This window comes from Diadema setosum, chromosome 1 (genome assembly GCF_964275005.1).
Source record: "Diadema setosum chromosome 1, eeDiaSeto1, whole genome shotgun sequence".
Taxonomy (NCBI): Eukaryota; Metazoa; Echinodermata; class Echinoidea; order Diadematoida; family Diadematidae; genus Diadema; species Diadema setosum.
The window spans coordinates 16,260,693-16,332,781 of record NC_092685.1 but is presented as its reverse complement, the minus strand read 5'-3'; the positions used below and the strand labels follow the sequence as shown (position 1 = coordinate 16,332,781).

The following is a 72,089-nucleotide window of genomic DNA, read 5'->3' as shown; positions in this document are numbered from 1 at the left end:
TGGACACAAGATGAATCATTGTTCTTGCGAACCGCCTTTAAATGAACAAAGCATGTGAATGTATTGTCATGTGTGATAGGCTAAAATACATAGACTCCTAGAGCCCAGCAAAAGTTTACAGGCAGTGGAGACTTGATCAAATTTATATGATTGCATTGTATAGGCCTATACCGCTCTACCAGTATCTCGATCAGCCATAAAACAAGGAGATTGATGACAGTGCAAGATGCGATGCGTTTTTATCACAGGCAGAGAAATGAAAGTGACGCACGTGGCCAACGCAGGCACAGATCTAGGCTGACATCGCGAGCAGGTTGCATGGCAATATATGGGGCTGTACTTTTAATAGGCTGGTGTCAGGAAGGGAGTGTGGAGAGGAAATAGACGGCAGTGTGTGACTTAATAAGGGTGTCCTTGACTGGATGGATCTTGCTGGGCACAAAAAAAAAAAAAAAAAAACTGGTTCAGTTCAGACCGACAGGCAGCAGCTGATTGAGATACCACGCTCCTCTCTAGCCATTCACCTCGCAACATGGGATATACATTGATCATCCTCCTCACCACTGTGAAATAGTGCTTATCTCAACCATTATATTGTGTCAGTGTCCGCCTAGACCGAGTTCGTGTATATCTAAATAGTGCTGAGCTGGAGGCTGAGTAGTGGATATAAGAGGACCATTTATATGAATCCTGATGTGTTCTTGTAGAGGACCTATTGAATTACCAATTACGCTTCTCAATATGTTGGGTGAGAAGATCTGTCTTTGTTTTACACATATTCATATCAAGGAAAATTTATATATCTATGAACGTCACACATTAATGAAGTGTGTTGTTTGTTGATGTGTATTGTCTATATTGGGGGAAATATGGTATGCATATGGGGGTAGGCTATAATTTTATTTACTTATTGACCATTCTCAAACTTGAATATTGATATTTGTTCCATGTCTTGTGACATTTCTGTATCTTGCTGCAAGGATGCATATATTATTTTCATAGGAAAGTAGACAATGATGTATGTATAATATTTTGCCCTTGTGTGTATGTACATGTATATACTTATCCATCTGCTATATATAAATATATATAATTTGTTCACATTACGATCAGACATTCTAATATCTAATTGCTGCACTGTTTGGTAGATTTGTACTTATTTGGAGATTGGAATGTTCTCGGGAAGTGCAGTAGTCACACAAAGGAATTAAATTCCAAATAAAATGAAAGAGGGAGTGTGAGAAAGAATGTGATTATTTTGCTAAATGTATCTTTATATTAGGATCAGACATTCTAATATCCAATTATTTCACCATTTGGTGAATTTGCACCTTTTTAAAGAATTGGACTGTTCTTGAAAAGTGCTGCAGTCACGCAAAGAATTAAATTCCAAATACAATGAAAGAGAGAGTGTGAGAAAGGAAGTGATTATTTTGCTAAATGTCAGTAATTTCTTCATTAAGGATCAGACATTCTGATATCCGATTGTTCCATCATTTGGTAAATTTGTACTTATTTGGAGATTTGGATTGTTCTTGGGAGGGGCAGCAATCACACAAAGGAATTCAATTCTAAATAGAATGGAAGAGGGAGAGTGAAAGAAACTGATCATTTTGCTAAATGCATTATATTCAATTTGTTTGTATTAGCGGACATTGTAATATCCAATTGTTGCACCATTTGGTAAATTTGCACCTTTTTAAAGATTTGGACTGTTCTTGCAAAGTGCTACAGTCACACAAAGAAACTTAATTCTAGATAAAATGAAAGTATTAATTGTTAATAAATAATTTTGTAACAGACGCAAACAGAAGGAAACTAACCAGAAATGAATGTAATTTATGAATTTTTCCACAAATAGTTTTAGTAAATCAATAAATTATTGATTTCACTCAGTATCATAATCAACTTGACCACCCCTCTCCTTCACAAGTCTTTGCTACTGTGGTACAGCAACTGTACAGCCGTGATTCAATAATTATAATCTATGTTGTATGTCTTTATAAGAAAAAAAAAAATGGGCAAGATTTGTGTGGACATATGACTTGGATTTTGAGAGCTGATGTCAACATCAACACATCTAGTCTGCGATTGTGACCAGAATCATTATTCTGTGAAAATGTAAACTCTGAAAGAGTACTGGTTGAGGTGAAGATTCAGGTTTATATGAAGGTTTATATTTTTTTGGTGAAATAATGAGAAACCTCTTATGAAATTATGAAAGAGCATGTAATTTCAAGAAGGATTTAATGGGTTTTTTTTTTTTTTTTTTAAATTGGCCTTGAAATGGCTGAGATATCCCAAAAAGTGATCCTTATGAAATTGACAGGCCACAACTTTATTAGGATCTCTTTGTTTTTCCTTGTTTTTAGATATCTCAGTCATTTCGAAACCGATTTTCATCAAATAAACTATTGATTCCCTTTAGAATTGTATCATATGCTCTTTAACATTTCATAGAGTGGTTTCTAAATATCTTGCAAAATGTTACAAGCTGAATCCTCACCTCAACCAGTACTGTACAGTCCCTATAAACTTTACCTTCCCTGTTTTATTATATTGAGCATAAGTCAACCTGAACATGTGACAGAACATCTCTTATTGAATTATGACTACACAGTGTTGAATTATAAATATCAAAATTCCCTGCCACATCATCACCACATCAGCAGCATACATGACTGCATTGTGTGACCCTCAGCTGAACTGCATTACCATCTGCAACTGCAAAAACCTGAAGAAATATGGTGTACAGGGAATGGAGGATGTATGATATTATTGTAATAATATATATACCACTCCCTTTTCAAGATATTCTGGGGTCACTCTCGTTACTTCACTGTTTGGGTTGTAGTACGAATTGCAGCAATTGGCATCTTGTTTCCCTTTGTGTCATATAACCCGTTGAGGACAGGCTGATTTTGCTACAACACGCATTTCCCATAGACACCTGTCCCGAGTATACTCCGGACTTGTCTTCCACAAGTTAAGTTTATCCATGAGAAAGCTATCCAGAATTTGGTCAGATGGTGCAATCAATGAAACATGATGTGTGAATGAAGCTGACCACTTCATCAAGGCACTACATACAAGGGAGTTTGCCATACCCTATACATGTATGTAACTCCTCCAGAAATCATTCTTAGCATTCACTACATATGATGTGGATAGCTAGCTTTCATTTTAAGTATGTACTCTCAGTTTATGCAGCAATAGAAAGAACCCCAATAATTCTCCTTGCACAATGCTCTCACATGATGTGTGTGTACATGGGGTTAATTTCAAGAGCTGAAGTTCATTTCCAGTTCAGTCACCTGTTGCTTTTTAGTTAGCAATAATTAGGCACCAAATTGTCCAACAGTCAATACCACACACATCAATTCATTAGATGAAAGACAATCAGTTTAGTATAACCATATCTACCTTAATTGCTCTTAACACTATAGTCCCTCAGCCTGTTCAGGAAATTTACATTGGTCCATTCTGTTTTTTGGCCATGAATGTTTAAACATAACTAAACAAATCAAAAGAAGAGCAACAGCGATCATTGATAATCTAACATCAAGGATGTTTAACCACAGAGGATATAGCAACACAGAGGATATAGCAAGAGAATTGCGCCTGTCACAGACTAGCTGTGGGAAACCAAAAGTGAAACTGAGAGGGGACAAGCTCCTACCAGCAACTTCAGGTTTGCTTTCATAGTAAATTGCCACGGCCTATGTGCAGCAATATCATCACTGTTCATTGTACAATACAACTATTGAAATGAAAGAGAAAATTAAATGGAGCAGTTGCCTCCATGTATAACCACTATATTGAATATATATGGTGTTGCTTCCATGAGCCCACTAAAGACAGCAAATCACTGTTAAGTCAACTTTTCTCTAAATAATACAAACCTGTCTCAACCATTCATGTGCGACGAGGAAAGTTAGTTGCCATACCAACAAGCCACGTTTCTCTTCTCCTATATGTCTCTGTACAAGTCAACAACAACGTGTTTTCATTCTGTGTGTGCAGATTAATAGCATACTGCCAGCAGTATCGAGAGTACGACTTGTTCATCTCGGCAGCAGAGTTGGGTCCCAACCCGTGGATATCGGACGACACGGCTCTCTGGGAAGCTGCATCCACCATGTGAGTATATCATAATATCTCAAGTTTCCCCTCAAGTTACAAGGGAGGGAGACTCTGTGTGTGTGTATGTGTGTGTGTGTGTGTGTGTGTGTGTGTAGGATTCAGAACTGGATACATTAAAGGACAAGTCCATCCTCATATACATAAGGATTGAGAGAATGCAGCAATATCAGTAGAACACATCAGTGAATGTTTGAGGAAAATTGGACAGTCTGTTCAAAGTTATGAATTTTTGAAGTTTTGATGCTGCCATTGCTGGATTAGAAGACTGCTAGAGCTTGTGAAGTCATGTGCATAGAACAATATTAGGAAAAGTACAATGAAAATTCAACACATTTTCACTTTTCTTGCATAATAATAGAGCACTTGACTTCCCTCTTTCAGAAGGCAGGGGGAATAATATTACCCTAGTAGCATATGTCAGGAGCGAACTTTCACTCATGTTTTCCACTGATATTGCTGCATTCTCTCAATCCTTATGTATATGAAGGTGGACTTGTCCTTTAAACTGAGGACTGGAAGATTGAGCTGCAAATCCCAAAACATGATTTTAAGGAGGTAGTATCAAGAAAGGATCATATTTTAATAAGGAAAAAAAAAAACATAACATGGCTGCACATGGATATATCACTTCCCAAATTTGATTCAATTGGGCAAAACTGAACCAACTATTGCATTGGATTGGATGTAGTGTGGCCCTGGAAATATTCATCAGACCTCTTGAAAGTTCAGGTTGACAGGTTAATTATGATTTCATACTGCTTCTACAGTCTGTTCCTGCTACAATGAAGTTCTCAAGACAGACTTTGTTTATTTCGTTATATTGAAATTTTATTAAAACTGAACAGTATAGTGTATAATGATGTATAGATTATAATTTTGAGACCTGAATGATCATGACCATGTGTGCTAAATTGCGTATAGTTAGTACTGCCGTAGAATAGTGTGACACGTACGTCAGCATTCATGCGAAGATGTATTCTGATGCTAGGTTGAGATTTTTTTTCTTTATTTTTCTTTGCAGTCTTCTTGTTGACATGCAGGGTTGCAAAAAAAAAAAAAAGAATCTGAAAATATAATTTTCATTCTGTTGATGAGTAAATATCTGTTTGATTTGTCATTTTCATCAATGTAGCTGACCTGGATTTGTATGCTGATGACAATTTTTGTTATGATTGAATTTTTTGCTTGTATTTGTATGTTTTATCTGAGGACTTTGATGAAAAAGCTCATGCCGATCAAGCCACCTTGAATAAATATGTTTTGATAAATAAATGAATAAATACATGAATAAATGTTGATTTCATTGTAATGAGAATTTCTTGATTACTGTGTTTGTTACAGTGGGAGTGTACTGTAGTAAGAATGCAAAATGAGTTAAAGGACAGGCTTGAATAATCTAGTGCACTGAACAGTCAAATTGATTAGCATCATGGGGCTTGACATAATCATCATCATCATTACAATCGGTAGTTTGATTTGTTACCAAATTAGCACAAGAATGCACGTCGGTGCTATTGTGTTTACCTCCCTCAACATCGAGGGAAAACTGCATTGTGATTTAATCAGCGTGCAACGTATGGCACAGACACAAGCAGTTTCCTGCCAAATTAGCTCTTTGATGGGGCTGCTAAATTGTAGAGATTGGACAAGTGCACGGCCGGAACAGCTGCACTGCTCCTGCCCATTGGTTGTTGTGGCTTGAGTATGTTCCAGACTTGTCGGGTTAGTAGGTGATGAGTAAAAGGGAAGTCAGGTGTTACCTAAAATTAGCAATGCTGATGGCATTTTACCACCTCACAACATCACACATTGTCAGCTGGGGAACAGTGGCAGTTTCATTTACAGCGTACTATTGTTATAACGAATACGTTTATGACAAAATTCTCATTAAAAATAGGTTGAAATTCAGGTCCCAAAATTATCATGTGTACATCTTTGTATACTTTACTTTTCTGCCATAGCAAAATGTTGATATAACAAAAGAAACTGCCAGTCCCAGGGACTTTGTTATAATGAGAGTCACCTGTACTCAGCCGTAAATTGTGGGTGCTTTTGTTTTTGTCATGCCTATGAGACAACAGGCGGCTGAGGTATGCTTTGCTAGCGGCCAGGGCTCCTTACGTGCATTTGATACCTTACAATGAAGGAAAACTAGACTAGCTGCCATTTTGGTCTCTGCTGCTTCTAAACTCTCTACAAAATGGAGAGGTTTGTTTGCAGGATTTTTTATGGCTGTCATCGGTGACAATAATTACCCTAATTGATTATGATCTTCTCATCCATTGGCCATAGACTGGTTCTTGTCTCCTGATTTATGACTGTTCGATTGCAGGTTAATGTAAATGTGCAGAGGTGAAGAGGCAGTTGATGTTGATTCTGCATGTAGAATCATGACGTTGCAGTTTCAGTAACCTGTAGTCGTTGGTTGAGAATGAGAAGGGCGTTAAATTGCCTCAAACACCATGGGTGTAGTGGCACCTTAAAGCCCTTCTCATTCTCACCTGACATAGTTATATTGGCAGGAATGCAAACGATTTCTGTAGTAGTACAGTCGGCTCCATATTGTATGCTGCAGTTGCGACAGAGGTCATTGAATGATATGCTATAGTATTAATGGAAACTTAAAATGAATCTGTGTGAAGCATTTCTTACTATCTCCATCATCATCTGTTTCAAAGCTTTAGTCACATTTTTTCATTTCATCAATATATGCTCCCTTCTTTCATGTGATGTCCATTGGTGAGCAGGAGTCTGAAGGATGTACCGGTGTACAGGGTCAAGAAATGGGGCTTCTCCTTTGATGACTTGCTCAAAGATCCCTTAGGAAGGGAGCAGCTCTCAAAATTCCTGGCCAAGGAATTCAGCGAAGAAAACCTCAGGTTTGTGAATCAGACATATAAAGAACAACAGTGTTAATGTTACGACTAACTACAGAAATTGAAAACACTAGGCACACTACCATAAATTGCAGTGATGTACTCCATATGTTACCTTTTGGAAAAAGTTGGGAATATATAGATATATATGTATACATATATATTCATTTATTATTATCATTTCAATTTTTTGTTTTCAGATGTGAATTGGCCAGATTCTAAAGCTTTAAATCAATATATTATTGGCATATTTTATTGCAAGGAATACATTAAAAATCAGAATTAAAAATCATAAAACTGTAAAGGTTCTATTGCCAAATTCAGCTTTATGAGCACTTTTCATCTTTTTGCAATCTCAAACTTTATTTATACTGGTAACATGATGACTCACCATATTTGTTCGATGTAGCAACCCAAGTTCTCTGTGAAGGACGGGGCTCTTACATTGCCTTTTATCATGCTGCTTTTGGAGTCTGTTGACTAACCTTGTTGTACTTCCTTGAATGATATTAGTATAATGTATTATGGCCACCTTGTAATATCATAGGGAATACTTAATTAGTATTATGTTGTTTCAAATCATTGTGTATGATAAATATTAAACCGACTCTTTGATACATGAAGTTATGTGTGACCTTTTTCATTTTTCTCTTCCATCTGCAGGTTTTGGATTGCTTGTCAAGACCTCAAAAAGATGGCATTCAGCCAAGTACCAGCAAAAGTGCAGCAAATATACAGGTATCAGGGTGTTAAGACCAGGGGGACATGGGGGAGCCACCATCAATACACTGTCTGGTGTAGTGCCTACACATGGATGCAGTGTGCATTACAATGAAACTTGGTCACACTTTTGAAGGCATCCCTTCACTTGTTGCTGAAAATTCTAATAATATAGTTTGAAGTTCAGAGTTTAAAATTAAAATATCATTGATTTATATTGAGCATTATAGATGTATATGATTTGAACACCCAGTTTCATGCACATAGAGTGCAAATGATTTTCAACAACAGCAGTTAGAAACTATGATCATTGCATGTAATCGAGTGTTGAAGTTATGATGCATTAGAATATCGGTCAAAGTATTTTCAATATAAATACTAAAAATACATCTTGCATTAAATGGCTATCTGAGGGTTAATATGAGTAATTGACTTTGCTCGGATGCTCGCATAGTATCCGGCAGCATTCTTCCCCTTCTTTAGCCACATGGAGGATATGCATTTCTTATCATGCTCTCTATTCTATCTGGTTGACAGTGAATTCCTGTCAGACAGCTCACACAGTCCCATCAACGTCGACTCCAAGATCCTGGATATCACACGCAAGAATATGAAGAACCCAAACCGGTACACCTTCGACGCCGCCCAGGATCATATATACACGCTAATGCGCAGCGATAGTTACCCCCGCTTTCTCAGGTCGGAACAGTACAAGGAGCTGCTAAACCCAAAGAAAAAGGTGAGAGTTCGTCCGAGCCCCAGAATGTGGCATAGAGTGCTTGGCCAACAAATTGCCGAGACGCATTTAAGGCAAGAAAGTATGCTTGAGACAGCTTCATAGCTCAAGACACAGCCAAGTATACCCAAGGTGTCAGTAATTTCAACAATGATTTACTTGTGAATCCTTGTTGATTTCCATTACTTCAAAGCACCCATATAGTGTTTGCATCTGACTATCAGTACTGGTAAAGACTGTGCTGAATGCATTCTTAAAGGCTATGCAGTAAATGTAAAGACTTTTGTATCATATGTTTTGGTACACAAATGAACAATTGGATTACACTACCTAAACACACTTTTGACTAAATGAAGTCTGAAAGTTGGTATCATAAAGTTTTTAGGTTTGCACTTCTGTGTGGGGTTTTCTGCGATTTGTTAGTGTTTTAATAAAGGAATGGGGTGACTAATTTGATTCTAAAATTGTGGGTTTTACATTGCTTTTATCTAAACAATGCCTTCATACAGTAAGTTTGTTATGTCTTTATAAAGACAATCATTATTTGATTAAAGACTTGGAAATATATATAGGGTCATATTGCCACAAAAGCTGTACTTGATAACTTAACCATTGTTTGTCATATATTCTATGGGTCACATGGCTTCTCTTCTTTCTGATGTGCAAAAAATGCATTGCTACAGAAGAATAATCTGTCCATAATTTGCATGAAGTTGCAGAAATTATTCTAAATCCATGTAAAGTTGGTCTGACTATAAGCATGCTCTTCAGGCGGTAAATATGTGTAGCTCTAAAATGTCTATAAATACCCACATGATTATCTGTGAAATGGGTAGGCACTGCATAAGGCCAGCAGCACTAAAAACAGAACAATAGGGCATGCAGAACCTGATACGTTTTGACAGAGCATTGTTGAGGAAGGGAAAAGGGAAATGTTATTCTGAGATACAGTATGTTAGCTTGCTCAGCAGGTGCTAGAGCTTAGGGATTAAGGGGATTTTTTACATTCCCAAAGTACTTGATATACTTTTTTTTTTAAATAAAAAGATGAAAAGAATGGCATTATCATGATCATAACCATGAAAATCATATACTCATGTGACGGTTACTTCTGTGTTTGATTACAAATGTTCAACAGTTATGAAGGTTTTTCTTACTGCATAAGCATAGAAAAAGAAGTGTCTTATTCTGTTGCATACACACTTGTACACAGAATAAAGTATATGGCATTAAGATAGGTATAAAAAAATATGTAGGAATTCTTTCAGATCTGTAAGAAGTTATTTCCTGTCACAGTCCATGTTTGTGTGGCCTTGCCCAGTTGTTTTATCTATACTAACATGCGTGTTTTGGTTGTTGATACTTCAATGTATGTTTGCACTGTTTGAGCTTCTGTCCATCTTATTCACTGTATTTGTGATCTGAAGTTGGAAAAAAAAAATACACATAACCGGTGTGCTGTGTTTCTTACTCTGCACTCAAAATCATTCACTAATTTCGGATGATGACAATTTTTCTCTCAGCCTTCGATAGGCATCTTTCTTTGCTCATGACTTTTGTATTTGTCATTTCATGGGCTGTCATTATATCTTTGCTGCATCTCAATAGCATCTTTCATAGATTTTTCTTTCCTGTTTACTGTTCACTATTGCCCGTAACATTTCAATTTCACTTTCTCTTTGTGAACTCTTACGTACTCCAAGTAATCTCTTGGTTATCTACTCTCATCTCCCTCTTCTGAGTTTCACATCCTTCAAACCTCATCTGCTTTTCTCCCCTCACACATCTTTCTCTCACAAATGTAACTTTGAAAAAAAGAAAAACACATTTATTTTTGATTACTTAAGAAGGCAACATCCAGCTAGATGATGTGGGCAGTGTTTAAAATATCTTATTCAATTTCAAATATATTTCTAGATATTTTGTTACAAACACTGTGCTTGGTAGGTTTCAAGGTTAGCAAAATGAATATATATGCAAACACTTGAAAACAATTAAACCTTTAATGCTGGGTATCTCCACTCCGTGTATGAAGTTAACTCTGAAAATCAGAGTAAAATCAAATGAGTTTTGATCTAATATTAGACAAACAATGAGAAAATTGTGGTGTTATAAAATTTCACATGTTACCATAAGACACTGATATTAGTCACAGTCACAAAACATGCAAAGTAAGATAAGGCCATGCTGTCATAACCCTTTTCGGTATCTTGTTGGTCTACATCCACATCTTCTCTTAATTCCCAGTTTCTTTAAATGAACTTGAGAAGATTTAGGAAAATCACATTCTTCAGATTAATTCAGTTGTAGTAATTGAGCAATTATGATTTTGTGGGTTTTTCTCAAAGGGAAGGAGTTGTAATTGCATAATTTGTGAAAGATTTTTTTTTTTTAATGATACATTATAATGTCCAAACTAGTGCAGGATGTTGTAAGCCACTGACAGTGCACTTCACCCGTTATGCCCTATACGACTGTGATTGATTTCTTTGTCTTGTGAAACTGAAATTTTGAATTTCCGCTACATTCTCAAGTTTGATTCGACTTTGTTGACACTTTCACAGTTTTGTTTTCTCTTACTTCACTCTTTGTGTTTACATTAAATTCAACATGATGTGGAATTTCCCTTTAAGAGCAATACAGTCCATACAAATGGTTCAATTCAGCAAGAATACTGCAAATTGCAGGAAATTGGATTATGCATGACATAGCTCCCGTTTCAGTCCTGTGATCATGGTAGAGCCATGCCTCTGATTCACGATGCTAACAGCTGTCTACAGCAAATCAAAATACATTGAGCCACCTCAGTTTTGCAGCAAATGTTCCTGCGTCATAATCATATTGTTTAATCACCTATCTTTTTGCACAGTCTTCTCCTTTGCATCATGGTCACATCTATAGAAGTCAATAATATTTACCAGCCATTTCTGAGCTGTTGGAAAGTAACACAATTAGATGTGGGTCCCAACATTTCTCATTTCCATGGGAATAATTTGGTTTAGAGAGCTAGCTTTGTGAAATAACTTGGGTTTTATTTGGTATGGAGCATGTAAAATGAATCAGAAATTTCTCTGATGAGGGTGTGGAGGGTTATTTATGATTTCTTCAGACGTTCACTGGCATTCGTTTGGTTTTGATAGAAGAGGTGAGCTTTCAGTTTGCGATTTTGTTGAGTGCGCATTGTGTTTTTCCATAGACACAGTAGATATAGCTTTCTGATTACTTCACGTCGTCCATGTCACTGTTGCTAAAGTGTGTAAGTAAGATGCTCCTTCTTAAAACTTTTAGGTTGAAAAAAAAAGAAAAAAAAAAAGAAATGCTGCAAATTCCTCCTTTGAGACAGAAAGAAAGAAAATTTTTTTTTTTTCAGTATCCAACTTCTGAATTCCACAGTGCACTATTATGCATGATGATGTACTCTACGAAATAACAGAAAAGTTACACTTTCCTTCTTTCTTCTGTTACATGTCTATATTTATTCCAACATTTCCAGGGATCGTCCAGTCAGGTATATTTTCTCCTTTTTGATCAGAAAACAATTGTAGATGAGTGAAAGAGAGTTTTCTCCAGTCTATTTTAAACACTGCCTTCCATGGTCTACTGCTGGTTAGATATGTGTATTTAATTAACAAAATATGAATAGAGCTCTTTCTATCTCTTGATGTGTTTTCACCTATGTCACTTTTTGCTTGTTCTCCTTACCTCTTTAATCGCCGCCATGACTTTCTCACCTATACCTTCCAATCTGCAAAACACACAAACACACACAACACAATTCCACACACATAATCATCGTAAAATGGCCATGACTGTACTGATCAATCCTTTTGTTGCTTAAGTTTTCAATTTTCTGAAAAACACCCATAACAATGATATACTGTATTCTGTGTCTATCATTTTTTTTTTACAAAAAACTATACATTTTTTTTTTCATTTTGTCATTTCTTTGATTGACATCTTTGTTTGATTTGCCATTAACCCATTACTTTCCTGTTCTGAAAATTTCTCTTATAATTTTATATTGTTTATGCATCAACATTGCATACAATCCATTCCAAAACCCTTTCCCTTCAACCTCCTTTTCTTTTCCATTCTGTTATTTTGCCCTCTGTTGCAAACATGAATAACACCTATTCATATTTTCTTTGCTTTCTGATCTGTCTTTGGTACCTCTCTAATACACTCTCCTAACTATTTCATCAGTTATTTTATCTCATTTCATTGCATTTTACTTAATATTTGCATTGATCTTGTCCTATGCTTCCCCATCCATAATTTTCCTTGTCTTGTTTTCAATCGGATGTCTCCTGACATATCTAACTTTTCTACACTGATGTTTTACCTTTTTTTTAAAACCACCCTTTTATTTCTCTGCTTTGTTCTTGGTCACCATGGTAAAATCATCACATTCTTGCTCTAATTCATCTATCCACCCATCCCCTATTCGATCTCCAATTTGTTGCTACCGTGTTATTGTTTTCTTTTGTTTTGAATACCCTCTAAATCCTGTCACTCGGCAATTTCTTTCACCTTGACAAGCATTCACGTTTTCTGCATGCACATCACATATTTTCCTGAAAACTGCAATCATGAAAAACATTCGCAACTGAATTTGGGATGCTCTGGTCTCATTGGGGATGGGCTAATCTCTGACAATAAATATGTATTTGTATTTTCCATCTTTATAATTTTATGAGATTTAAATGTCTTTCTAAAATTTAATTGATCGTTTCATATTATTGATATTTTAAAAATACCACCACAAAAACAAACTTGTGATATACAAACAAATTGTCTTGTTTTCTCACTCTGTGTCCAAAATATGCCTTGACCAACTGCTCCTGCATGGCTGTCCTGTTACATTGGGGAATTGCTCAACCCCTTCCCTTGTTGCTAATACATGTTTTTACAACACACCTCGATAATTTTCTCACAACTCCTCACTGCCAACAATCAACATTTCTTTCTCTGTCGAACATGTTCTCCCCACTCTGACCTCTGACCTCTCTTTGTAACACTTTATCTGCAACATATACCACTTCAACCATATACCTCTCACTACCGCCACCACCATCACCACCACCACTTGTCCCAACATTTCTTGCCGTCTTTGCCGTGTTGTTTCCGGCACAGTGCCTCAGCAACTGGGAGAAGGTAAATGAACTTTTTAGAGGAAGTCCCTTTTACAACACTTTAGCTTCACTTTATCTATCATATCTCCATTCTTGCCCAGCTGGTACACTCTTAACTCTTGTCATTTGTATCTCACTTTATAGTTCATTGTCTTCATCTCATGTCCACATTTCTTTGGCTTCTCATCTGTCTTCTTTTTTTTTTTGTGATTCATCTCACTCAAAGCAAATAATTTCATAAGACCATTCCCACCCATATTTCTTCATCTCCCAGTAGGTAAGAAATGCCATGCACTTCTGTAATTCACTCATCTGTGTTTTTTTTTCTTTCATTTTTTGCATCCTTTATAATTCCTGTTATAGTTTTGATAGCATTCCATCCAGAAAGATCCAATTGTTGGCTAAATGTGGAACAGAGCTGACAACTCCTCCCATAATAATGCAATTCAACTGAACTATAACTCTTAGTCTATGTTCCACACCTCATAATACCCCATGCACCACAGCAGGGAACAAAAAATGTTCAATGTCATTGATGCAGTACTGAAAACCAATACTACACGTTGCAGCAGAATGGGATGGTCCCATTCTAACACTCTATCAATAGAAATTGTTCAAAATTTTACAGGATTCACTGATGTAGTGGTAATAGGTCTGTATGTAGCATTTTGTGTGTCATACCCTTGTGGAGCAAAGTAACATGAGGCATTCTATGATGTATGTTTTGAGATCTCTCTCTGGGGAGAAACATTACCAAGAAGAGCCACAGAAGTGATAAAAGCTTTTGTGAAAATGTGACCCAAAATACTACAATGTTTAACAATGTCTAGCACATAATTGATCTTCATTCTAGCAAATGACTCTGAAAATTAGAGCAATTGTATCTTCTCGACAGTGGCACTACTTTGTTGCCTGTTTAATTGTAAATTACACTGCAAATGGAGCATCATCCCCTGAGTATTTTCACCTTTTTTTTTCTTTAGATATCTATTCAGGTCTTCTTCGCAGTTAAAATCATGCCCAGTTCCAGTGCCTTGGCAAAAGGGGGGGGGGGGGGAGCAAAATAGAAGGAAACAAATCTGGCTTCCTTGAGCAATATCAGTATGAAGGGTATAAAGAACAACTCTATAACTGCCAAGAACTGCATGCTGAAAAAAGTTGGCACCGTCTCTTTACAAGTGTCATACCTCTTCATCTCCATGAAACCCTATCATCATCAGCCTTATATGCACCTGTTGATTCCTTTGTGTTGTCCTGTCTTTAACCCTCCACAATCCTTCGTCAATCCCCCTCCCCCCAACACACACACGCCCATCTGTCGAGAACATCATCACATTGCTTCCACCAGCAACATGGCTGTAGTACTCTTATGTGTCATCATCTCTAAAATAATTATGCTCTCCTTCTGCATATAGCAATTCTGAGATGCCACACATATAAAGGCTTTCCAAATTCCTTGTGGCAGTCTGACCAAGTGTCGAACTTTTCCACAGTTTATCTGTCAGGATTGCAAACGTTCAACTGAAATATCATTTTTCTGCACTTACTCCCATTTTCCAAAATAAAAACGAATTTGAATGAAATGTGTCTTCAGACTTGATGAGAAACCAGATACTCCCGTCTTATAGATCAGCATTATTTTCAAAGATGATGAATATATCAATATCATTACTTGAATCCTTTCGGGTTTCTAAGCGCAATCTCATGATAAGCCGATAAGCCATAATCATGGGCACAGTTTTTGTTCTTTTTTTTTTTCCTGAAAGGTATGCAGTGTGGATAAAGATTGCAACCTATCCATAGTTTATTGTTTGGAGAAAAACTTTGCTTGGAGTAGCTCAGAATTGCTATGACAGTGCAGCATTATGTCCCACTATCATTTGTGTCTCTCTTTTCTTTTGACGTATAAATGCATATGATATTTATGCTCTAGCTTGTTCACCTGTTGCGCCTAAATATTGTATTGTCTTGCAGAAAATACCTACTTTACGCAAAGCAAATATAATGTAGAACAACCCAGTTATGTAGTAAGTGATATGTGATGAGAGATGGGGTTTGACTCAAATGAGGCTTTGGTTGACAGAATTTAACTTGCCAAGTTTGAGTCTATTTCTATAATGCAAGTGTGTGTGTGTGAGTATGAATGTGTATATGGAGAGGTTGTGTGTGAAGACATGAAAATATGCATTGGGTAATAGAAATTGCATGTGAAATGTAGTATATCATGGAAATGCCATTAATACCACAATATCATGCTCATATTTCATTTCCTTTCTTATCCATTTTTTTTTTGTTTATTATTTTTCGTCATTTACATGTGATCATATCCTGAGTTTTGTTATGCATAATGAATCTCATCACACAATATAGTAGCCCACCAAATTCTTGTCAGTAAGAATTGATAGAGGGTCGCAGACACACCTCATTGATCACTGGACATAGAATAACATGTATGTAATTTATGTGAGAATCAACTTTTTTTGAGGTAGTAACTCAAAATCACATACAAAATGTAGAGAGATAAAAATGCCTCTGTCGAAACTACTTTGTTTAATTAGAAAATTTGCATGCTTTGTAGTGTTTGCAGTAGTAATTGTTTGATGCCCGAGGTCTCATTAAAGCACAACAGAAGGCAGACAGAAAACTTTAACAATGCTACCGGACACTTTCAATGACGGTGCTCTAGCATGTCAACCCTGGATAGTTAGCATTTCATTTCTGTGACATTTTTCCCCCTTAATTCAATGAAAGCATTTGTATTGTTTGAGTCACTTTCTTTGCTGTAGAACTGGTTCCAAGATCTGTCATTTCTCACAGATTTAGAAAGAGATAATCATGTTAGAAGTATCTTCTTTTGATGTAACCTTACTCATAGCATCATCACTTGGATTGGCTCAAATTTTTGTCATATTTTTACTTCCTGTTTATGTACATTTCATCTGGAGAAAGATATGTTTGGGGAAATCTGCAATGCCTATATATCTCATCTGCATGCATTTAAGGGAATAGGTAGCAATAATAAGTTTGATATTAAGTTGTACATATGTATGAATAACAAGTGTATAAATATTTTTCATAATTCTTATTTAGAGCTTAGAGACTCACTGCAAAAACCTTTGCAAATGTTAATGCACAGATTCAAAAGTGAATACTTTGCCATTTTAACAGCATATCCTACTAACCAAGTTTGGAATGATCAACGATTACAATATTGCAGCTCTAGTGAAATTTTCTTTGTTGTGTAAGTGTAGGCTTTGTACACCTTAGCAGAACAGCTACCACAAAAGTTGCCTCTTTACACTCATTTTTCCAAATTCTGTCTCAAAGCCATTTGAAAATATGTCTTTTCATTCTCTAATTAGCATAATTGTATTGATATGCTGAGTACTAGTCAAGTATGATGCACATTCTTTCTTTGTGAAAGCTTTCTATAATAGTTACAAAAATATGCACAGTAATGATATAAGTAAGCACAGTTGTATTCACTTACATGTAGTTCTTCTTTCTCTAAAGGGAGAAATCGTATGACTAATGAATTCAAATCGTCCTATAACGATTCATTCTGAATTGACATTGACAAGCTTGAAGTAAATTTGTTCATTTTTTCTAAAAAAGCATTTTACTATCATTCTCATTCATCCTTCACAATATCCCCTTTTCCATTTCAAGCTTTCACTTACATGTGTGTATTCTTTCATATTTTTTTTTTCTTTGTGATTTTTTTATTTATTCACTTCAGACGAAGTCACTGATCCCAAAATTGCCCAGCCTGGCCACCAAGGCCGAGGTGTTGGACAAATGATGCCGATCGCTGACGCTTCTCACCAGCCGACACTAATCATGGTACTAAACTCCTACCAAACACCAAAACTAAATAAAAACCAAACAAACATACCATCAAGTACTGCATATGTCTTGATAGAATGTGTGTTATTCACAGGCAGCCAGCTGTATTTTGTGCTTGCTAGTTTAACTTTGGCAGAAATGTGGAGCATGTTTTAGCACCTTCACAATTTTAGTATAATAAGTTATGTCACTGATCACTGAATCGTTAACCTGCACCATAGAAGTACATATTGTAAATGTGGAATGATTAGCTGTGTGGACATTTTGGCAAAGTTTTCCGAAAGCAACAATAGGGAAGTATACTTTGTAGAAATCAGAACAAGCACAGTAATTCTCTCATCTGTGATTTCATAAACAAATAAAGTTCTCTTATAGTGGTCCAACACAAAAAGTAGTTGTGTGAAAGTTTCCATTTTTACGGTAGTTTTTACCCAAGCATAGTGCTGTACTAATATTTTGTAACCAATGCAAACAAATGAACGGATGACATTTCTGTCTTAGAAAGAAGCCATAAACTTAAAAGAATAATAATTAACATAATTATTATAACATATTTGTACCTTTCTCATGTAAAGGGGCTCTTCTACATCCAATATTACACATTCTCTATGAAGTGTAAGGTTTCCTTGGGCAACAAATACTGGTGATTATAATGAACCGAAAAAAACCCCCACAATGAATACCTATGTGTGGTTTACCTTCGTTCTTTTGGAATTTTATTGTCAAACTGAAATCTATTTATTTCAATAAATCCCACTTTGTTATCTTTTAAGTTTTCATAATGTATGACAAATATGTACATATTTCTTCATCAGCCACATGATATTAAAGCTAATGTATTGTTAGATTAAAATATGAAATAATGCTCATCATTCTGACATAGGTAAATGATTTGGTTAATTGAAATGTCTTGAACTGTGAAAAGCAGCATCAATTCTAAATGAATACTTGATACACTAAAATTACAGAGTTAAATGCTCTAAAATTTCACTTGCAGATATCTTAAACTGTTTGTATATCAAACAAAAATTCTACGATGGCCAGTATTTAGTATCAATAAAATAAGCATCGAGGGAATGTAAGAGTGGCCACAATTCAAATTTTGTTTCATTATTATGCTCCATGCTTCTGTCCAAATGTCATTATTTTTCAATATTTCCTTCTTAATGTGAAAAAGAAGTCTTGTTGTTAGGGGCAATGTCCATTGTAGCAGTGATCTTTGTTGTTACATGTTAATCATTCCGTGTAGAAAGTGTGGGTCTCTTGCAGCCAAATGATTTTGTTCTATTGGCATAGGTTGCAAGATGAAAACACCAGTATGCACCAAAATTAAATGTGTCATACAAAAGTGTTTATGAATAAAAGTGTGCAAACTGATGCTGTTTAGAAAAATAGCCAGTATATCTCACCAAATTTTCTGTATTTAAATAGGATGCCATGTCAATTTGCTAGTTGTTGTTGGGTTTTTTTTTCAGGTACGTTTTGATCGCATACTTTTGTTTCTTTCCCTTGTCACTCAGAAGTAGATGTATGGTAAAAGTGTGAGCTGTTACAATAATATCCACATGAAAGGAGCTAAATTTTCTGTTCGATATTCGTGGGAAAGTGATTGACTGATAATCTACAAGAGGCCCACAGCTTTCTAATGTGTACATATGGTATATCCATTTTTGTTTGACAGTGTGTGATATATGACTGTAATGTGACTTTGTTCAAGTTGGTGGATATGTCTTGTAATTGTTAAACCCTGTCATGTCAAGCAGCTCTGTAACCTTAGTTCAATCCTACAACCACTCCCCCCCCCCCCCAAACCTTTACCATGCCAACTGGTGCTGCAGCCACTAACTGTACATTGTGCCATTGTTGATCATCATAAACCATTAACAATTAGAAAATGTCACATATAGTATGCTCTTGAACCATGCTGTATCACACATGATCTCTCACACCCATTTTAAAGTGACCTGCCATTATTCCATACACTCCTGCATCAGAGGTGGTTATAGAAATGCATTTTGACAATAAGCAGTCTTGCAGCATGTGAAAGGACCTTTTTTTTTTTTTTTTTTTTTTTTGTCGTACCTGATGTGATTTACATTGTTAGTCACAATTAGATGAGTGATGGTGATCAACTTTCCAAATCTCAAATATTTCCACTCAAACTGTTAGGGTTTAGTAACGTACATGGGTGAGTTGTGCATTAAATGAATGAGATTTGATTATTCTTCTTGCAACAGAACAACATCCAAAGGATTTTTTTTTTCTGTAAATATCATAGTTAAATCTGGTTTCATGCTATCAGCGGCCCCTAGAGAACCTCTCTCTATGCAGATATGCTGCGAATCAGCCCCTTTAATCAATGTCCTGCTTGGCTTAGTAGGTGGCAACACATTTAATTTCCTGTGAAATGATTTAAATTCCATATTGTTATATTCCATCATAATGTAGAACAATTGTTGCCTGACTGTTTATAGTTTTCAAAAAGTTAATGCTTGTGTTGTTTGCATTGCTCAAATATATTCTCCCTGAATGTAAATTCCATATATGAAGTTTTTTTTTTTTTTTTTAAAGATTAATTTACCAAGACTTCAGGTTTTTACACACTTTAAAGGAATGGAACAGTTCAATGCTGCAGAAAATTCAATGGCAGGACAAGTTATGAAATCACAAGCTTGATAATGTATAGTATTTACTTTGTCATAGAATGTAGAACTCTTCTTTTATTTTAATAAGACTATGAACTGCTTGCCATCCTTGTATTGGTATCATGTGTGGCAGTAGCACTTTTTGTTTTGTTTTGTTACAGTGTATGAACTCGGCAACATGTTTAAGGTGGCATGTTGCAGTTTAACTTTTGTATCTCGTTAATAGAGTTCCTCATACTGCACAACAGTTATGGATAGGATTTACTGGATTTAGAAATGCACATTGTGTGTGTGTGTATTTGTGCATGTTTTGTTGTTTTTATCAGAGCATGTAGTAGAGGTGTGATGTAAAAATGTCTGCATGAGGGAATATTGATTAATTTGCTTGTTTATCTCTTGCTAAAAATGAATTCTTTTAGACCTTACTGTGCTTTTTTAATGTAAAGATGCAACTTCATCATATCCCTTTATCACTTGTGATGCTCAGTACTTAACAAAACCTAAAGTGCAAGAATAAAGAAATTATGTCAACCCCCTCCCCCAAGTAATGATACCATTCTTTTTCCCACAACTCTAACTTCAAGTCAATTACTTGATTTCCTCTACATTTGTTACATTTGATTATTAAAAAAAAAAAAAACTTCAGATGTGAGAAAAAATGTTTTGACATACAAAATATTAGTTTGCCCACATCATCTTAGCAGAAAACCCAAGCATAACTAATTGTAACATACATGAGTTTAGAAAGTAAAACAAAAACACAAAAGTACCTTTGCCCATTAGGTATCACCTGCACAGGCTAAATCAAATTTTGTATCTAAATTGATATGTCTACATTCTTCCACTCTTTCCTTTTTCTCATATATTCAGAAATATGACCAATTATCTGTTTACAATCTCTCATGAGCTCTGTAAAAATTTGCCATCTTTGTCATTACAACCATAAAACACTTATCACTCACAGAGAGCTTTGACAAAATTTTGTTCATAATCTAAGTTTGCATCGAGTCTTATGTATTGCAAATATATCGTGGCCTACTCACATAATCAAATTCCTCACAATGTCACTGTGCAAGTTTTGTTCACAAGAAATACAATTAAAAAAAAAATGATTAGATCAGTTGGGTTCAAGTGATGCATCAAAACTTAACAATGAAGGGTTATATTAAGCATGTTTGGAATGAAATGTCACTTATTTTGAGGGCAAGTCAGTCCAGCTGGATTCATATCTCAAGAGATAATCTTTAAAAACAATTCTTTTTCTTTCCTTTTTAAATATGGTATGAGATAATTCCAATCTCATAGCTACTACCACAGATTGTTATCTTCACTGATATAATTTTCTATAAAAGTACTACCAGTTATAATTTTCATTCAGAACACAACAGTTTCTTAGTTCTCAAATGTCTAAAACTTCATTTATCATATATTTGTCACAATGGCTCCTCAAACTACTAATCCTGAGATTTCTATTGCAGTTTTCTGACAAAGCACACTTACATCAGCTTTGCTTTCACTTCCTAATCAAAATGAAAGTAATGTCAGTAACTAAGATTAACTCTTGCATATGCACAAATAAGCATACATGTACACAAAGTCACCCTAAATATCTAACAAGTTTCATGCAGAGGCAGCTGCACACCTCCCTGCCTGTAGAAAGATAAAGCGAGAGTGAATGCTGTTTTTTCATATCATCCAATCTGTTGCTGGTAGGTTTGTCTATGTGTACAACAACTACTACACTAAAGGCATTCAGTGTTATATATCCACAATACAGCATCTACATAGCAAGTGTGCTTGCATATGCGAGTCCCTATTTCCCTGTGAATGTCGCCTCTTCAATTGCAGAAAATAATATTAGTGCTCAGACGGAAACTTCTCTTCACATTCAAGTTGACTTGAATGAAAAGACCACAATCAAAGAAATAGTCCACTCAAAATGTCATTAAATTGGGGGGGGGGGGAAGATATGACATAGAATTTTTTTGGCAAGTAGTTCATGCAAGTTAGTCAAAGTGATGATATGTCATTGTCTTTTGGTTTTGCATGGAAACTAGAAATTATCCTTTTTCATCAATAATTTAGCAAATATAAGACCCCTCCCAGTTATGACATCCAATAATCTTCTTTGCATATGTGACTTATTTATATCAGTGTTTTGTAAAACATTAAAACATTTACAACTTTTATTCCTCTTATATATAGCACAACAGCAATGTCAGGGTGTACAAGTTGACTTGTGTCACTTGCAAGCAAATAATGCCACTACCTTGAGCACCAAGGGAGCTCTTCAGTATTTGTTTCACTATTCGTAAATGGTTCTTGCACTGCCATTAGAATGTGTCATCTTTCATGCGTTTAATTGACTGGATTATAATGCCGAATGCTAAAGAAATAAAAATGCTCAGGTACATAATGTATAAGTAGTATTATCAAGGGGGGAATTCCTCCTCATAGTGATTTACAGTAATCAACAACAACAAACATGTTCGAATTTCTCTGCATGAAGGTCTGACGTCCACACAAGTGTCGCACTGAACATAATTAGTACGGCCTATCATTCAAATGCCAGATAAAAATGAGATTCCCTCATTAACATTTGTCAGACCAGGATGTCCTTTCTGGATTTCTGGTAAAGCAACGAGTGCACTTTATCGTAAAGGTCAACATCCTGTTTTCATTAATGTCAGCTCTCTTTAATCTTCAGGTTCTCTGAACTTTGATGAAGTATATACTATTCCTCTTGACAAAAAGGGTGCTTAGCAGTGTGCTTGTTTTGTTCATTTTATGCAACCTGGTAAATCTCTACATTTTAAAGCTTCATTAGTATGGTAAACACTCGTGTGCGAACTAAATTTCCTGGGAAAATCAAATTTTTATAGTAGTTAAATCAAACTTTGAATTGATTACTCTTAGCCTAGGTTTGACCATAAGGTACATATCATCTTCATTTTTTGTTACAGTATGTGAAAAAAAAAAGATTCCTAATTAGGCACAAAAGGTAAGTAAAATAATGTACCCATTCATCATTTCAAAAACTAGTAAGTCCCTGTGTTTTACTACCTTCATACGCAGCAAAGTTTCAATTTTTAATGTGTGGACAATTTCCAAACTAGGATGACAAAAGTACATTTTACTGCAATTGTTTGACCTTTTGAAGGCATAATCAATATCAGTACATGGTACAAGGTATTACATGTGTCTGAAGTTTTCTGACTTTTACTATATGATGAACATCTATGAAACATATTCCATCTGTGTGAAAAAATAGTTTCACTGCTTTCACAGTCCATAAAACAGATGGTCATTTTCAGTTGTGTTTACATATATTCTCTGCTGGAAAATTCCTTGGTATTCCCAACAAATAATGGTAAACAAAAAATCTTGAGTTTAACATCTTCGTTTTCAATTTAGCTTGATAGTGATACATTGAGAAACTGCAGGTGCTGAATATTTGGAGGGGTTTTGGTTTGCTGAATTTAAGAATGGGAATTTAATAGAAAGCCAAAATACTGCACTCCAATTACACGAGTACCTCATGTGAGAGTGATACATGTACATGCAAGACGGGCAGGCAACAGCTGCAATATTTTGTGAGTTATAAGCATATACCAGATTTTTTATTTATTTATTTATTTATTTATTTATTTATTTTATTTTTTTTTTTAATTTTTTTTTTTTTTTTTTGGGGGGGGAGAATTTATTACTTGCCCAAATTACCTTGTTTTAACTTCCATAGTTTATACCACAAACAGTAGGCCCTATACTGGCTGGTATACGTGTAATATGTGAAATGAGCCAACTTATATCTATAAATACTTCCGCACTGTAGGAACATTACATGAATATTCACACCTGTTGAAAATATCAACAGTTGACTCATCACTGTGGATTTGCCAAGTGTGTTGGGTCTCCCTTCCAATGCAATGCCCAACCATGTTACAGTTGGAGTTAGAAAATTTAAAATAAACAAACAAAAAGGTAGATGTATTAGCAAAGTTGGACATTAAATAAATAAAAGGAAGATACGAAATTTATCAAGCTTTCATGAAACCACTACATTGTAGCAAGTGCACATCCAGACAAAATGAGGTGATCATGTCCTGTCCTGAAAAGGCTACCATTGCAATTGTTACAATTGTGGTTGCTACATAATTTCATTATCTATTATCAATATCGACAAATTAGGTCACAGCAGCATCCAACGATCTTCCGCACTAGAGTGAATCGCTTGCACATTGTTGGAAAATCATGATCGCTAGGACATGATCGATCATCAAGTAACGTTCTACCTACATACTACCAGATGGAAAGGGTGCTTCCAGAATAAAAGCTGTATGCATTCAGTCAAAATTATTTTATACCTTTGATCTCAAAATACTCAAAAGTCACTCGATATCCTGGCATATTGCTGCTGCCAAACAAGTCTTTTGGTAAACCCTTTTGATGTATTGGCATCAAATTCTGAATGGTGGAAGATGAATTTTGTGCCCTTTTTGAGAACTATGTTTTGGCTTTAATGTCCGATCGCGTGAAAATCCCACCAACCTGATTGTCTGGTAAAGAGAAAGTTTGATCATTGGCAGTATCGGCTGCGCTTTTACACTGAATACTGTAAAAGTGGATATTTTCGGCAAGAATTTTTTGCGCTCAGCTGGTTAAAACAAGTTTCGCATGTTTTTAATTCAACAGAATCAAGACATCCACTACTAAAACATATTATGGCAAGCAAAAATATTTGCATGCTTTTATTTTCGCGCTAGTTTCTGGTTACACGAAATGTGTGAAATTTTCAACACTGCAAAAATTTCCACTTTTACAGTAGATGACACCAGAGCAAAATGGCCTCTAATCATATTCCCTTTTTGGTGCCTATATTCTCAACTATAGAACAGGTGTGCACAGACATTATCATTAGAGGGGAAATATAAATTTGCATACCCTGTGGAAATCCTCTTAATCTAAAACATCCTAGGGACTGATATTGACATCACCTTTGGTGTGAATGAACAATGAATTCACATTATCATGAGTTAATTAAAAAAAAAACACCACTGGGAGCCATTCAAGAACTCATATCTGCAACACAGTTACCTCCATTTATAGCATTGTGCTATTTGGGCACAGGGTGCCAACAAACCACCTTTTCGATTATAAGATCCATGTCTTGCATTGTATGTATGGGGGTAAGTATATATAGAGATATATATGAGCAACTGATCCTTGTTCATTTCTGCATGTGCACAGATATTAGTCTTGTGTATGAACTTGTCTGAAAATGTGTACCAGTATGTAGCCATTTTACATCTTTGTATGCTTCATTCAACAACAAAAAAATATATATACATATATATATATATGTTATTTGTTATGTGTTATTATATATCATGCTGTTTCCAATGACTTGTTAATTGTCCTGCATCCTCAACCCCACCAATGTGCACTTTTATTTCAGCAATGTAAAAATTTGTTGTATTTCTTCATTGTAGATAGAGATATTATGATGCTAATATCCTGCTTTACACATACTTTTTGCAACAAAATGGAATTGAATGAATCCAAAACACATTGCAGCTTTGCCTGACTTTGAGGTTTTGTCATGCAATATATTCATACTGTTAATCAGTGAACAATGGCAAATTGGTGCAGAACCAGTTTTCAAATAGGGTGCTACATAATGCCACAGAGAAAATGAAACTATTTATAATTTTCCAGCAGATATTACATGCCGTAACTAGTGCATTAAAAGAAAAAAAAAAAATATATATATATATATATATATATATATATATATGTTATTTGTTGCATGTGTACGAATTACTTCTAGATACAAGTTTAATGTCTGGATTCATATTTCTGAAAAAAAAAATGACAGTATAGTCTGTTTTAACAACAGAAGTTTGTGTAGCACCCTACTTCAAAGTCATTTGCAACTTACATTTGTGTTGTGTTCAACAAACATTGATGTGAAATGATACCTTTTTATTTTTTCTTTTCATGTACATGTACTTTGAATTGAGTCATTTGTTGTACATTTCATGACTAAATACCTGCACTTTGAGCTATCTAGGTTACAAATATTTACAAACTGATTTACCGCAGAAAAATGCTTAACTTGAAAAGCACTTGATGTAGTTTAGATTTCAGTAGTAGATTCTCATGCACACACATGAATTTCAGTAAAAAGTGATTACATTCCTGTTAAAATTTGCAATATTCAATTACCATATGCTTTCAACACTGATTCTTGAATATGTGCACTGCTGTTCAACATCCAGTCCCTCCCCTCCCCCTTAAAAAACAAAAATAATACAAAACTGATCATTTTAGAGTTTCACGCAAATCCACTTGAATTTCAATTCAGCTTCAAGCTTTGATTGTAGGAGTACTACCATAGCTTCAAAGAACCACGCTATTAATCTTTTTTTAATTGTCTCTCACTTGCTCCTCTACAACTGCCTTCCCCCCCCCCACTCCCCACATGTCATTCTCTGTTTTTATCTGCTTGTGTGTGTTGTTTTATTACTCTTTTTTTATACAGCACCCTAACAAGCTCATGCAGCATCTTACCAACCTTCACATTGTTTAATTACCAAGTCTGTCTGTGCCGGATCCACTCATGGGCCCCCCTTCTTCACTCATGCTCCTCTTACTTTGCCTCTCTGGAAGCTTGTCTCTCATCACCAGCATTATGAGTGCATGAGCATTGTGGATTTACATGAATTCAACTAATGAGACAGGAAATATCAGTCATCCTGGCGAGAAAACTACCGACAAACAATCACTTATTTTCAACACGAGAGAAAAAAAAAGTATCTGTTTCAGTAGCTGTTGCTGATGATCGCCACGGTGACGGCCAGCCATTCACCACCTTGCAAGCTTGGATTAGTGTTGACCTGTAGCCAACTACCACACTGCTGTGAATAGTGGATTGAAAGGCATGCACAGGCATGCACCATGCACTAATGACAAAATAAGGAAAAAACAAAAAACAACTAAAAAGCCCAAAACAGCTACAGCTTTTATCTCACAAGACTTCAGAGGAATATGGGAGAATGATGGATTCAATGTTTCTCTGATTCATGAATGTGTGTGTGCTTCATCAGAAATGGACCATTTGACCATCTTCTCGCTACGAGAAATGTTAAAAAAAGGTACTCTTGCACGATTTTTGCATTTTTGGTCCTTCTGTTTGTTTTTTTAAAACTTTTATATCAACTTGATGTAAAATGTGGGGTGCGTGTCCCATCCCATGACTGTGAACTAAACTCATCTCACCATCACACTTCGCTCTCATCTACTTTTTTGTTTCCTTCTCTTTCTGATGTTGTTGGGATATCAGGCAGCCATTCATTCGCGTTGGCAGAGGGCGGCATTGCTAGTGCGGTCACACCTTCACACGAGGGTACCATTAATGGAGAATACTGATACCACAAGTACTATGCACAAAGGTCATACCTTGTGAGAAGAGCAGGGATGGGTGAAAAACACTTGCCTCCCAAACGTCGTGGAAAAAAACAACAACAAAATAAACATATGAAGCTTACTGTTTTCCAATGGATCCTTACCACATGAATGACATGTTTGTGACAGGCGTGTCTTTGGTCAGCGATGAGAGCAATAGTTTGGGTGATTGTACAATTCAGGAAATGGAGTTGTGTGTGTTACGGAATTGAGCAATGGGATATATCATTCTTCATGGAAACGTGCAGACAGGACCGTTACCTTCTGATTTCACTTGACCCCTTTCGCAGAAATGGTACATGGAGCATCATCAGTTAATGGGTGTGGCCGCCATCGGATGTTTATGGACCTCATCTCTTGGAGGGGAGAGTGTTGGTTGTGTCATCAACTGTCATTACCTCTGTTCTTTAGTTTGTTTGGTTTTATAATGCCAATTCATCACCTCTGATAATTCAGTGACTTAGGAAAACAACAAGCAAATGTTACTTCTTGGAAGCACTTGCATTAAATGTGACTTATGGGAATTAACACATTGAAATCACAAATACTGGTGTGGCTGACTTTATCAGACATATATTCATGTTGTGATTGGTGAGATTCTTTGATCTTATTTTAGTGACTTGAGACAGGAATTTATTTGCTGTTCATTTAGACAATAAGAGCTTGATACCACTATTCCTTAGCTATTGCCATAACATATACTCTCTAAATGTTTCAGTTTTGAATGTTGATGCCTTGAATTTACAGAAGTTGTTACTTCATGCAAGAGAAGTGCATAGTGAAATAGTTACTTCTCTGTTTTTCGGTTGATTTGCTTTGTACTAATCATGCACAAAATCACTTTGCTGTATTACTATTTTGAGCAGGTTCCTTTAGTTACCACTGGTAAAATGATGGCATATGGCAAGGTGAATGTCTGACTTTAAATGTGATTTCACTGCAAAATGACAACTTGTAGACATGCTTGCAAATATAGCTGTGACAAGAAAGTAGAAAAAAAATGGATCTGTGGACTTTCATTTGTGCTGCTTGTAACTTGAAGAAATTTACACTTTCCACAGTTGGAAATAGAAGCAAAGTTGGGTGTGCGATTTTAGAATATAAACACTGCATCATTAGAAAAATCATGCTAATTTTATCAAGATGAAACTGAAACAGGAAGTTGCATATTTAGATTTGGAGAGATATCTCTGCAGTAAAAAGGCCAATATGGAAACAGAGGGGGAAAAAAAAAGAAATTGAGTGCAATAATTGCAATGAGCACAAATCATAAGAGATGGGAATTCTGTAGGTGTTAAAACTTACTGATTGACAGTAAAGCATTGGCAACATCAAAACCTGATCAAATAACTAAATGAAAAGACAATCGGTTTTCCCTGGTATCCATTACAAGTAACATGACATGATATGAGCATAACAACACATGAAAAGCTTTTCAAGTAATTGATGAAGTCTACAGGTCCGCCTCATGTCAAAAGAGATGTCTATATGCTGTCAATGGGCAATTGAATAAGTCCTCATGTATGACTTTTCCTCAAAATCAACTTTTTGGTAATCGTACATGGCACTATTTCAGCAGCAAATTTCTCTGCTTAAGCAGACATGAATGTAACATTCCTTATTCTCTCTGTTTCCTCCTCAAATTTCCAGTTATTTTATAGTTTATTTATTGGTCACTAACATGATGCTAAGGATCATCTTCAATAAGCCAAGCATGACAACTGTAACAGATTACTATTGTGTATGTTTGTCCACAAAAGATAATCCTTTTACTTCACTTTACAAATCATAAACCATTTTACCCCATATATGTATTTGCTACATTACATAATGGCCATGACAAGGAGTTTGATGTTCTTTGTCACATGGGTTGTTATTTAAAGTATTAAAGTGCAAATTGGCTCTTGAGATGCATATATAGAGGCTCTTTTCGTAAAAACCCACAGTAATATTCTGGTAACTATGATTTCTGTAGAAATTATTGATATGTTACTCTAAGTATCTCCTTTGTTTTAAGAACTAGTTGTATCGAAACAAAATAATTCAAGCTTGATGGAGAGACTACACTATAAACAGTACCAACAAGAATACAGATGTGGAGGACTGATTACTTTTGTTTGCATGGTCTTCAGATGGCTTTCTGGTTTGTTTCTTGTTATATTTTCTTCCATATTATCATGAGTAAAACACAGAGGTTTGATTATTTATATTTTCCTCTTTTTTTTGGGGGGGGGGTGGTTGATGATGGGTGGTTTCTCACAACTAAAATCCTATTATGATAAGGTGTGACTTTAGATAGAACATTCCAACATTTCCGATATTCTAAATGTGATTATATTCATTTCATCACTCTTTTCCTTTATTAAGCACACCCATATCCTCCATTGACTTTTCTGTTAACCTATGTAGTTCACATGTGTTTAATCTAGAAAACTACTTGCATGGATAGAAAGTCTCTGATATCTACTAAATTGTAATACTGATGTCAGAATCTAAGGGATTACACCCACCCACACACACACACACACAAGTGACAAAGTTTAACCTAAACAAAAAGAGCAGGGTTTAGTTTTGCAATGTATGCATATACAATGATGTATGCATACAATTATGAATATCCCTTCATCTGTGAGGTGTTGGTCATTCATGTGTGGAGAATACAGGCATATAGGACCACCAAAGGAGACTAAGGAAATACAGTATCAGAACATGTCTTTACTCCCTTTACTCTTTTTCATCAAAGGACAACAGGATTCATGCTAAAAAAAAATCTGTATTTATTGTCTTGTTACTTATCTGTTCTTTTCACTGTAATATCATGACCAGCAACATGTTCTCAAAAGCCGGTTTTCTGAGAAAAAAAAAAAGGTCAAGTAGGCAGAGTCTGAACTTTATTGCAAAGGTTTCATGGGATAAAATTATGTCATTTTGTAGTGTAAAGACATCTTTTCCATTTCCAACTTGTCTGCTGAATGTTTGTAATGCAAGTAATTTTGTATATCTAGTGTGGCTTATCATTTTCCCTTCATGTGGAATGTGTGAATAAAGAAACATGCCATTGTAATGTCTACTGCCTAAGAAATTTGGTTGAAGGCTTGTTTGTGAGAAAAATATTATCGATAGTCAGATGTTGATTTTTTTAATGTGTATGAAAAGTTACAAATGCAATGTTACGCTAACCAAAGCAATGGATTTTTGAGGAGGAAAAAATTGTTTATCATTTACAGAAATATTATAGTTATACATATACATTACATGCATACAAAATCTTATGTGATTTATATTGCTATGGAATATCAATTATTGTGAATGATGGGAAACTTGTTTTGTTGGGACCAGGTAGTGTGGCTAGACATTGTTTATATATCCTCCTTCACTTTGAGGATTTAAGACAAAATATTAAATGGTTTGTATGAAATAACTATTAAAAGGCATAATTGTTATTTACACTGTATATATTAAGTTATGTGTTCCAATCAAACTTTGCACACACACACTATGAAGCTTTTTAGTATATTGAAAAAAAAAATGCTGTGCATTGATGGAAATATATGTAATCGTACATTTAGGTTGTTTTTAAGAAAGAAGTAGAAGACTGTTAATGCTCTGATTTTCAAAAAAATCAGGTCATTTTCCTTTTTTGTAGACATGCAAAAGGATGAATTGTACATCTGTGCGTGTCATTTTGTAGATTTACAGGAAAATAAATTGTTCGGACTACAAGAATACATGTGATGCACATATACAATTATGGTATCAGCACATTGACAGGTCTATCGACATAATGTACATACCAACTCAGACTAATTTTCTATTATCTGCCCTAGGAGATTTAGTTTGCACTTGTGCAATAAAACGGCTTTATTTCCTACCTCTCGAACATCTGCAATGCCCATTATTGGACTATATAAGACTTTCTACCATACCTGAAAGTTTGGGTGCTCATTATGCTGTATGTGTGTGTGTGTGTGGGTGTGTCAGTAGTGATAGAGTGCTATATTTTCCAGTGTATTAATGGTGCATATTCAAGAATGGGAAGACCCTCAAACTTGGGAATGTAGTTAATACATGGTCATAGGCAAGTTTGTCCACTGAAAAAGAGTCTACATTTTCTTGGCAGCAAAAATGAAAGTTCACATTACCAGTAATGAAGGGCAATTTGCCAATCTGTTGCAGAAATGAGGCTGTGGTTGGAACATATCAAGTGGGTATATCAAATAACATTTCTAAACTTTAGAGGCTCAGAATGGCAATTCACTGTTTAGTTGCTGCTAAGCTTTATAAAGCACCGTGAGGTGCCCATTCTTACAGCCATAATAACAAGCACAGAACTACATAAAAAACCTTCACTGTGACTGTGAGGACAGCAGAAACCTAGCAGTACTTTAGTACTTGTACCCTTTAGCCAGTCTGGACAAACATCCAGGATATTTGACGAGGGCTTTTGCCTTGTGTTTGTGTTGCAAATGGAAACCCAAAGTCGTAGTATTGAAAATATTAGCATTGAAAATATGATTTTCAGCCATTTCCTTCCGCATGTATGTTTTTATGAATTTCCAAATACATTTTTACCCTCCTGGTCCTAATGGAGATATAGTTAATACACTAGCAAATATGGCACTTCATCAAGTGTAGCATACTCTTCTTATTCAAATTAATTCAATCATTAATTCCTAATGCTTTGTTTAAATATTGCTGCTATCTTAATTATAAAAGGGTACATATTTCTCCTCTTCGAACCATCTTATTCTTCTATTATGGTTATCAGTGCACCGATTTGGATTAAGAGGCTTTCCAAATGTGGCATTCATACAGAATCTTGCAGCCTTAAAATGAAACAATGACCAAGGTATTTAGCACCATATGAATTCCTCCATCGTCTGCCAGTTGTATGTTACACAGTCACTGTTTACACAGCTATATAAATGACTCAAGCGATAAATTTTGCACATTTCACTTCTTCAGTGAACAAAATGGTAATTGATAAAAGAGAGCAAAATCAGAGGACTGACAACCTCGTCGTCTTCATCTGTGTTCATCTTAGATGAGTCATATCCCACATCACAAAATGCTCTGGTATATTTCTTCATTTAAATCATGCAAGAGTCTATATTAAAGGACAAGTCCACCTTCATATACATATGGATTGAGTGAGTGCAAAAATATTAGTAGAACACATCAGTGAAAGTTTGGGGAAAATCTGACAATCCGTTCAGAAGTTATGAATTTTTAAAGCATCTGCGCAATCACTGCTGAATGAGGAGACTACTACAGTGTACGATGTCACATGCGTACAACGGTATAAGGAAAATAAAAAGAGAATTTCACAAAACTTTGTTTTTTGAATAAAGTGCACATTTCTTCGACTCGTTACTGATGTATGTTATAAAGGGAAATATCATTCCCCTTGCCCTCTGAAAGAGAGAAGTCGAGTGTTCTTTCGTTATGCGAGAAAAGTGAAAATATGTTGAATTTTCTTTATACAGTCAAACCTGCCTTAGTGGCCACCTGTCTATAGCGGCCACCTGTCTATAGCGGCCACTGCAAAATCCCCCCGAGAGAAAAGCCCTGTTAAAGACCCTGTGTATAGCGGCCACCTCTCTAACGCGGCCAGCGGCCACAAATTTTGTTTCCCGCGGGAGATATTAACCTGTCTATAGCGGCCAAAAACCCAATGGAGCCGTAGCCAAGTCGATAATTCAGCGTATTTTTCTGTTTGGTAGCCGTGCGAGCAACGTTCAGTGATCGCCACCGCTGCATTCATCCCTCATTCAGTCATAATAATGCACGATTCTTCACGACAATAAACATGCTACTGTGCAACAATATCATATACACCGGCATGGTTAAATGCATGAAACACGGTGTATGCATACGTACACAAATACACTGTACATGTACATGCAAGGATACAACGATGATACATGTACATGTAAGCAATGCACACAAAGTTGGATTACCTGTCTATAGCGGCCACCTGTCTATAACGGCCACTTTTTCCGTCTCCCTTGGGTGGCCGCTATAGACAGGTTTGACTGTACTTTCTTTATATCGTACTCATGTGACATCACAAGCTATAGTAGTCTTCTCATCCAGCCATGACTGAGCAGAAACTTCAAAAATTCATAACTTTTGAACGAATTGTCCGATTTTTATCAAATTCTCAGTGATGTGCTCTACTAATATTGCTGCATTCACGCAACCCACATGTCTATGAAGGTGAACTTGTCCTATAAATCTAAGGGCCACTCCCCACAGAGATTGCACTACTTTACTATACATTAGTCAGAGGGGTCACACCACAATTGTTTTCCACATACACAAATAGATCTGCACACAAGTTGCTGTGTGTGCGTGCATGCGTGTTTGTGCATATGTGTATTATTATTTGCAACTTTCTATGATGCAGTTGTCAATGAATAGTTAAGTTTTAGGTTTCACCACATGTGAGTCCTGGAAAGCGCTGTTTAATCTTTCTAGAAAAGAAAGGACTGGGAAGAAAGTAAGAACACTGGGACTGGGAAATGAGAACACTGATGGTGACAGCTAAGGAGAAATAACATTCTGTTGCTGGAAGAATATTGACTTTACAGAAGGTTTTGGTGTTGGAACTGCTGGATGAGGAGACCACTAGAGGTTATGATGTATGTGTGGACAACAATAAACTAGTTAAGAAAACAAAGAAATTCCACAAAAATTCACTTTTCTAGCATACTGAAAGAGCACTTGACTAACCACTTTCAGAAAGCAGGGGGAATAATTGCTACCCTTAACATATTATGTCAGTATCAAGTTGACGGAATATGTAATTTTCATGAAAATTTGTGTGTGTGGAATTCCCTTTATATTTTCTTTATATTTTTGTCCACACAGGGATACCTCATAATTTCTAGTAGTCTCCTCATCCAGCGGCTGCAACAACCAAAACTTAAAAAAAAAACATAACTTTTGAATCGATTGTCTGATTTTCCTCAAACTTTCACTGATATGTTCTATTAATGTTGCTGCTTTCACTCAATCCACATTTCTCTTTGGATTTGGATTTCCTTTAAGTACAGAGATCTAAAGAGAACTGGTTGCTTGCTTCTTTTTTTTTTTCTGTTATTAGCATTTTAACATTAATATTCTGTTTCAGGGTCAAAGCCACAAATGAACATTTTATTGATTAGATAATGCAGAATTCAAAGAACAATAAACAACAATGTCATCCATCAGGTTTAACAGCTTTAAGAAGAATACTTGATAACTATCTTTACTACCTCCTTTACGACATCCAATTTTCTCTCTTCAGGGTAGGCAAGGTAGTTCTGCAAGTTATATTGATGATGCATTACTTGAAACAAGTATACTAAAGTGATAGAATCATGCTACAAGAGATAAATAATTATGTGATACAGCTTTGATAATTACCAATAGACATACAAACAGAACTACAGTCATCCCCATTAAGTTCATAAAATAAGTTATAACAGGAGTGAGAGGATGTTTCACGATGAATGAATTTACATTCTTTCAGAGTCTAAATACTTTATACGCCATATGTGAAGCGAGTGTGAATTTTCGTGAATCTGGACTTCTCAATGATATCTCAAGTGGTTAACTTCGCTATCGTGGAGTACAGGACTGAATGGAAAAATGTATGCATGCACATCACATTCATGTCTGGATCAGGGTCAATAAATTCGTAAATAGCACCTGACTCTCGAAATTCACAAAAATAAAAACCTCACAAAATATTCGGCATATACAGTAGTCTAGACCATGATATGGCACTTATTGATTTAACTGACTCTGCATATAGTGTAAGTGTTGATAATATATTGTATTTCTTTATTCATAAGCTATTTACAGACATTTTTTTTCCATGATTACTCTTAGATTGCATTTACAAAAACATTGTTCATTTAACAGTAGAGGTAGGTTGAAAAGAATAATGGGGTATCATAAGACAACTAATTAAAGGATTGAAGCAACATTTTTTTTTTTCCTTAGCCAGTATTTATATCTTAACCACCAAGAGACAGAATCCACATTTTTGTAGCTTGGTGTTGTACCTTACTGTTATAATGTTAACTATTCAAAGTCAAGTGTTACATAGGACATAGAGTTCTCCTTCATTTGAGTCCTACTCCGGTCATGTACTACTATCTGTTGTTTGCAGAATAATCAGAAGCCTCTCGATGGCTACATTCATGACTGATCCTTAAGTTAACAACACATTTTACAAATTTGAATTTAATGATGCTGATTCTATTTGCAAATTTTGTAGTCCATTTCAATTTTGTGCAAGTGTAATAAGTATATTAGTTTCAACAATTCTCCCTCTCTAATCAAAGTTATGCAGTGAAATTCACAGGTACCAATTTGATACCACAAACTGACAAATTTCTTCAGCAAAATTATCCTTGAACTTGAAGGGTTGATAAATCTCTGGGGTGATAAGATCTTGTACCTCAAAATGATGAATTTGCAGGACAACGACAACACCTTTCATTTTTGCAACATTAATACTACTACTACTTCTACTACTACTACCACTACTAATAAGGTCTTATTTATCCAGGGTAGCCTCTTTAGTGTTACCACTGCTCTACCAGAGGGCCCTGCTATTATTAATACCCCAGCATTGCCAGGTACCCATTTATACACCTTGGTTGAGAGGGACATAGTGGCAAAAAACATCTAGTCCAAGGACATAAGCACTGGGCGGGAATCGAACTCGGGTCCTCCTATTGGGAGTCAGGAGTCTTATCCACTATGCCACAGTGCCCCCACGTTGCAGATTACATTATCTCACAATAACAGAAATTGCAACTGATTGACAAATTGCCCTACATCGACGTAAATAAGCACTGAATTGATCAGTGTTTTAGTAGTAGCCATGATAAAAAAATCATGGGCGTACATACTCATTATTTATGTCGATGTAGGGCAATTTGTCAATCAGTTGCAATGAAAACATCTCGACGGAAGAAAATCATGAATTTGAATAATAACAGAAATGTCGACATCAAATGATGTAGAAACATTGTATTGGATTACAGTATCATTGTTACGTTTTAAAATGCAAATCTGTATATTTCATATTCAAAATTGAGTTGGAATGTTGTTGTTGTTGTTGTTGGGTTTTTTTTTTTTTTTTTTATATCTGCCATCTGCCAGTGAGATAAGAGGGCTTGTCACCCCATGAATGATATCAGAAACTACGAAGTCTGAGTTGATTCAGTGAGGTAACCTCCACTTTGCAATAATCTCACAGGTGAGCATAAAAATAACTTGTCAAAACTCATCAAAAAGGAGGAGGAACTCCCCAAGCACTTACAAAATAGAGAGCATATCATAATTTAGTACAGTAAACATGTATTCAGACAGGAAGTGGCATTAAAACACTGTGTTGGGAGGCACTGTTGAAAAAGTGCTACTGCAATCAATTTACTGAATTGTGCAAGTGCCTGCTTATGTCTGCTCATCTTATTAAAGGCTTGCTGATGTTATCACATTTTCCTCTTTTAATATTCTAATAAGTAATATGAAACAGTTTTGAAAATGAATGAAACTGCATACCTGGTATGCATGAGATAATCTACTTGAAAAAAAAAAAAAAAGTATTCAAAGAATCTGAAATGGATTCTGAAAAAAAAAAATAAAGCTCTTGAAAAGCATGATCCTTTCCAAAGAAATACAATTTTTTAACAAAAATTCCCATCTGGGCGTTACCATACTAACGGAAGATTAAGGCAAACTACAGTTTAACCTTCCACCTACAAGATTCTAAAATTCATGTCCTGTATGCTTTTAGGTAATAACAAGGTTCATGTTCATGGCTTTGGACGAAATTCTACCAAACACACACACACACACACACACACTTCCAATCTCAAGCCTGATTTAGTATGTCAAACTTCACTCACATCAACATTCTCAGAAAGAAGTTTCATAAGTTAACAATTCAGAAAAGTAGATTCACAAGACACAGGAAATTTATTATATTTAAATGTACCTGTAAATCAATTTAAAATGCTAAATAGGGACAGAGAGTTCCAGATTCATCATTTTTTACATCAAGTAATCATTCAAGCATGATCTACCTGCATATAAATATGATACCAGCCAGTGGTATAGTTTACAAGCAGACAAGGGTAAGTAGCTGAGCAGTTATAGTTTGCTATAATTTTCACGGCACATTGGCTACGGTGGCAAGAGTAATATTCATCAGTATTTAATAAAAAAGATCTAAATACAGGGGAAACTCAATATAACGAACACTGCTATAATATACCGAGATATCGGGTATTACAAGGAAATTTTCACGGTCCCAACTTTCCTTCCACACTAGTCTGTAAGTAAAACCCTACTCTTATACTGAGATCGGCCGATACAAAAATAACTGCTATAACAAGATAAAATTAATTTCCAAACATACAAAACATAGTTAATCAAACCTGTTATAGCTAGGTAAAGCAAAATATCTTATGGGTAAAGCTTTACTTTGCCTGTGTGATCATGTTCAAAGATTCTACAGCGCAGTATATGACGCAAATTGTATCTAGTATATTTTCTACACTGCGCTCCACCTAGCGCTGCATTTGTATGTGTGTATGCATGTATACATGCACGGTGTGCAACAGTGTGTAAGGCCCGCGTATGGCATATGCATACTTATCATTATGACATGGCAGGTGTGAGGCAATCTGATGTTGTGATTGGCTTTCTACTAGGGGAATTCCTAATCTCAACACATGCGTGCATAATGTACATGAGCACAAAATATATCACACAGCATTATGCATTTATGTTTGAATCCTCCACGCACATCACACACTTGCCAGAACCATCACGTCATAAACCAATTCACATATGATCGTGACACAATCGCAAGCCGACTATACATTTACAAATTTGAAATTCATTAGGAAACACATTCTTAAATTGTATTTCATTGCGGAAAACATCTTTACACGTAAAGGTGAGTCATTCTTTCACACACATTGCCAGGTTATCAGTATTGATTGAAATGTGATCTGTAGCCACAAATGTAGGATCCTACAAATTAGTGTCGATACAAATGTGTTTTGTTTTTTATTCTTTTTAAATGCCAACTGATATAATGAGATATCGGCTATAACGAGATATCAGCTATAACGAGAAAAACTACTTGGTCCCGACCTCCTTGTCATATCCAGTTTCCCCTGTATACTCAAATCATTAATTAACCATTCGAAAACACTTTTTGCCAAAGAGTACAGTCCTACATAAAAGTTTTATCTTTTTCTTCCATGACATATTTTTGGACTGGTGCATTGCTACTGAGTTATTGATGGACAACAATAGTGGTGTAGATCGACTCAGTGGAGTTCTATACAAACAAAGCCTAGAGGAGTCCTTTATGTAATTACAAAGCACAATGAGAACCTTGTATAAAAAACAAATGAAACTGCATAAATCCAGTCAATGGCACATAAAGTGTTATCTTTGATTAGATATAATTCATTGTTAATGAAACATGATAAATCATGTTAGAATGGAATGTTAAACATAAATAAAAGTAAAAATTTTCACCTCTGTATAACACATGTGAGCACTTGAAATTTCAACAGCCACAAAATACTGTAAATACTTTGAATTTCTGCATATCTAATGCCCTACTGAATTAAATATCACTGGCATAAACACATGGGCCCAAATTCACGAAGGTGGTACGATTGAAACCGTGGTTTTAATAAACTATGGGCATTTTGTATGGAGCGCCAAGTGCTGGATGGCCTGTTTCGTTACAAAATCAGTCATTTCGTCGACGAAATGATCATTTCGTAATGAGCTTTCGGTAGTAATTTTGTAATGATCAATTTCGAAATGACAACATTTTGTCAACGAAATGACTGATTTCGTAATGAAATAGGCCATCCAACACTTGGCGCTCCATACAAATTGCCCATGGTTAAAACCATGGTTTCAATTGTACCACCTTTGTGAATTCGGGCCATGATGTTTCAAAAATGACAACATTTCGTCAACGAAATGACTGATTTCGTAATGAAACAGGCCATCCAACACTTGGCGCTCCATACAAATTGTCCATCGTTAAAACCATGGTTTCAATTGTACCACCTTCGTGAATTCAGGCCATGATGTTTCAAAAACTTATAAAGACGTCATTACTGACATGCTGTTTACATTCCATTCATAATGAAATTGACGGCTGAAATTGGAATGTCATTTGTTTTGCGGCAACCACATGTACAATGTATCGGTTTGTATCTGTTCAATGAATATACTGCATATAACAGAAAGGTCACTCACAGTGGGTCAAATTGTTTGAATTTTTCATTACTATCAATGTAAATGATAAATCTTATTTATTGTTTGATATGCCATGCAATAAATGCTCAAAGGTGGATGTTACATTCTTCTAATGGCAGTTATCCAGTAGCTTCTTGTAAATCTTGACCTCAATTTCTGATCCCCGACAACATAATTTACCAACAACAGAAAAACAGAGCGTTATCAGAGTGTACAAACACATGCATGAACAGACGCACCCACGCAAATTCTCAAAAACAAACAAACAAACAAACACTCTGAGGTAATAAAAAGGAGACTGTCTGACAGCTGATATGAAAATATGCTACCTTAATCTGACCACATAGGAGTCGCTGAGAGTGGCATAGCGTACCCATCTGAAGGGCACATAGGCATTGTGTCTGTCAAACACCTTCAGGTAGCGAATGGCCAACTGGGAGGCTGCATAATCTTTGATTTCAAACTCCAAGCTGATGGGTCCTAGCTCCATCAAGGTGCTGCTGCTCAGCTGGTCAACATGAATCTGTGAGCATGCATGTTTACATGAAAACAAAATTACAGACAGAGATTAGCTCCATAAACTTGATGTCTGATACTTATTGCGATTACTGTCCATTTTAAGGAAAAAGAAACATTGCTACGTCATTTAAGAGGACTTTGATAAATGAATACAAGATAGAAGTTTCAGTAAATCAGACATAAGTTATGGAATTAAAGAATTTTTAGGTTAAACAGAGGTTGCCATTGATAATAAATACACCAAAAAGATGATTTGTATCATGCTACCACACACAAACCCGCGGGCATTTAGTGAGGCTTCGTTATGATCAGCTGCTGTGGATATATCATTTTAACTGATAACACCTGTTTAATGCCATATTTTTATGGATATTTTTTTCAATCATTCTGTTTGCTTGATTGTACTCTATAAATAAAACTCAAATTGACCATCAGGTCGCATTTTGCTTCAGTATGATTAAGACAGCACAATGCAGAATAGACTGAAAATTGAGTAGTTGCCTTCTTTCAACTCACCCTAAAAACAATCACCCTAACAAACAACAAAAAAGATTGTGTTACTTTAAGGCATCTTATGCTTCAGCTTATATAATCAACAGTTCGCAAGTAATCATTAAATACTGACTAAAGTTATGAGCATGAGAAGTGGACACAGAAATCGGTGTCATTTCATGCATACAAAATATGTAATGAACAGACACATCATACTCTATAACTTGATAGGATTGTCAATACAATCTACATCATCGGGAGGATTTTTGTGCACAATAGTAGCCAAATGGCTGTGTCAAGCATATTCCACTTTAATCAAGCTTTATGTATTTACAATAGAAAACATGTGCCACACTATGTCACTGGTACACTGTTAGAATATATCATAGTCATACATAGCTTACATTTGGATGCAACAGCTAAAGTAATTTCAGCAAAATGTATTACACGTGACAGATATATAACAAAAAATATGATCACTTGCTCACCCTGAGTTTGGCAATGTACTGCATACCACCAGTCATCTTCTTAATGTTCCATACAGCTGTCTTGTCTGCCTTCTTGTGCTCAACTGTCTGTGTCTGTGATTGCAAACTTGGAGCTACACTGTATAGTAAAAACAAAACATCACAATTTTTGAAATAAGTGAAATCACCAATGCAAGAGTATGAAAAGCAACACAAAAAAAAAATCACCTCTGTCAAAATTGAATATCAGGGTTTGGGTTGAGGGTTTAGGGTTTTGGATTTTCGGTCCTGGGTTTTGTTTGTTTGTTTGTTTGTTTGTTTGTTTGTTTTTGGTGGTGTGTGGCTGACGATCTTCTTCACTCTCATAGACTTAAATATGTGAACAATTGACAGCAAATTGTGTAGGTTTCAATGGAAGAATGTAGCTATTACAAAGACCAGGAAGATTGATTTCAAGAAGCTTGCTACTCTGCTTGGGCAGAGAGTACCTCACTTTTAGATATGCAGGTTTATTGGTCAATATTTACCTTTAGTCTGTGAGACATGATACATTTAACTGACGGCATAATACTTGGGATAATTAGTACAGTAAAACTTAGGCCTCTAGTGATCCATGCAAAACTCACTGGAACATGCTACTAGCCTATAAAATAATGTTCTTATCCAATACAAATTGGAACCGATTGCCTTTTTTGCATCATGAAACTTTTGCAAATTGGTGACTGGTATTCAGTGCATTGTGAAGACAAAAACTTTCATGTGCATTTTACTTTTGCAAATCCTAGCTCCTAGCTAAATTCATGAATATTTCATGCAAGCAAAAATGTCTGGCTTTACTATATTGTTTTCATCGTGTCAGCATTTAACAAACATATCTACTGTTGAGTTGACATTTGCTATATCATACAGAGTTGAACAACATACTCATAGAAAGGGTCATGAGATATATATATCCACAAATGTCAAAATGTGTGTACATGTGTATAGATGTATGAATGTATATATTATGTATGACAGGAATGTTTGTTTTTTACAGAGAATTTTTAATTATGTTTTCATGATGTTTGCCTTGTGTCTGGAACACGTCTTGAAAGTTTACCTTGTCTATTTATTGCAATTGCAGAAGATACAATGTATGTCTAGTTAATTGTATATTGTGCAAAGCATTTGAAATTGTGAATATGTACATATACAAGCATAAAATTAAAATATATGCCTACATACGTGCAATGCATCATAACTCACAGCCCTTTATGCCAGTTTGTATAACTGTCAACAGCAAGTGGTACTCACTCTGTTGTGGCTTTGGGAAGTGGCAGGATTGCTGTGATATTGACTGCATGATTCTTGGGATCCATGTTACACATCAGCGCCAGCTCAACATCAACAACCCTGTGGAAGGGGAAGAGATTCATACAAATAAAGTCTTTGAATCAATTATCTATTTTGTGACTAGGAGATGGAACAGTACGCATATGATGCACAGGCTTGATTGAGATGGTGAGAGTGAAATGCATAGAGTAACTTTGGAAAGGTTTTAGCCCACACGGCACAGACGAGTTGGCTCTAGACCATTTATACGGTTATGCCATCTATTTACAAAACAGGTCTGTGCAAAACAGGTCATATGTTGTATAAAATCAGTGCAGAAAGTAGAAAACAGTGAAATGATTTTTTTTTCATGTGTCCAGTAATATTGAGCCGTGATTGTAATGGAAATATCTACCAGTAATGCCAATACATAGTCATACCCATATCACTGGAAGAATTTCATAGAATCTCATAGCACTGACTCTAAGACCCATTTTATACAAGGAAGCATAATAAGACTACAACCTTTATTTCAGCCTGCACTGAGCCTGAGGAATTGGTGAAATGGTGATGATCTCCTGTAAATAGTGAGCTTTCTATGCAGAGGAAAATATAGTGTGTTCCCATCAGTATTGCTATTTTTCCCATTAGAAATCTGTTCTATGAAGAAACAGGTGCATGCAAGGCACAATGAACATAACTGTGTCTGCAATGTACTCTGCACATCATATTTCCAAGGGACTAAAGTCACTGTGTATGTTTACACTCACATGGCACCCAATTCCAGCCTGAATATAAAAAAAAAAAAAAAAAAAAAATCAGTATTCTGCCATGCGTTTCTTCGTGTAAATGTGTAATAAACACGAGCATTCACTGTTTCCATGAAGAGGACATACATAAGGACTTCATATAATGTTATATTCTGGGGCACAGAACCTCTGCATTTGACTCGCCACAGTTGTTTCATCCTGGCCCTAATAATCTCTAATTTGTGGCACTCTTGCATACATAGTATGTGTGTGCTGGATGAGTAACAGGAGAGTACCAAGACACACACACGCACACAGTGTTGGTGTCCGAATAGTACCGATATGGTTTCTGTGTATATAATTTACAAAGTTACAGGATGCTTCAGTTTATTGTGCAGGAAAACAAACTCACACTTCAGCCCATGTACACAGGATTAAGAGTAATCTTACACTATGCATACAATCTACTTAAAAATCTTAACATTTGGACTGAACACCTCATATTTTACAGGATCAAAAAAAAAAAAAAACACCCTTTCTCTTGCTTGAACAGATAGAAGAGATAGATATCACTGGCTTACAAGACACATATCATCTACCACAGGTTTTGCTCAGAAAGAAAAGGTGGCTTAGTCAGTAACAAATCTGCCTTGCATTGCAATCAATACGTTTTGCTTGAGCCTGAGCAAGTCTGAGCATTGTTGAGTTTTATCATAATGTCTCCTCTAGCATGGGTAAAAACATGGTGTCCCTGAGAAAAGACATAAATTGGAAATCCACTGTGTTAGAGAGTCATTTTCCGTTCATGTTAAAGATTCCAGCTCCTACTTCTTGCAGAGAGCACAGTGCAAACACCACAAAGTGATCCATGCCATGCACTCACACATACCATACCATGCACACAATGGCAAATGGCTGAATGATATTGACCCCCTGTAGTTAGTTCATCATATGCGACTAAGATTAGGGGCAAATGGAAACAATCCACACATTTTGTCGTACGGACTGTGTAGAGTCATGCAAAACTCACTGCTTCTCTACGTGCTTGGTTGATACAGCTGACACCCTGAATGGGAGCACACATGGTAACTGACTTGACATGCCATACTTCATGATAGTTGTCTGAAAAGAAATCATAAACAGAGAATTTCAGAAGGAAATCAACATAATACTCACATGAAGGTTCTACCACTCACTGGTACAGCCTTATACTTTGAGTTGGCAACATAATACATTTTACATTATCTATAAATGTCATTCACTACTATTGAGAGAGACTCAAAAACAAATTCAGATCACCATGGTAGATTGTTTTTGAGTTTGAACACTGTTGTAATGCAACTCTAGTCACAATGATCTTAAAAAAAAAAACAAATCAGGTCCCTAGATCATTGTCTATATACCTTTGTATACTGTATTATTGTGGCTGTAACGAAATTTCAATACAATGAAAGATAACAGCCTGCATATCACTTTCACACCTCAAACAGGCTTGAACATCATTTCCCTTGAATCAGCAAGTGCCCCATTCATGTTTCTTTGTACACACCAACCAACATCCACACACATACAACACACACATGTTCACATCAAACACAAACACACACACACACACACACACACACACTTATAATAAACATTTTATCCTTTAGTAAAATCACCAAGATAATAGTTGATCAGATAAAAAAAAAAGCTCACAAAATATAATAGAAGTAGCTCAAAGAACAGAAGAAAAGAAAGGAGTTATATGACAGAAAAATGCATTACCTGTGTAGGACTGCAGTTGGATGAAACATAAACATGAAAGATAAACCTCACACTCACCTCCCCTTCTTGTGGTTGAATAGTGAGCACTCTCTTCTGCTCAAACTCGCTCAGGCTGATGGTAGGATGGAACTGGACATGGTCTAACCGCACTCCAGGTCCACTGCTGACTGGACTTCCCCTTCCAATGACCAAATCTTCACTCACACCGATGACAAGTTCTGGGAGAACATTGCTACAAATAGGTCACAAATCCCTCATGCAAAGGTCACAAATGTTGAAATTCATGATCAAGCTCATCTATGCATTGAAAATTTCACTGATATCTGCTAACACTATCCTGGTAACATACATCAAAATTACTATGACAAATTTTCCACATTGTATGGTTTGCAAGTTAGCAGACTTTTTGTTATCAAATACCAGTGGGCAGTTAAACAAATGACTAAAATCATTACTAGTACACACAGGTAAAAGGAGGTACAATTATCAGCTGCTTTATATAATAAGTTCATATCAGTTTTACCACCGCACTTCAGATTAAAAAGGTATTATCCATGATTACTGTCTAAACCTCATGACACAAAACAAAAGCAATGAAAAAATTACATTCCTTATCTTGAGACATTTCTCCAGACTAAAATGTAGGCCAAACTAATTATCATTTCTCATTAATGCCTAGTTTTTGATCCACATCCCACATTTTTTAAACATTGTTAAGTGGAAGAAGAAACCTTGAAAATTAAAACAATAAATCAACTGACCAGAAAATAAAAACTGCATACTCACCAGGATTTCCAATAAGGAAACTTCTTAGTTGAACACTGCCATTTAACTCACTCTGGATTACAGAACCCTATGACAAACAATGAATGGCAACAGGAAAACAAAGAGTTTGTCATCTGCTTGAAATCAATCACATGGTTTACATGGTTGGTCCACTTTCTGCAGCAACCTATCTGATAATGAAGTTGTGATAATGAATATGAGGAGAATTTCAGAAATTGAAAATGAGAGTGCCAGCACAAAAGTATGTACAGTTATAGGCATTACGTTATTCTACCAGGGGTGAAAGGTATGAATTATAGCTCCATTAGGAAATTAAACTAGATGCACTATGCATACAATTCTTGTTAAAATTGAGATTTATCAGATTCTGTAAGTATGCAGCAATAGTACACTGCACCAGGAGACACTGCTACAAACATGACACTCTTCAGAAGAAACACTTAGTACAATATTAAAGCTTAATTTTATAACAGATGCCTGAACTGAGTTCGAAATTGAAAAAGCATGTCAGTAATGATTATGCTATTTTGATCATTTCCTCAATAGTTTCTTCTCTTTTCTCCATGGAATGTAAATTCATCAGTAATCAATCTATTCTACGATGTGAGAAGATAATGGCTTCCACTGTTCATCATGGAAGTGCTCACATAATTTGCCATTGCATGCACTCTCTTTCTCACAGATTATTTTGCAATTCAAAGTTGTTTTTAACAAGCTTACAAGTCAAGACCTTATCAAACTGCCAGATATCTACAATATCTTGGTCACAGACCATCCAGATACCATGAAAATGACTGAAGTATACTCACATTAGCTGTCATTAAAACTGTCAGCCTCTCAATGACATCCACAAATATTTCATTCTTCTGACCTCCAAGGGCCTAATGTGAGGAGAAAAAAAATAGAAAAAAAAAATGAATGGTTTCTACTCCTATTCTCAGATTTCAATTCAATCCAATAGTACCATGCATACAGAGAAAAAGTATGTTTATAGAAAACTCACATTAATTTTATAGAAAAAAATCATAATGTAAAAAAAATATAAATTTAAATTCAGAGACTCCAAAAGCATCAACACAATACAAATTAAAGTGAAATGACATGACTAGGCACTGCAATGTCATGAGGCACTATTCCTAAGTAATATATAAATCTCATGTATCAAATACATTGCAATTGGTTGCTCTAATGAATATATTGTTTTACAATATAAGGCCTAGCTCAGAAGAAGAAGAAAAAAATCTATAATATGGGACACAGCCAGTGATTACAGGCTCTACTGCATGACATATCAACTTTGGCTACTAAGAATCTGATATATTCTCAATGTCTTTACTTACATGACAAGCAGAGATTTCCTATACAGTCTCCTTGACAAGCTTGATTTATAGCACTCTTATCACATTCAATTGAATGGGATGTTTCAATATGTACATTGTAATCACATTGTCTGCATGACTCCTTTTAGTTTCGCTCATAATTACTACACAATGTGTTTTAATCTAGACGTACTAATTCACTAGCAAGTACAATGTATATAACATAACCACACACAATTCAAGATTAGAAACTACAAAATTATCTAAGTACCTTAGTATGTTGACCAAGTGAGAGGGGCTTGTCCGGACAATTGCTTGGAGCTAGCTGAAAGTCAGATCCAAACTGAAAAAAAAAATAATAATAATAAAAATAGATGCACTTGAAAGCATCATGGATTCACAATTATTTTGATTTACTGATTTCTTACAAATCCACAAGTGATTTCCACATCTAGTTCTTCCAAAATCATGACTGATTCTTTTTGGATGGCAAACATAAAACTTTACAGACATGAACGAAACTCTGTGCTTAATTTCTACATATCTCATCCTAAGTATTCTTCCATACAGTCTGTATGAAAAACAATCTAAGAAGCCACACCTAGGACAGTTTGGTTCAGTTGTACTGTATAAGTTAGGCTCCAGATATGGGAATGAATATTATCAAGATCTTAGTGGACTCCCACTATAATGAAGTCCTTGGGACCGGCATTTCGCTATAGCCATGTTCATTATAACGGGAGTGCACTGCAACATTCAAGTAAACAAGAAAAACAATGTCTACAATGCCTCAAAAGCTTACAGTTTAGCATTTGTTTGTTCACAGAAAACTTTGTTGTAGTAAAATTGTATTGGGGGGGGGGGGGGGGGGAGTACCCATTACCCCAGTTGCTGCATACACATGGCATATCTTTTACAAGTTGGGAACTTGTGCAACAATTTCATAAGCAGTTAAATTCAGTTAAAGAATAATGTTTTTAGTGCTTTCCCACATAGAGAAGATATACAGTACATTTCTGTTATGGGAGGCAACAATATCTATTTGAACATTAAATTTTGTAAAAATAAAATCAATTCAATGTATTCTGCTTCTGTACATGAAATAATGAATCACTATATGAAATCACTGCACTGCAGCTGCCAAGATAAGTACTACCTTTGATACTATGCAGATATTTTCTTACACGAATATACTGCATAACTGAAAGAATATCATAAATAAAGGTGACACCTTTGGTTCTTGACATCGTTGGATGCATTTTACTTTCATTAGTTTGATTTTAAATAAACTACAAAATCTGTTATGTCTTCAATTAAATGACCAGAGAAAATATTTTAGACCAGAGGAAGAGGCAGAAATATCATACCATGTGCAACGAAATATGAAGTCTTACCAAACCCGGTCCCAATCCCAGAATTCCTTCAATTTGTCTGTCTGGTTTGACTGCAACTGGCTCTCTCTGAATGTATGGCTTCACACTACGGGTTGAAGTCGTCTGAATGATTCCATAATCCTTTAAACAAAATTCACATGACAAAGTCATTGATGGTTCTGGATGTCTGACACATCTTTTTCACGCTTCATTAAATACAATGATTACCATCTTTCTGTCTCTGCACGGAGACATTTTGTACCTTCAAGGATTTCTAACCACATTTTGCCACAATAGTAACAAGGCAAATCAATTTGTTTGAACACAAATTTGAAATAAACAAGAACAATTACTAGTTAACAGAAACAAAGGTGATTTCATTTCATATGAATAAAACCACTTGGAAATTTGCAGTCTTGCTATATTGTAACTTCAAATTAGGCATCTTACTACACTGTGTATATTTGACAGTAATAATTCATATTCTTTTTCAGCAAAATACAATGTATTACACAATTCTGAATACTGGTGGAAATCAATACACATACAATTACGTAATGTTATTAAAAATGACAAAAAAAAAATATTTTGAACACATATGAAAAATATCTTAAACAAATAAAAATTGTGAAAGACATTTTACAAAATAAAACTTCCTGCTATCAATGTTTATAAGCAACATTACTTGTGTTACTTACTATGACTTCATCAAGAAGCTCATAGACAAGAGCTGTGTTTTGTATGATTGCTTCTTCACACACCATTCCACAGAAGTCTTTGACCAAGGAACAGATCCTGGAGGTACAAGGTGAATAAGCTTGACATGATGCTCACTTTCTATTGCTATAAGTACATGTTTATTATTCATCTATAATATTGTGCACAAAAATGCATAAAATCTATTGTGCTATAAAGAAAAACCCTCTTGGTGCATCATATTAAATATTTATATTTATGATATATGTGCATTAATATTGTGTGAAGAAATGAGAATTCCCAGTAAAACTTCTAATCAGGGTTGGTAATTAACACCCTTTTCACCATCCCCGAGTTCATTTGCATTGTGTCCACATTTGCATTCAAATGGTCTTTATGTGCTATTCACTATCATTGTGCATCACCTCTACTCATTCATTATACCACATTGTTCTACCCTTCTTCTAATCCTCTCTCTTTTTACTTCTCCTTTTCTTCCTTTTGTTTTTTGGGTTTTTTTTTCTCCTCTTCTTCTTTTTGAACAGGGTGCATGTGGATAACATCGAGGGTTAAAAGGTTTCACGTTGATGAATATGAAAACTGGCTAAAAAAAATAACGAAACTATTTCTAGCAAGCAGCTCCTTTCAATTACCTTTCAAGGAGCTCTAATGCAGCAAATGGAGGTTCATCTGGTGAAGCAGTACAGATGAAATATAAACCATTGCACTTGATGTGAACAATGAAGTTGTTTCCTATTTTCTGAATAGAAAAACAAGAGTGACATAAAAATATTAAAGGCTGTGACGTACATGTAACAGGCAGTTATGCTGTGAATGAGGAAAGACACACTGCCTCAAATACATTTTATGTATGTATAAGTGTCTCTGTACTTTTTCATTTCATTTTCATTTCATTTATTTCCACATCCTGATAAAAAACATACAAGTAATACTAGAACAAACACATACACAGTAGAACATTGGAACAATACAGAAAAATGTTCAACTTATAACAATTCCACACCATACAAACACAACATAAAAGCAATTCGTTCAGTTTGTGGGGGGATCAGCATAGACCGTTTGGTCTTTCTATGGCTGATCCCAAGTATTACAAATAAGATAGTTACATTGATGGAATACAAACAAGATTTGGGATTGGGATTTACTTCTGTATTCCAATGGATTCATATTGATGAGGCATCTCTTCTATTATACATTTGATTAGCACAAACACGACAGACCCTAAATATAAGGCAGTCATGTAATGGACAAATTGTAAGAAGCTGATGGAAGGAGATACAAAGTGTGTATCATGAACATGAAATCTTGTTGGCATATTGTTATTGTTTGTTAGTTCTGATTTCACATGTATACACACATGAGCATACACTCCCATTATTGAAATCATCCACAGAATAAAAACAAAACTGTAACAGCATTAGTGACATCCCCATGTAACTTCACAAAACTCACAGAGTACGGTACTAGTTTTGAGGATGGTCGTCATATATATTGTATACTAATAATTTCAAGGGCAAACAAAACAGAGCAAAGCTATCACCCTAGTGGTAATACTTGGCAAATTTGCTGAAAATTTAGCTATGCATTTTCAGGGAGGTGAAAATGTAAAAATACTCCCTCTCCCCCCCCCCCCCCATACATTTTTTTTTTTTTTTTTTTTTTTTTTTAGGTGGGCATAATACGAGATTCCATCACCCTATGGATGCTACTTACCAAGTTTGGTGAAAATTTTCAAGAAGTTGAAAATGTAAAAAGTTTTACACAAGATGCACATCACATGAGACATTGGACCATGAATGATTGCAATTTAGCTTACTTGAGTGAGCCTTTGACTCAGGTGAGCTAATAAACGTGATCAGATCGTTTTGATACAAATATGAAAAAAAAAAACACAATCAAATTTGTAATTGCTGCATCTTTGCCATTTGGTTAAAGGGAAGGTAAACCCCAAGAGCAATGTGGATTGAGTGAAAGCAGCAACATTAGTAGAACACATCAGTGAAAGTTTGAGGAAAGTCGGACAATCGATGCAAAAGTTATGAATTTTTAAAGTTTTGGTGTTGGAACCGCTGGATGAGGAGACTACTAGAGGATATGACGTATGAGTGGACAACAATACAAAGAAAATATAAAGGAAATTCAACAAAAATTTACTTTTCTAGAGTTATGAAAGAGCAATGGACCAACCGCTTTCAGAAAGCAGGGGGAATAATTGCTACCCTTAAAGGGGAAGGCTAGTAACTGATCAGTGGGAATCAGTGGAAATGCTGGGAGATGATTGTTCCAATCCTTATGGGATTCATTCAAGAGTTCATTGTATATCTATTGTTGTGTGAAAATGATTTGCTTCAGAATGGTCTCATATTCAAGTAATGTGCAGATTAATGCTCCGTCACTGACCAGGGACGCTAACCTGGAAGCATTAAACTGCACATTACTTGAATATGAGACCATTCTGAAGCAAATCATTTTCACACAACAATAGATATACAATGAACTCTTGAATGAATCCCATAAGGATTGGAACAATCATCTCCCAGCATTTCCACTGATTCCCACTGATCAGTTACTAGCCTTCCCCTTTAACATATGTCAATATCAAGTTGATGAAATTTGTAAATTTCATGAAAAATGGATTTTTGTGGTATTTTCTTTATATTTTCTTGGTATTGTTGTCCACTCATACGTCATAACCTCTAGTAGTCTCCTCATCCAGCGGTTCCAACACCAAAACTTTAAAAATTCATAACTTTTGCATCGATAGTCCGATTTTCTTCAAACTTTCACTGATGTGTTCTACTAATGTTGCTGCTTTCACTCAATCCACATTGCTCTTGGGGTTTATCTTCCCTTTAAGCTATTGCACTAAATACTTTGGAATGAATCAGTAATGCCATTGCCTCACTTACAATCACAGGAAGCAACTCTTCTGAATTTCCTTTCTTCTTAAGGTGGGAGCGAAACACATTAGCCAGCAGAGGAATCCCATCTTCAGTGTCTGATCATATGTGGTATTAAAGAAATCTTGTAGATTTGCCATCTTTGTAGATTAACTTCGTAGTTTTCTAGATTAACTAAGATATTCTATAAGGGTTAAAAATATCAGCAAGAATAGATTGAGCTGTTTAGACAAAAAAAAAAAAAGGTGTAGATGACATCTTTCACTAGACCTACAACATACAACTTTACTCATAGGATTTTTAGTTGCTTAACACTATCAACCCTCTGTCTATGTTTCTTGGCATACTTTCTTAAAATCTGGTTTAGGATGTATACAATGCAGGGCCCTTCAGGACAAAAGCAGAATCCACTTCTAGATTTGATTTTGTACTCTAGACTGATCTTAATATTCACAATACACTGTAAATACCAGACATTTTTGAGACTCTGCTGGGTGTACAATTAGATTTCAAAGAACAGTACCGGTAGCTAGACCTGTCAGTCCTGGCTGAGCTGTTCTCTAGACCTTGCTCTGCTCTTTTCATCCGGTAGACAAGTCTAGGTCACGAAGCTCTCACAAGTACTGGTGGGCCACGCCGCATTGTACGTCACAATGCCAATAAAATTACAAGCCACTGGCCACCACAGCACATGGGATGTGTCTTTCTGATGCATCATGCTTTACGCATCCTAAACATACTAATTACTAGCTCAGCTCAAAATGCAATGAAAAATGGTACTTGAGCTTGTAACAATGTGTAGTTCATTGGAACTCAGGTTACTCAGCTGACGAGAGCCTCGCAACCACATTCCTATCGGGTATTGTACCATACTCAAGACTGAATCGCATCTGAATTCCCCGTCGTCAGAAATTGTGTCAGCGCCATCTGTGGAATCATTCCGAAACCGACTAGATTCTATTGGTTGATCACAGTGGCTATAGTTATTTTCTTCAAATTTTCTATGTGCTTGTAAATATTTGTAAATAAACTGTATTATAATGTAAATAGGGCCGTAAATAGCACAGTCTGCAAGAATCTTCAGCCTATTGAAGGAGGCAGACTTAATCAGAAGAAGAAGAAGGAGAAGGAACAGGATATATTCAAAGCCACATGAATATAAATGATTGGGGCTACACTGTACATATAAGAATGTGCGTCGCTCTACTTGCTACGCACTCACGACTCTGACACTGCACTACTGCACTGAGCTGATACTCCACACAGTGCACAGTTTGACACACACTGCAGTATTCATAAAGTAGGTTTTACTATTTTTAGACAAGACAGACATCCGGTTCAATCTTCATCTTCGTCTAAATCAGAAAAACTAATCACAAAGGATACATTCTCTATACAACAAATCAGTCCCTCTGCAAGACAAAATCAAAATCTGAGACAACATCCTGCAGAATCACGACTGAAATCCACCACCGGTTTACCCCAGCACGCACCTGTACCTCGCCGCGACTTGACTGTGCCCGGCGCCCCCCATGGCCATATCAGCTTCGCTTCGTACTTGTACAAGTCCGTAGCAGACGCTCACAATAATACGATGATCGATCGAATGGCCTTCCACTGCCGCACCATGCACATCAAATGTGATCGATCGAAGGGTCTAACACTACTAGTACATCACACACCACTACATCACACACAAGTATACCGTGTACGCTTTCGGCAAAAGAAAAAAATAAATAATTTCTATATGGATAAATTCACATTGATGAGTTTTTTTTTTTTTTGGTTTAGCCTTTCTTTTTATTGTTCAAATGAGTAAAAGTAAAATTGCTTAGCAAATTTCACCAAAAAAGTTCAATACTATTTCAACAGTTCAATAGTATTTGATGTTTATTTGTTTTTGTGATATATCCAATGTACTGGTAAAAAGAATTTCCAGTGTGGACAATAAAATCATCAATTAATTAATTAATTAATCAATCAATACAATAGTAGCGATCATAAATTGTCTGGGAGGGGTGTGTTTTCAAAAGTAACAAATCAATTATCCTTTCACCTTTGATAGTTTGGTTCGACTCATATAGTACTAGCCATGAAGAAGACTGACCTAATACTATCTATCATCTATATCGAAATTCAGAAATCAAATCAAATCAAATTTAAAAAAAAAAAAAAATCTATGTGCATGTGTGTGTGTGTGTGTGTGGGGGGGGGGGGGAAATATGCACACCCAACCCCCTAGTTCAGCAACCCTGACGAGCATGGCATTGGAAATAGGCACACTGGTGGCTCTAATGATGCATGCATTTATCAACACGAATCGCTTGTAAAAATGTTTGATATTGTGATATGCTTAATGACTGGAGTTTCAAAGTCTGCAAAGGTAGTTTAAACTTTCTTACTGGTTACAGCAACAAATTGTACAGAATGGTATATGACAAAGACACCAGCATGCAAGCCCCCCCCCCCTCCCCCTATCCACATTATGTATAAAATAACACACACAAAACACAATTATAAACAAAGCATTAACGTGCAAGGACACACACACATGCATGTGCGAATGCACAAACATGCAAATTACACACACACACACACACACACAAACAAGCACTCAAGGAGCGACACAAACATGCACGCACACTTTTCATTTTCAAATAACATTTATTCACTTCCAATTGAGATAATACAAAATATACCAATTCTCTTTGGAATTACTGTACAAACAAGAGACCCACGGGTCTAGCGCTCACCGGAGTATCGCAAGTTCACCTTTCACGCGCAGTCACTAATCTGAATTATTCACAGCTCTACTAAAATTTGACCAGGCATTCTCAAGTAGATGATGAAAATGTACGATAAGGGCCCAAATTTTTTTAACATTCCTTAATTTGGGGGGATTGGGGGCCCCCTGGGGCCCTCTGGGTGGGGCATGGTGCCCATTTTGATAAATTGAGATCCTGACCCCCTAGGAATGCTACCTGCCAAGTTTGACGAAAATCCATCATGAGGTTTTCAGGAAGAAGATGAAAATGTACAATTCAGGCCCCCATTTGGACCTTCCCAACCCCCCCCCCCCCCCTGCCCCCAAGAGGGGCACCCCTGGATTTGCTATGAACAAACTTGAAACTACAGTCATTAATGTACTCACTCATAGTATTATCTTAGCTCTATAACTTCTGATTCTAGAGAAGATTTTTAAAGATTCCTTCATTATGGGGGGTTTGGGCCCCCTGGGGGCCCCCTGGGTGGGGCATGGTGCCCATTTTATCAAATTGAGTTCCTAACCCCCTAGGGATGCTACCTGCCAAGTTTGATGAAAATCGGTCTCGGGGTTTTCAAGAAGAAGATGAAAATGTAAAAAGTTTACGCACGACGGACGACGGACGATGCACGACGGACGCCGGACGAAGGGCGATCGCAATAGCTCACTTGAGCCTTTGGCTCAGGTGAGCTAAAAAGGGAATAATTCTTTTTTTAAGATAACTGAAATAATTATACATTTCCATGTTTCAATATGACAAATAAAATGGCAATAGTATTGCAATGACTGAAAAAAAAAATGGAAGTATATTGTATCTACATAAAACTCATCACCCTAACCTCACTACCCTTCCTAACAATATACTACTTTACTATACACTACTCCCCCCCCCCCCCCACACACACACACACATAAACACACACTGCATGACACAGAAAATGAGAAGTTCTTTCTCTTTAAGAGGGCATACAATGTACCTCACAATGCTATCTGCTCTGGTTGAAGCCACATAATCACTGTGGTCATTATTTTTCACTGCATCATCAATTGAACGCGTCAGAAACAAGTTAATGCTTTATTTGATAAGTTTTGAAACCTACAACAAACTTGTGAAGATGAAGAACAAAGACAAAGATGAAGAAAATACAAGATTGAAATGGGAGTGTGACCAGAAAAGAAAATATTTAATCTTATCAATTCATTTTTTACATACCAAAATATGGAAGTCATCAGATATCAGTATACATGTATGATGTACTTCCTTCTTTATGCAAATTGTGTTCAAATATTACTTGCACCATGGTAGGTCCATGCCTGCACAGACAATCTATTAAGTATGCCATTATATCATCTGGAAAGAAAGTATAGTTTACCTTGAAGTAGTCATGAATAATCCTGACTAAGAAGGAAAAAACAAAAAAAAAACAAAAAAAAAAACAAAAAACTCTTTTCTTTTCCACAGAGGAAACAGAAATGTAAAGAATCTTTCATACAATATAACTATCCTTTTTTGACCAATGTGAACCTTTTAAAACTAACGTATAAGCTTTGTGGCACATATTATCAATAACTGCTATACATCTATGAATCATCACAGAAAGTATGATATCCACTTCATTGCTAAAGAATATTTTGTTGTATTTCAAAGTCCAAAAATATATACATACATTCTGTTTACACCTTGGTACAAACATTCAGTTCAACTGATCCCAGTGCTTTACAAACTGTTATTACCACTTTGAAATACACATTGTATGCAAAAATGTTTCCTTTGGTAGACTAAGAATAGCACAAAATACTATGGTATATGAAATACTGATACTCTCGGGTAAGAATGAATCACCTGAAAAATCATTCTATTTTAAAGAATAATTATGACAATATTTTACTTTTTTTGCAGCATGATTATCAGAAACTAAAATCTGCACTTTAAAAGAAAATGTTTCTCTAAGTGAGTCTAATTGTGTGCCTCTATTTTTTGTTGTTGTTTTTTCATGTGACTGTCTCATCACCCTCTAAAATTGGTACTGGCAATCGTTTTAGTGCCACTAAACGACCCAGTGACATATATCACTGAGATTAATCAAGATGGTAGACAGAGATTTAGGGGTATTTGCGAGGCAATGTGTCAAATGAAGTATAATGAATGACTACCAAAATCCACTGTGTATTCAACAGCCTTGACATACCAGTTTGTATACAGTTCACAAAACGCATAAGAAAAGATGGCAATTATGACGAGCAATATTTCATTAGATTAAAGAGACTACTACACAAATTTTCGAAGAGAAACACTCCAATCACAAGTCCCCTAGTAATGTGTAGTGGAAACAATCAAGTAAAATACAAGTAATTCACAGATTATTTGTTGAACCAGCATGCTGCATCTTGGGAAGCACTAATTAAGGCAAGCAAATACTAGAAGCAGCAATAAGTGGATAAACTATGTCACAGTTCAACCATCACTATCACCTGGAAGGAAAGGGAAGCAATGACAAGCTCTTTCTTTACTCATGACACTTTTTTCTAAAGCTACACTGATCCTCCATCAAAACATTCTCCCCGTGAGATTCCATAGGACAGGGAACCCTTCTGTATCTGGGCCCATATCAATCCCTCTGTTGAGAACACTGGGGCCGTCTGACCATCGGCCCCCAGAACAATGACACCACAGCCAAAGGATGTTCGACGCTTTTGGTACTCGAGAGCTTTCTGCGCTGCTTCCCTGCAGGATAAGCCTGGATGTGGAGAGAACATAGATGAAATATTATTTCAATTCTCCAACACACTCTTATGAACCTAAATACAGTCAAACCTGTCTATAGCGGCCACCCAAGGGATACGGAAAAAGTGGCCATTATAGACAGGTGGCCGCTATAGACAGGTAATCCAACTTTGTGTGCATTGCCTACATGTACATGTATCATCGTTGTATATACATGTACATTTATGTGTGTACGTATGCACACGTGTGTATCATGCATAGAACAATGCCGGTGTTTATGAAATTGTTGCACAGTACACTGGATGTAGCATGTGCACAGTCATGAATTAGTGCATTATTGTGACTGAATAAGTGATGAATGCAACGGTGGCGATCACTGAATGTTGCCCAGAAATGACTGGCACAGCTGAAAAGCAGAAAAACACCCTGAATTATCAGCTCGGCTACGGCTCCATCGGGTTTTTGGCCGCTATAGACAGGTTAAAATCTACCGCGGGAAACAAAATTTGTGGCCGCTGGCCGCGTTAGACAGGTGGCCGCTATACACAGGGTCTTTAACATGGCTTTTCTCTCGGGGGGATTTTTCAGTGGCCGCTATAGACAGGTGGCCGCTATAGAGAGGTGGCCGCTAAGGCAGGTTTGACTGTATATGAATACAAGCAATTGACAGTTACTTTCTACTACTAATGAAGTGCCCTGATACAATAAACTGCATATCTACTTCCCTGCACCTCAATTTCTGGCACCTTTCCTGAGACTTGCAATGAGACATTTTGCAAATTAACAAAAATAAAAAAATAAAAGATCAACATCACATTCTTATGAATATAGTCCATTTCCTGTGGCAAAGGACAAACTTAGCCTGATCCAATTTGTACAGAAAAAACGTATTTCCCCACCTCCCTGCTGTCACATTCACATTCTCATTCTCATGGGTTTAACTTGGTAGTTTCCAAGATCTGTTGGATTGTGAAATAAGCTTTAATAACCCACAGTATAAAGAGAATGGTCATACGTGCCACTGCGCTGCAGACAGGCATCTTACTTTGCATTTTGATTTTTAACTTTGATTTTCTTTAATGTTGCCTTGTTTTGCCCTCCCCAAAAGCCATTCAGTCCATACACCATGCCATAAAATGTAATTTCTACAAAAAACTGTCAGTGTAAAAGTACATTTGAGCAGCAGGTAATCTAAAAAAATCAGAGCATGTATTTTTTTTCCCCTTTCTCATATAAACTTGATCAATGTCGAGGCATATGTATCACAAATACAACTTTTTTTCATTATTTGAATGTTTTAAGATTTCAATTCTGAAGATAAATTCTTAAAATCTTATCTGTGGATTGAATGAATTTTAATCTTATTACCACCTTATTTGTAATGGTCATGTACATACCAAGTTGTGGTGTGAGTGGTGCTACTCTGTGTATTCTGATTTCGTTATGTCAAAATTGCATTGGGGGGGGGGGGGGGCTTCCCATTTCTGTTTTTGCTAAATTGTAAAAGAATATCACATAATTATAATGTTTACCTCCTGCTTAAATTTGTATATTATGGGCTTGCATTCAATATTGGTGTGGTATGTAGACGACTGTGGGATGAACTCAAGAATGATGAAGTCGGGCTCAGTAGATGCAAGATCAATATTCAATAAAATAAACTATTAAATAAAGTTATCTCATTTGTTTGTGGTAATGATAGCATTTTGCTTTGGGAGTTTGGAGAGTAATGTCCTGTCACTGCGGAAAGAGTTCATGTGGAAGAAGATGAGAGTTTCATCATATCATCATTTCACTAACCTTGTTCCATGTAGAGGACGATACGACCTGCCATGACTGCCCTCATGATGGCCTCACCTATGCCCGTTGTGCTCACGCCCCCAACAGCACTATCACAGTATGCCCCCGATCCTGTAAATCAGAAAACAATAGACAGATATGATGAATATTGAGTCACTTTCATTTTATCTCCTTTCATCTGGCATGAGGAGTGGTTGTGGATTAGTGGAAAAGACCACAGACAACCAATCTTGAGGTCCCAGGTTCAAGTCTTTTGGCAGCAGTGGCCGAGTCCTACAGAAAAGCACTACATCCTCATTTCATTGTTTTTAAGAAGGAACAAAAAGCTGTCAATTCTACCTGGTTGCATGCCTAAAGGTATTCACTGCGTATTGACTACACTTGGTAATCATATTAGACATATCATAATTCAGTATGATTCAATCTCATTTTGAACTAAAGCACTTTGACTGTTGTGCACAAGCAACCAGGATGCCTCTGATGCTCATGCAGTTATTTTTGTCTACAGAAGTTCGAAAGGACAAATTCATACTGCTTGCATATGAACATCTACAGGACATATATAATGAAATCAAACATAGACATATACCACTTACCAATGAGGGGAGAATCTCCTACGCGACCAACTCTCTTCCCTGTTATCCCACCTGTAGATGTAGCTGCAGCGATGCTTCCACTCTTGTCCATGGCCACTGCACCTACAGTGCCAAGTAAATCAGTGTGTCTCCTTAGGAAAGGAAAAAAAGAAAAGAAAAACAAAACAACAAAGCATAAAACAGATGAGGTATCAAATCAAATCAAATCCGAGTATTGCTATGAGTATTCAGCCGCAGCTAAATATGGGCTACCAGCAATCTTCTCAGATGGAAGAATGAAACAAACAAATGATCACTGGGCAAGAAATCCAGAGCAAATGAACTGTATGCCTTCTACTGCTGCAATATCATTGCAATAGTTTATGATGCACTACTATTACATTTACTCAGTGTTTACTGGGACAAACATATAATTAAAGAAGGGTAATTGCATGTTACACAGCCTTTTCAACACTGAGTTTAACTCTTACCACTGAATGAAGGAGGACTTTTCTCTCATGTCTTGCTACTGAAACACTTGTAAATTTGGGGTAATTTTACTAGAAAATGTCATGTTATCAAAATCAAAACAAAAATAGAAGATCATCTATTTTGTGGAGGGAAATGTCCCTTTCTTCTTGAAGGAGAATGGAAAAAAAATTGTATATAGTTTATGTTGGATTCCAATAATGTTTTATAACACACTAGACTGTCTAAATTTTTACTGCATCTGCAATCAATCTGAAAAAAAAAAAAAAATCTATCCATTACAAAACATGGGCAAAATAAGCACCAAATCCAACTGTGACAAGTTTCTTAATTATTCCTCTTTGGTTTTGTTTACATCCACTGTTTAAAATTTTGACCACATCTTGCAAATGATATAGAAAGTGTATGTCAGATAAACCAAGTCAGATGTAGCAAGGCCTCCGTGATGTAACAACGATCAAAAGGAGTCAAAAACGACCTGAGCCTTCAATTCTAGTAGAATCTTTGTCAGAGGCAATATGCCAAACATGCAAGGAAGGCAATCACATGGATTACACACAAGAAGCACAGTCTGAGGAAGGCTACGGACACAGAACAATGAAAACAAAATGGGTGGGTTAGGAGTCAAAGGCAGGGAGAAAAGCAGGTAATGAAGGGGGATTGTAGCAAGGAGGTGAACAGACAAAGGCAGAGGTGGGCCAGTGATGATCCCAAGGATCATAGGGGGCAAACTTTGAAGGATAAAGACAAATAGGGAGGCAACATCAAACAAGATAAGGAACAACAGAAGGATAAAGATTAGGAAGAGAGCGAAATAGCAACAACAAGAGTAAGGGGGGGGTGGAAACAAGCAGCAAGCCCTATTAAATCTGGTATACAAAGATGTGGAGAAAAAATGAAAATGACAGCCAACCAACAAATGCAGAGTACACAACATATCAACATATAAATATATAAATATATATATAAAAAGCGATTCATACTATGTAGGAGTGGATTGATATAAAAGTAAAAATCAATATGTGTGTATATATATATAGAGAGAGAGAGATAGATAGATACACAGAAAATATATAATGTGCAGGGCAAGGAATGAAGTAAGGCAAGGGTTTTACTCATGATCTATATGAATCAATTGTGTGTCATGGAAAAATCATGGGACTTTACAATATCTTGAATGCTAAACAGCTAACCATCTCATCTACAAGCAGAATATAGTATCACAACAGTACCGAAATAATTTGAACAACTACATATGTACATCACTCTTTGAGATAAAATAGGCCTATTCATCTGACATTTGACAAAGTTCACATCCATATCGTAAAGTTTTATTGGTATATGATGACGATTTTGTTTGAAGAACAATACAACTTCTGTCTAAATGAACTCAAGCCAAGACTCAGTTGTATGATCTTGTGGCTGTAATCATTAAAGCATACTCACTTCTCCTGTAGAATCTCAGACAAATATGCTGTGTCCTGGATTTCTTGTAAGCGCTCTTTCTTCTCCTTGGTCATTAGACTTGAAGGATCCACCCGCGAGATGTTGTGCTCATCAATGAAGGATTCCAGGCCTTGGCCAATCAGAAAATCATGTTCTGTCTGTTGAGAGCCAACATGCGAGTGAAATTCAAACGAATGGGATATGAAATGTACAGTAGCAAAGTAGTTAAAATTTGAAAGTTGTAAAGGATGATTCATATCAAATTCTGAAAAATATTTATCGATACGACGCATTACGGTAATTATGGGATTTTACAAATCAAAGTGCATCTGTGGGGTGAAAGAAATATATAATTTATGCATATAAAGCCATAAAGAGTTTTTTTTTTTTTTTTTAATAATGTTACCTGCATAACTTGTCATATCACTGCATCATGACCCTGACAGAAGGATCATGTTTAATAGATTGAACAGAGTGACAAACAACATGAAGCCATTAATGATGCATAGCAGACTATTACCAATTGGAAAAAAAAAAACAAAACATATTTTTGTGGAGTACCTGGAAATCATGTGACTGCACTATAGATATCAGTGTATGTGTCTGATTAGCACCAGTTAATTCAGTTCTCTGGTTAAGTATGCTGGTGAACAAAAATTAGCCCGGACAGTTTGCAGTGACTACAGATCAACTCAGACACAACCTTTATTGCTCCAGAGTCAACAAGTGAACATGCATCTATGCTATGATGGACAAATCGACAGGAAAGATGTGGTAACTTGGGAATCAAGATAACATCTCTATGAGCATCACTGTGTGACTGATTCAAACTGTCTTTGCTTTCTCTGTCTATACTTTGTAACAAGGCTCATGGTAACTTGTGATCCACTGAACTGTGGTTTAATGGTGTGAGCTCTCTGTTGATTGTGCAATCAAGGGACACAGTGTGTATGGTAATTGAGCAAGCCGATTACAATCTAGCCAAAACAAGTGAGAGAGTAATTCTTCATGATGTAACTATGCATTACAATGATTTAATAATCATCTTCAAAGGCATCTTAATCACCTATTACTGTCAGTGAAAGGGGACATCCGGAAGATTTTCATACTTTTACATTTAAGCGACTATAAATACCGATAAGTTATAATAAGTACAGAGTTTCAAATTTATAGTGGCTGGGATGTGGAACAATGTTTTCAAAATTTATAACAAAATTACAATGAACAAGGATGATGACATGGTAGCCTCACCGTAAGAATGCATGAGTTGGGGCTCAAGGAAGCAGTCAACAGAAGGCATGCATAGATTCTACACAGGTGAACTTGTTAAGCAAGCGGTATTGTAATGGAATTACACCAAGCACTACATTTCTGAAATATGTGAGGCTCCTATGTCATCAACACTGTTCAGTGTAATTTGTTCATGATTTTCAGATCATTGGTTTCTCTGCTCAAGGGCCACAATAAATTCCAGAAGTCTATACAGGGAGCTGTTGATTTATGCACTACATGATGTCAAAATTATGAAAATCGTCTGGAATGTCCCTTTAAATGTCTGGATTGTGTGTCAAGTCAAGCTAGAGGGTACAGGTCTACAGAGTTCTACCTACTGGTATATCTATTTATGTCACTTGACCATAGTCAGAGAGCACATCAAGCAGTGCGCAAGAACTCTCCAGGAACCGATGTGTGACTCGGCCTTCCAGGCCTCTACAGTATAGGCGGGGGCGGAGTGACGTCACTTCCGCATAGCGACGAACTTGCTGCCCTTAGTGCGATGAAAACAATAGCCGTCAAACGAGCGTGCAACAGAGCATGCAATGCCGTCATACAATACGCGAATTGCAATATATGGGACCGTTCATTAGCACACATAAACGGAGTTTACGTGGATATCTACAGTGGAGCTGTCAGTTCACGCTGTGTTACTACTGTCGCGTTTAATGCTGTTCATTTCACTTTTATTTACCGCTGAATCTAGTTCATTGTTTCAGTTAAAATATGCTTTCATAGATTATAAGATGTCTTTCGATTACTGTGATAAACTTTCATGGGAAGCAAAGGAGAGATACGAGACTAAACTGTCCTCCATCGGCCTTGCAGTTTGTCCTTACCGGGTACCTAACTATACACAGCCCAGTCGCCGCTGTACATACGTATTCGCGTAGCGTATTAACAGCGTCTGGTCGGGCTACCGTGTACCCGCAGACTCGTGGATCAATGACCCTACTTCGTGGCCAGACATTCAGTTCGCCGATGTGTACATGTACCTAACGAGTACACCTGGTTAGTAGTCGGTTATCATTTACTTCCAGTAATTTGATTTGAATTCAGAGCATATCGTCCTTGACTTCACTGGACTCCAGTGGGATCCGTCTTCATTCTCCCGGCTGATAGCAGCTAACCACCGGTTCCTTCTTTCTGGACTGCGATCACGTTTTGGAAGTTCAAAGAAAGATCGTTTTTTGTCCAACATTAGACTATGATTATGGCAGCCAAACACAACACAACTTCGAGGCATTGTGAGGATGTGAAACAAACGATGAAATGATGTACGAATCTGCAGTAAAAATGTCAGAAAGCTGTGCAAAAATAACCGATAATAGCACACTAGCGTATAGCGTTCATTCAGTGCAGTGCATTATGCATGTACCGTGCGTGTATTATGCATGCGATACATTGCTGAGCGCTGCACTAAGGTACGGTCGCTACGCATTTGTTTTCATCGGCCGGGTCGGTTACTAGGGCTCCATGTTGAAAATGCCCGGATGTCCGCCCCCGCCTATAGAAATATAATTTGATATACAACCCAACATGCTCTAAATCACCTTCGGCACTCTTATGTCCAAATATCTTAGGACAATTTCCATTTTTCTATGCATAGCTTTGTCTGTGACCACGGTTTGACCACATCCCTACTTTGACAGTCTTGGTGGAGAGCAAAGAGTGCCATTAAGACACTGAACATAAATATGGCAAGTGCTTGTCGCAGATTTCCTGCACTGCTCATTCCCTTTCAGATAGCAGAACACGAATTCACAAATTACAAAACATAGGTTTACAGAGGCTTTCAGGTGTCATTCTCACCTTCTCCATGATACACCTGGCCAACTTGATGGGATTCTTGACGTCTCTCACACCAGCTAATGCTCCTGACTTTAGGGAATTCCCGTCCATGATGATTGCATCCATCTCTATCTCTCCAGCAGCATTGAGTTTGGAACCGCATCCTGTCAACAGCCAGTATTAAGATTCACCCACAGTAAGATAGCAAAAGGAAGTTGTTTGGGAGATTTGGAAAAACTTTACTATTAGAGTTGCCCAAAACTTACGGAACCTTTAAACAAATCTTCTCTAGAATTAGAAGTTATAGAGCTAATATCATACTATACTAGCATGTATACTTCCTTGTTTTTGCACATTTCATGGCTCCACAGCACCCCCTCCCCCCCCCCCCCCCCCCAAAAAAAAAAAAAAATGTAATTCAACTGGAATATATCTGCTTCTCATGCTATCTTTTCATCTGCCATGCGAAGATGGCAATCAGCTCACATTTGGTGAACTCAATTGATCTTGACCACAACATGAAAAGTGACTTTTAACCCTCTATGCAAAAAGAAAGTGCTGCTTAGAGGGATGGTATAGTTTTGGTTGAGGTAAGAATACAGATTTTAGCTTTTAATGAGATAATTAGAAACCATTTATGAAATATGTGACAGTGCACCTCAAAACGAACATAAAGTCGCACACACTGATTTTGCGCGAGGACTAAAAATAAGTGAAATGGGTCAACCTAGCCGAACTTGACTTTTTCATATTTTCTGAAAGAGCGGGTCTTCTTTTACATTATGCTAAAATTTGGTATCATAAAACGGGCAGGAAAGTGTGTTTTTTAGCAGTTTATCTCCAACATTTTTGGTAGTGTGATAGGTGTGTCTTTAGAATCCCTTTTTCATTTCTGAAAAACCTTGTCCACTCTCTTCACTTTCAACTCTAATAACTTTTGAAAGGATAGTGCTACTGCTTTGAAAGTTGCCATTAATTATGGACAGAGTGTGTTAATGAGGCATGCTTAATTTCAGTTTAATCTGATAACCTCTCATTGTTGTTACTCTGGTGGTTTACTTCCTGTTTTTTGTCCCATTCATCGCACAGCCAGCACGGTTTGGTATTACATTAAGCGCTTGAATAGACACTGTACTTCAGAGCCTCTTTTCTCAGTTCACGCTTTTCCTGAGTTTGTGCTTTTCCAGTATTTAGATAGGTTAGGAGAGTCCATTTGATTCGAGTTATATATCATTTTAAAGCTTAAAGTCTGCTCTTTCAGAGTATGGTCTTAACTAAAAATTCATGTCTGGCGACTTTTTGTTTGTTTTGAGGTGCAGGGTCACATATTATAGAGCATACACTCCTAAGAGGAATTAAATATTTACTTGATGAAAATCAGTTTGAAATGGCCGAGATATCCCCCAAACGTAAAGCAAAGTTGGCAAAAAAAAAGGTGGTCCCACCTCTTATAATTGTATGCTCTTTTATAAGTTATATTGAAAGTGGTCTCTTATTCTTTTTCATATTATACATTTTTATTTCATATTTTTTCAGACAAATTTGCTCTCAGCCATTCAGACTTAGCTTATGACAGTTTGTCAGAAAAAATACCTGACAAAGCAATTAATGAAATGTCTCTCCCCCCCCCCCCCCCATCATTCAATTCATTTTAATTGTCCCATAACACACACAAATAATAATGCAGGAAATTCAATTCAATGTGGGATTTTTACATAATGCCATACAATGCAATAAAATGATGGTGCTTAAAAAAAAAAACAAACATATTGCATTCATGCATGCATTTCAATTTCAGTCTAACCTGCATTAAACAATGGGTTGTCCTCCAAGACGCACACAGCCCTCTCCACAGAATCCACTGCTGTCCCACCACCCATCAACACCTTGTACCCCTCTCTGGCAGCCTCCTGGATACCAGAGTGGTACCTCTCGCATCCTCCGGCAGGTGTTGTTAAAGCGCCACCATGCACTATTATCGCTGGTTCGTGGGTCCCAGTCGATGACATTCTCAGTTTTTATCTAAGATGACAAATGGACTGCAAAAATTAAAAAGTTACATTTCATAATACTGCTGACAGTTTGATGAAGTTGAACATGTAAATTTCAATAACTTCCATTAATCATTTCCATCACCAAATCTTGCACATCTCTCTGAGATTCCATTAGCAAAACAGACTCCTCAATGCTGAGATACATGTACCTTAGGGCTTGAATAACATTAATAGCTTTGCTGGCAAGCATGGTATAGATGAGAGCAAGATACTTTAGAGGATACAACTACCGGTACTTTGTGTGTTGGGGGGCGGGGGAAGGGGAGGATCATTCCATAACAATGATCACACATTAAATTCTATTGAAAGAGTTGCTCTAACACGATAATGGTGGCTTTCCTTGTTTAGAATTAGTAGTACCAATTTGTAGCCAACCAATCCTTCTACCTATGAGTATATTACTCCAAAACAACTTGTCACTTGATCTTAAAGGGACTGTATAGTACTGGTTGAGGTGGGGATTCATGTTTTGAACATTCCTAAGTGAGATGAGAAACCTCTTTTGAAATATGAAAGAGCACGTAATTTTAAGAAGAATTCAATGTTTATTTGATGAAAATTGGTTTTCAAATGGCTGAGATATCCAAAAAAGTGATAATAATAAAAGGCGACAGGCCACGCCTTTTTTAGGATCTCTTTGTTTTACCTTGTTTTTGGATATCTCTGCCATTTCAAAACCGATTTTCATCAAATAAACTTTTGATACCCCTAATAGAATTGCATGCTCTTTGACATCTCATAGAGTGGTTTCTGAATATCTCGCAAAACGTTAAAAGCTAAATCCTCACCTCGACCAGAACTGTACACACCCTTTAATTAATTTAATTAATTTAATTAATTGCTTTACGAAATCCAGCCCCCCCCCCCTGCCCCGATTCTAGGAGCTTTTTTTTTTCCCATTATCTAATCTAATCAATCTAATCTAGGCCTATTCATTACAATATAAAAGTAATTTTTATCATGACTTTTTTCTTTTCTTTAACCGGCAATTGTGACTGGGCAATAGTACTTGGTTGGCATTCACGCTACAATTATTTAAATCAAGAATAGATCATCCCGGCTCTTGATGTAACTATTTGAACCTTGAAGTACAAGTACTTAAAGGACAAGTCCACCTTCATATACATAAGGATTGAGAGAATGCAGCAATATTAGTAGAACACATCAGTGAAAATTTGAGGAAAATTGGACAATCCGTTCAAAAGTTAGGAATAATTTAAGTATCTGCGCAGTCACTGCTGGAAGAGAAGACTACTATATGTACAGTGTATGATGTCATATGCGTACAACTATATAAGGAAAATAAAAAGAGAATTTCACAAAACTTTACTTTATGAATAAAGTGCACAGTTCTTCAACTTGCTATACTGACGCATGTTAATATTATTCCCCCTGCCTTCTGAAAGAGAGAAGTCGAGTGTTCTTTTGTTATGGGAGAAAAATGGAAATATGTTGAATTTTCTTTATTCTTTCTTTATATTGTTGTACTCACGTGACATCACCAGCTATAAAATAGTAGTCTTTTCATCCAGCCGTGACTGAGCAGAAACTTCAAAAATTCATAACTTTTTAACGGATCGTTCCAATTAATTTTGCTCAAACTCTCGCTGATGTGTTCTACTAGTATTGCTGCATTCACTCAACCCACATGTCTATAAAGGTGAACTTGTCCTTTAAGTACGGTAATCCCTGTTGCAACTTTTCACAGGGAAGCTATACTACTTACTGTAATTGTCTACTGGGATGGTACACAATAACATCAAAGGCCAACAGATGCAGACAGATATTGATAGGGGACAGCAAGTTATTTACAGATAAAGCTTTAAAACTTTCTCAGACACAATAACATGGACACAATTACACACAGGCACGGACGCACACGCACACACAAACACCCAGTTAGCTCTTGATCCCGGTTTTCGGTCACCATCCTCTCTCGCAACGCAAACTTGTGTGTCTCGAAGGAAAGAATGGACAGCGGCGGAGCATCTCGGCTGACCGACCGGGATGGGCACCGCTTCACGGGGCCGGATACGGATCGGTGGCTACATATCACTCGCTTCTTCTTCTTCATATGTACCGTACTGTCCAACACCACTAGTAGGGGCCAACCGGACAGGGGGTGTGCTGGTGTTAAATTGCGTGGAGAGAGAAGTGTGGGGTCTAGTTGCTTTGCTCCTGGATGTATTGTAGGGTTGCTGCTTTAAAAGAGTCCTTTTTTGTGATGTTAGAAACTGTTGATGGGAGCCGAGAGTGAGTTCTAGATGATTTCCGGAGAACCCTTCGGACCGGACGCAGGGCTTTTCGAACTGGGATGGATCTAGGCGACCCGCAAGCGCTTTGCGGAATGTGGTAATGCGTCCTACTCTGCATCAATGTTTCAGCAGCTCCCAGCCCAGCTCACACTTCATTTTTGTAACACTACTGTCACTAGTACTGTGTCTTGAGTACCGGTGATCACCTCTAACAAAACATGCTGCTATGTTCTGCACTGCTTCCAGTCTGTCTATCAGAGTCTGAGTGTGGGGGTCCCAGACTGTAGAACAGTAATCTAGTATTAGTAATAGAGGTCTAACAATTAAGAGTCTTATAGTCCTATGTCGTATCTTTAATTCTATTGTTACAATCATGAAGGTTTCGCCTTAGAAATCCTACAACCTGACAACTCTGTTAGCTTTAGCACATGAACACAATTACACACAGGCACGCAATATCCATCGAGTTAACATGATGGGAAACTAACCCTACTGAGTCGTGAGTTGCCTTTGAATGTCAAAAGCTTTTTTGTTCAGCCTGTCCCTTTTCCTCTGAAGATAACGGCGGTAGGAGGAATTCACTTTATACCCAATGATGAATCCTGCCATAAAGCTAAAAGTCACAGCAATGGCCAGAGCACGGCTCCTGACAAACGCCATACTACAGATGTCACCGCACGGCTGTCACCCGAAGGGCCGGGGATGAGTGGTCGTGTTATGATCGTGTTTGAAAAGAGGAAACTCGCCACACAGCGCATTGTAGTATTTGTACGCCGCCCACAGAGGTAGATACGCATTGGTAGACAGGCAGATAAAATACGGTCATACAAAATCAATCTAGTTTACTAGTAATCAACCTGTTCATGATCTCACTGTGCTGTGGCTATGAATTGTGTTGATATTTACATGGCCATGGGTGGGTCGCGAAACTTTTTTTTTTTCCTTTTTCGGGGGGGGGGGGGGGGGGTGGGGGGGAGTGGTGTGCTGCAGGACCGAGGACGGAGTCAAGGTCACGTACCCCGCCCACATGGACTGGAAGTATCTAAGGACGGAACCCTTGGAAATTCATGGGTGTTGTGATTTTTTTTAATTTCCTTTTCTTTTTGTCTTTTTGACCAGCAGCCCCCATCAGCCATTGTTTTTAGATGACCCGACCGCCGCAGATCTGCATATCACTTTATCTTACAGTATATTTGACACATTAAGTTCACTTAGGCCTATGTTCTTTCTGTACAATTTTAACGTTTAAAAAAAAAAAAGGAAGGAAAGAACCTAGTGGGTCTAGCTCTCGCATTATTGTGCACAAAAATGTGATCAACCATGGAGGGCACAATCTGCTCCCTGTATGATTTCCACATTTTTGATCCACCGATTGCTCTGAAAATTGGCACAGCAAAGTTAATGTAAAACAAGATATATACTCTATATACAAAATGATAGGCATCATCAAAGTTTCAATAGGAAACCAAACAGGGAGCACTTTGTCGAAGTACAAAGAAAACAAAAAGAATCACATGAAATCGTAATCAGTTAGCTAGTTTTAAGACATAGTATACGTTGGACAGTTGAGGCGAAAATGCAACTACTTTTTTTCCCGTTTATCTTTATCTATAGATTATAAAGACACATTTGAACCTCATATTGACTTTTTCAGAGCATTTACAGGTCCAAATCTTACAAGAAAACGGTGCTTATAAACCACATAAAAATCAAGAAAAATGACAAGATGGCACTATAGCTAATTCAATGATAATTGAATATTTCGTTTAATATTCTTTTATGTTATGAATATTTGAATGCATTGGGTTTTTTTTTTATTTGTATGTTTTATTGATTTTCATGATTACAAACAATACAAATTACACAATGATTATGAACATAAGGAACAAAAATATAATTAACAATAAAACAAGTAACAATTAAACAAATCATTGTGGTAGTTCCTAGTATAACATCTTGCAGGTTCTACCCTAACAAATACAGTCTATGTTAAATCTTTGCTGGATTTTACAAATCAAATTTCCATTTCTTAAAGTGAAGATGGAGTTTACCTCGTTTCTTAGCCACATGATAGGGCCTTCTCTTTTCTTTCTTATGTGGTAAATGGAAATATGCGGTCTGTTATTGTTGCGTCAATGCGTTGATGCGCGTTGTGTCCATGCCAATGGCGCAGTGTGCGTGTGGTTGGCATGGGCCCAACGCAACTTTTATTTTCATGAGATAAGATGACGCAGATTTAATTGATTCTTGACTTGGACTTTGACTTGTGAGACAAATGGACGTGGACATAGTCTCTGCGAGCTTTTTGATGTCGAATAATCAAAAGTTCGACTATATTTGTTATTCTGTATAGAGTCTAGACGCATTACGACATGTAGCTGAGGATATTAAATGCGGATGATACGGAGTTTATGTATCGGCAGACTGAGACTGTTGATTTCTTCAATAAATTCTATGCAACGTCAACTGGAGACTGTCAGTGTCATCATTAACCCGGCTTACAACAAATGGTGTCAGGAGTGGGATGATGACAGCCTGACGGAGTGATCCACTTCATCCAGTTGAAGAACCCTGATCGACGAATAACAGCCTCGAGTATGACGGAATAATGGTCCACGTTTTGCTCCGAGGAGACCTGCTGTTTTGACTA

The 72,089-nt window shown here is 36.5% G+C and overlaps 3 protein-coding genes across 7 annotated transcripts in view; 1 reads left to right on the top strand and 2 right to left on the bottom strand.

Moving 5' to 3' along the window:
• LOC140234378 (regulator of G-protein signaling 7-like) overlaps positions 1 to 27,396 on the top strand; it is an 86,296-nt gene extending 58,900 nt beyond the window's left edge. For 2 of the 3 annotated variants that reach the window (XM_072314441.1, XM_072314435.1), the window contains 6 exons: positions 4,024 to 4,140; positions 6,891 to 7,022; positions 7,683 to 7,757; positions 8,277 to 8,478; positions 17,347 to 17,450; positions 26,640 to 27,396. In XM_072314441.1, coding sequence (XP_072170542.1) covers positions 4,024 to 4,140; positions 6,891 to 7,022; positions 7,683 to 7,757; positions 8,277 to 8,478; positions 17,347 to 17,409 — 589 coding nt within the window. In that variant the 3' untranslated portion in view covers positions 17,410 to 17,450; positions 26,640 to 27,396. The remainder of the gene's footprint in view (positions 1 to 4,023; positions 4,141 to 6,890; positions 7,023 to 7,682; positions 7,758 to 8,276; positions 8,479 to 17,346; positions 17,451 to 26,639) is intronic. The other variant, XM_072314438.1, reaches the window with a different exon arrangement.
• Positions 27,397 to 39,720: 12,324 nt separating this feature from the next.
• Positions 39,721 to 53,760, bottom strand: LOC140227603 (AP-4 complex subunit mu-1-like). Its single transcript, XM_072308023.1, has 13 exons — positions 53,652 to 53,760; positions 52,275 to 52,363; positions 49,995 to 50,101; positions 49,344 to 49,440; positions 48,667 to 48,786; positions 47,544 to 47,615; positions 46,763 to 46,834; positions 45,954 to 46,020; positions 45,225 to 45,385; positions 44,431 to 44,522; positions 42,634 to 42,732; positions 41,362 to 41,479; positions 39,721 to 40,385 (listed from the first exon to the last, which is right to left on the bottom strand). Exons 1-13 carry the CDS (start codon positions 53,707 to 53,709, stop codon positions 40,188 to 40,190), a joined length of 1,350 nt encoding a protein of 449 aa, XP_072164124.1. The 5' UTR covers positions 53,710 to 53,760; the 3' UTR covers positions 39,721 to 40,187.
• A 2,434-nt stretch (positions 53,761 to 56,194) lies between these two features.
• LOC140227581 (isoaspartyl peptidase/L-asparaginase-like) lies at positions 56,195 to 71,516 on the bottom strand. 3 transcript variants are annotated; one of them, XM_072308013.1, is made up of 7 exons: positions 71,491 to 71,516; positions 66,935 to 67,152; positions 65,152 to 65,294; positions 62,065 to 62,222; positions 60,151 to 60,281; positions 59,555 to 59,665; positions 56,195 to 57,767 (listed from the first exon to the last, which is right to left on the bottom strand). In XM_072308013.1, exons 2-7 carry the CDS (start codon positions 67,137 to 67,139, stop codon positions 57,562 to 57,564), a joined length of 954 nt encoding a protein of 317 aa, XP_072164114.1. In that variant the 5' UTR covers positions 67,140 to 67,152; positions 71,491 to 71,516; the 3' UTR covers positions 56,195 to 57,561. The 3 variants fall into 3 exon arrangements, with proteins under 3 accessions (XP_072164114.1, XP_072164108.1, XP_072164100.1); XM_072308007.1 differs by lacking the exon at positions 71,491 to 71,516 and adding an exon at positions 69,928 to 70,121 and having other exon boundaries at positions 66,935 to 67,169; XM_072307999.1 differs by lacking the exon at positions 71,491 to 71,516 and adding an exon at positions 69,928 to 70,121.
• Positions 71,517 to 72,089: the final 573 nt, after the last annotated feature.

What these genes read in the sequence shown, in the direction of transcription:
- LOC140227581 (XM_072308013.1), bottom strand. Translation starts at nt 67,139, where the DNA reads ATGTCATCGACTGGGACCCACGAACCAGCGATAATAGTGCATGGTGGC. An exon ending in CCAGGTGTATCATGGAGAAG is followed by an intron (nt 62,223 to 65,151) that starts GTGAGAATGACA and finishes GGCTCTCAACAG; the next exon opens with ACAGAACATGATTTTCTGAT. An exon ending in AGGAGATTCTCCCCTCATTG is followed by an intron (nt 59,666 to 60,150) that starts GTAAGTGGTATA and finishes TCTGATTTACAG; the next exon opens with GATCGGGGGCATACTGTGAT.
- LOC140227603 (XM_072308023.1), bottom strand. Translation starts at nt 53,709, where the DNA reads ATGTTGTCTCAGATTTTGATTTTGTCTTGCAGAGGGACTGATTTGTTG. An exon ending in CACTTGGTCAACATACTAAG is followed by an intron (nt 46,835 to 47,543) that starts GTACTTAGATAA and finishes TCCTCACATTAG; the next exon opens with GCCCTTGGAGGTCAGAAGAA. An exon ending in ACCAAGCACGTAGAGAAGCA is followed by an intron (nt 42,733 to 44,430) that starts GTGAGTTTTGCA and finishes CCCCTTCCACAG; the next exon opens with GGTTGTTGATGTTGAGCTGG.